Genomic DNA, 68,387 nt, shown 5'->3' on the forward strand with positions numbered 1-68,387 from the left:
ATATCTTTGTTAAAAATTATATTATTTGAATATTTTTTAAGCTTGACTCACAACTTTTACAAAATTATCTATAAAATTATTTTATCTTAACTTAATTTTTTCAGTATTTATAAAAAGTTTTCCAACTTTTTACATCCAAATATATATCACTTTAGCTGGTAAATTGCGAAATCACACGTTGTAAGTTGATCATCCTTCACACAAAATGGAGGGATAATCTACATTTTGATGCACTCCTGTCTTGCAATAATATGATCTAGCTCTTCAACATGATTAGAATCTGATGAAATATAATTCTCTATATTTCGTGTGAATATAGATTAAGGTGCTGTTGGAATAGTGAGATGAAATGAGATATTTTAAATAAAAATTAAAAATTGAATAAAATAATATTGTTAAAATAATATTTTTTTAATATTATTATTATTTTAGAATTTAAAAAATAATATTTTAATAATATTTTATTTAATTTTTAATTTTTTATTTAAAATTATATCATTTCATCTCTACATGTAAACATATACTAAATTTTCAAAGAATAATTTTAGAGAGCACCCATTTTATAAACATATTCTAGAATCATTGACAAGAATTTTTTTTTTTTTTTTTTTTCAAAATTTTGTGGAAGAGAGAGAGATTGAGGTGGAGAGGAAGAGAGGGAGAAATGTTGGGGTCTCATTTACTAAATTTATATCACTTGTTCAAACTCTTTGAAAGGGTCTTTGACTCTTTATCTGAAAGCCTGCATGTACCAGAAAATAGAGATACAAAAGGATCTGGTCAAAGGCATCTGGATTTGTCATTGACAGAGTAGTTTTGAGCCTCTCAGGTGGCTGACTCTCTTAAATAATACGTAAGAAGGGTGGTCAAATTTCATGCAGAATAAAATATGATGTTTTGAGTTTTTCTGGGCGACCTCGGATTTTTTGTAGAAGGTTGTTAAGATTGTGATCTGGGACGTTGTTTTTTTCACTGTAAGAATTTATTATATCGATAAAGAAAATGTGGCTTCAAAAAGCAGATGCATTGAACAAGACAAGAGGAAATGGGTTCATTGCAATTGCCATAGACAATGAGAAGGGGAGCCAAAATGCTTTGAAGTGGGCAGCTGACAATCTTATCACCAAGGGCCAGACCATTGTCCTGATCCATGTCGTTCACGGTGCTTCCCCATCTCCATGTAAATCTCTCTCTCTCTCTCTCAAAAATAAACATCACTGATTTTCTCATAAAAATGCCACAACGATTTTGTTGGCATACGCAGGCAGCAGGAAGCAAGGTGGTGAAACAATTATTATTTTTATTATTATTGTTATTATTTTATAAAAGGGTAATGAATGACAAGACAAAGGGAAATAATTTAGATATAAAGGGATTATACAAAAATAAATTTATAAATTGATGTGATACGTCAAATTGTAAAATTATTTTTATTATATGATAGATCTAATGGATCCCATAAAATTATATCAGTTTGTGAGTTTATTTTGTGTAATCTCTTTATATATATATATGTAACAGTTGTGCTAATGACGTTACATATCTATACTTGATAAAAGAAAATATAAATACATTCAACTAGTCTTTGAAAATACCAATCTTGGAATACTAACAGTTCTTCATCTGGAAATTTCCTCCCTCTAGAGATATTTACTAGAAAAATTTCCCTGTTAATTTTTGTTTTGTTCAACTCAGATTAGTAATCCTAAAACCCTTGTGTTCTAAATTGGAGAGGACCCAACTTCTATATATATTTACAATTGCGACAGAACAATTAGAACCAGTTCAAAATCATGTTAATGCATCCGAGAAGAAGCTTTCAGTGTCAGTCTGGAATTACTACATCCCTGTTCTTGTCTACCATTGTAGTTAATACTCTCTTTGAATGCAAGATTACAAGCTGTTTTACTGTAATTTTTTATGGTTACAGATGGGGGAAGCCATTCTATCATTTGTGAAAGCAACAACTCACCACGCGCACAAAAGCTCGAGAAGCAAACTAAGGATCTGTTCCTTATCTTCCACTGCTACTGTGCTCGTAAAGATGTGAGTTTTGGCTTTCCTCATTATTGTTTGTTGTTTTACGTGAAGAAAATCATGTCCTCCAGCACCATGCATGAAAATTGTCATGTTCTTTACTCTTGCTAATTCGAGCTTTTTCTTGCCTCAGATACCTTTCCTAGATGTTGTACTCGAAGATACAGATACAGCAAAAGCATTAACAGAATTCGTTTCCTATGCTGCAATAGAGAGCTTGGTTCTTGGTACATCACGACATGGATTTATTAGGTAATTGCCTCCCTAGCACAAGCTCACTTTCACTTCAAATATTACAATATGTGTTTGCAAGACTGTTTTATAAACAAATTTGATACTGAGATGTTTACAAAATCTGCACATTGCCTTGTTTTTCGTAGGTGTTTGCTTTGCCATAACTGAATCAACTAAGAAACGGGAAATGAAGTCACTAGAACAAAACCAATTGACTTCATGAAATAAATTACTAAATTCATAATGATATTTTTATCTCTAGGAATGGGACAAGTAAAATATTGGAAGGCAAACAAATGGAAGTCAGCAAACTACAAACATGAAAGAAAGCAAAACTCATCATTCGACTCCTCAAACTGAAGCATTAGTACTATATATAGATCAATATCTATCAGCGAAACTCTTGGCCCGAAGGAACCCCTTATTGAAAAACCAATCTTCAGTCTAACAGCAGGATTAGAACCCAGATTGCTAATGATTTCCAAAATTTCCAGTTGGAGTATAGGAATCCTACTCTGCAAGAGAGAGCTGTTCGGGCTACTACAATTGAATAACATTTTTCAAATATTAGTTTCATATTATTCTGAATGGATTACATGCACTGAAGCACACTTTTGAGCAATCTTTAATTGAAGCAGCAGGCCCAATACCGTGATTAGCACAGTTAAACTAATATATTGTATAGCTGAAATTTAAGAAAGAGAATATTAAGTTGAAATTCTGAAAATAGCACAGGAACTTCTGAATATAGGCTGATTAATGCTAGTTTTCTCAGTTTCTGTTGTTTTCCTTGTGCAGATTCAAGACATCAAGCATCCGAAGTGGTGTATCAAAAGGGGCACCAGATTTCTGCACTGTATATGCGGTCTCCAAACGGAAGGTGTCTTCAGTACGAAATGCTTCTCGTCCGGCCCCCTATGTTTCCCCACTACTTGACCACATCAAGAGACTAAATAACAACACTGTGAAATCTTCTCCCGCTCTCTCCAAACGCAGGATGGATATAAGAGGTTTGTTCCTCTCAATTAAAGCTACTCTCTCATCTTATGTTGATTAAGTACTGACCTCAAATATTCATCCTGTATATGCAACAGATAAGAAATCATCATTCAAGCCTCGTAACTTATACATTGACTCAGTCAGGTCAGTCACGACAGATTTCTCCCATATGACTGTGAACTTTCAAGGCCTGAGTATTGTAGCTGTTGATGTTAAAAAGGAATTTGATGGTTGCAAGGTTTAAATCTGGCTTGACAAAATAAAATCTTTGTAGTTTAACCAAAGTTCTGAGAACTTCAACAGAAGAGGGCTTAAGTTCATTGGGTATTTTCACTAACTAATACAAATTCTAGAACTGACGAAGTAAAATTACTTTGATATATTTCCTGCATAAATCATTGTGTGATTTCTTATACAAGGATGAGAGAGAGAAAGAGAGATGCCAATTTAGATCTCCATTGTTTAAACTTTTATTTAGCTGTTTGATATCCAAGTTTGATTGTTACCTTATTTCTGAGACATTAGCATACAGCATTTTGACTACCTCTTACACTCGAGCATCAACTGGCTGATATTTTCACAAAAGCTCTTCGTGATCAGTTTCTTTATCTTCTCCACAAGTTAGGTGCTTTGCGTTTTATGTACGGATTTGATTTTAGCCGTTTGAAATCCAAATACATGACCAGATTACATCAGAACTTTTAAATTGAATTTGTTCTATTGAAATCATTAGACTTGATTAGATTATGTTGGGTTCTTTTTTATTTTGATTATTAGAGTACATTAGATAAAAATTGTTAGCCAATATTAGAATTTGGTTAATCTACCTTAATCTTATATCTATGGATATACATATGAAGAAACAAAAATCAAATGCAACAGTTTTAGAGTACAACAGTTTGAATGCCATGACTGAACACAGGTCACGAGTCACAAGAGGAGGAGGAAGAGCTTCGAATGCAAAACCCCATCTGGACATGTCAGAATCAGATACCGACATATCATTTGTAAGCTCCGGGAGGTCAAGCACTGAACGGACGTCTACTTCTCTCTACGATTTTAGTGATTCGGATAAAACCTCTCGGTTTTCAACCAGCACAGATCAAAGCCTTGGATCAATCCGGTCAGGACATAGGTTCAATGATCTCAACCTTTTGGGCGATCAAACATCATTCTCGGAGAGCAGTAGGACATCGTCTTCATGGTCGTCACAAAACTTGGTAAGGGCATGCTCTTCTTAAAATCAACATTCCTGGAAATATGCTAGTTTGGCAAAACAGGAAATATAACTTTCGAGATGATGGGTATATTCTCATATATGATAGAGCTAAGATAAATCTGATGTCCATTCAGAAAGCTTTAACAAAAAATATCCCTTCACCACAAAATATACCCTGAACGAAAATTTTCCCTGTATTGTTCCAAAATACTCACTACACCGAGTCCAATGAAAATAGTATAGTGGCTACTTGTGAGACAACAGAAGACGAGCCACTTTCAGTAGTCCCATTTCTTACAATAAATCTCATGAAGGTGGTATTATGTGTATATCATCCAGTGACTTCCACGTTTTCTTTGAGCCAGAAAACTTTCCACTTAACAGAAATTAAAAACATGCAGGATGATGTGGAAACTGAGATGAGGAGGTTGAAGCTGGAGCTGAAGCAAACAATGGACGTGTACAGCACAGCATGCAGAGAAGCAGTTACAGCAAAACAAAACGTATTGAAAAGACTTGTACTTTGTGTATTCTCAACATTCAAAGATAATTCCTGATGTTATGTTTACCATAGGCAATGGAGCTGAAACATGGGAAACTTGAAGAGGAGAGAAAGTTAGAAGAGGCAAGACTGTCTGAGGAAGCTGCACTGGCAACAGCAGAGAAAGAGAAAGCCAGATGCAGGGCAGCCATGGAAGCAGCTGAAGCAGCAAAGAGGATTGCTGAGTTGGAGTCACAAAGAAGAGCAAATGCAGAAATCAAAGCTCTCAAAGAAGCAGAGAAAATAAGGAAGGTTTTGGATAATCTAGCCCAAAGTGATATCAAATACAGAATATACACTATTGAGGAGATTGAAATGGCAACAGAATTCTTTGCTCAATCTCGCAAGATTGGGGAAGGAGGATATGGCCCTGTCTATAGGTGTTACCTTGATCATACACCAGTTGCAGTAAAGCTTTTGCGTCCAGATGCCGCTCAAGGGAGATCACAGTTTCAGCAAGAGGTGAGGAACCAAGAATCTAATTTGCCTAATAGTCATGAATACATATAAGACAACGTAACCCACTCAAAAATCAGAATAGCAACTTTAAACCAAAATGAAAAAATCATATGAAACAGTATATGACAGAACAATGCATTACAACATGGGTTTCCAATTTTTATTAATGAGCAACATATATGTTAGTTTAAGAGAACTCCTCTACGGTTTCGAGGAGCCTTCCCAAAGACTTGATACGCTGTTACAAATGGAAGATATTATGTAGTTTGTACACAAATCCTCTACTAGACCAACTGGATGGTTAAAACAAAGTAAAAAAAGTTTCATTCTAGAATTTTTACATCGTACAATAGGCAAGACTAGTTCTGAAGGAAACATGTTGTGTGTGTGAGAGAGATTTGTACTAATTTAACAGCTCCATAGGTGCTTTACATCTATTGATTTGCACATAGATACACGTAATTTTGATTTTCTGACTAAGAACCAGTTGTCAGCACGGGCATAATTGCAAAACATGATTAGTGAAGTTGACATGGCGTGCAAAAGAGCTTGTGAAGCAAATACTTGATCAGAAACTTCATTTTATTAAACGTTTCCTTCTCAACAGAGTTAATTCTTACGTTCTCCTTTATCCATTGCAGATTGACATACTTAGCTGCGTAAGGCATCCCAATATGGTACTCCTTCTTGGAGCCTGTCCTGAGTTTGGCATCCTAGTCTATGAATACATGGCTAACGGGAGTCTAGATGACTGCCTTTTCCGTAAAGGAAGCGGTACTGTTCTCTCTTGGCAACTCAGGTTCAGAATTGCCTCAGAAATCGCCACTGGGCTACTCTTTCTCCATCAGACCAAGCCAGAGCCGTTAGTTCACCGTGACCTCAAGCCAGGAAACATTTTGCTAGACCACAACTTTGTCAGTAAGATTAGTGATGTTGGATTGGCCAGGCTCGTACCTGCAGTAGCTGAAAATGTAACACAATGCTGCATGACATCAACAGCAGGAACTTTCTTCTATATTGATCCAGAATATCAACAAACAGGAATGCTTGGTGTAAAATCTGATGTCTATTCCCTAGGAATCGTGCTTTTACAGCTGTTAACAGCCAAGTCCCCAATGGGCCTGACTCACCAGGTTCAAAACTCTATTGAGAATGGCACTTTCACAGAGATGTTGGACCCAGCTGTGCCTGATTGGCCAGTTGAAGAAGCCTTACGCTTTGCAAAGTTAGCACTACAATGTGCAGAGCTCAGACGAAAAGACAGGCCAGATCTTTGCAAGGAAGTATTGCCAGAACTTTTCAGAATGAAAGAACTAGCTGAAGAAAAGATGAACAACATCCTCGTAGGTGGCAGTGCTTACCCCTCCCCCAATCATAGTGATGCTCTAGTGCAACTGGTAAGTTCCGAAAATATAAATTATACAGAGCATTTGCACACTAAATCATCCATGATACCGTTCCAAAAAAAGTTTTCTTGGCATTTGATTGAAATTCTTAAATCTACTCCCAGATCAAGAAAGAACCATATAAAAAAGTAAACCAATAGTTCTCTTTGCGCTCCTGACATGGGTTTCTTGGAAAGAAAAACGAGGCCAGTCAATGGACCCCAGTATAACATTATTGCATACTGAGAAAAACAAGTAGGGTCTTTCAAATGCAGTGAAAGGCAAATAGCAAATATAGGAAGGACACCCATCTATGCGAGCAAATAGCAAATATATGCAGTGAAACTGTTATCCATGATACAAAATCTCTATTGAAAGTTATATACTCTGGCACGGAGTGATCCTTGGCCTTCTACAATGGTTTCCAAAGACTTTCCTGTAGCACTTATGGCAGGCATGCTAAGAGATCATCAAGAATAACTGAGCCAGCAGTCAGCAGACCCAAACAAATGTCAGTTGTCGTTAAGACTGGCAACGTCTCCTGAAAAAGTACATCCCGTAAATGGAAAGCATTCCTTGGTTACCTTAAATTGCATGATTCCTCTATTTTGTTATCTGTTTGCATATATTAAGACTTCACGGGAAAAAAATCATTATTGCATATTATGGAGTCTGCACAATAACAGATTGAAAAACTTCTAAAAGTTACGAGCTTCGACAATTATGAATGTATAACATTGCTGAAGGACATTTTGCAGGATGTTATGAGTGATTCGGAACTTGTGAACTCGGGAATCTCAAAGAGCAGATCAAGCACATCGTCCCTGAAGGAATAAAATCAAATATTTTTTTGTAACCATTCTTGGCAGAAAGCAGGAAGATCAGAACATAAAGGTTCTTTTATTTACCTTGATAACAGGGTAATGCCAGCAGGTCAATTAGTCAAAGTTGGTCCACGGCAGTATGTGAAGTTGTTCGACTAACCACATAGACCAGATGATTCATTTTTGTTATCTATATTCACATATTTGACGAGGTTCAAAAGGTTTCCTCTGAACGTACAAGGTGAAGGTTACAAAGTGAAATTTTGTTTTCCTGTAAATAGTGTTCCATAATGAATTGCAAAAAAACGTGGTGTTCATTAACATACACATACCATTTCCATATGTGTTGAGATCACTGCCATACGAAGTTGTGTTGTATATTGTAATGATCATGCATCATCGTTTCTTGATTTCACCGATGGCTTCCTCAACCAACACATATCCATTTCCATTTTCAGACAGAGCTCTGGGTTTTGGACTACAGGTGTTGGATGAAGACGTGGAATGAGATGGTTTGAATGGACAATGCATCCAATAACATTATTGGTTGCAGCTCATCTGACGAGGTTGGGCATAGTGAAGTTAACACTTCTATAGATCTTTGTAGCTTCCCACGTCGTGAATTCTTTGTAGTTTACTCCATGAAACAGAATGAACGAGTAAATGTTTCCATCAAGGAAAAGCCATAAACAATCTCAACGCCCACTTTAAGCCCGTGCAACATCTTTCACAAACTTTGTTTTGATCTTTTTGAGTGCGGCCGGTAGCACCTCACTCATATGTATCCTGTCTTCTGGAACCTCCACTCTACATGCAAGAGCCAATCCTATAATTGATGATATACTAAGGTTTCGTTTGGATGATAAAAGTATTTCAGATCATTTGTGAATAGTAGTGTAAAAAGGCATTATAGAAAGATGATTTTCATTGACATTAATCAACGTGTACATGGCAGTGTATATATATATACACACACACACACACACACAAAAGAAATAAAAGCAGATCCCATGATATGTGGGTGTTACCGTATACAATTTTAGGAGTTTATACAATTTAGGACTCTATTAATATTAAATATACAGATTATCTTATCATGTATAGATGCTGAATATTAAGAATCAGTTAGACTCCGTGTATAGCATATATTTCCGTATATAGATGGAATCTAAGATAATGAAAGGGCTGAACTCACAGAGGGCAGTTTTTCCATAAATTCTCTACGTATTCTCTGTTTTGACAGTGTGATGTTGACGTTGTACAATTTTAGAAAAGGAAAGAACACAAAGCTGTCGATATTTATGGAGGTTGATTAGGAGCTGTCACAATGCAGCTGGTGGGAGGCTTGCCATGAGTCTTGCCGTGATGTCTGGTGGATTGATCATTCTTGGCGTGATATATGGTAGAATGATCTGCAAAAGATATATTAACATACTCCCTCAAGGTCAATGGAGGGAACAGATGTTGAGCTTGTCATGAAGAGCGGTGAATTTGAGTGAGACAAGGGGTTTGGTGAGGCAGGCTGATCTCATCCAGAAATAAAGCGTACATCAAGCTGACGATTGGTCACTTGCTCATGAATAAAGTGAAAATCTATGGCACTATGTTTGGTACCGGCATGAAAATTTGGGTTGACAGATAAGTAAGTAGCACTAATATTGTCGTACCATAATATGGGTGGTTGAGAAATAAAGATGCCAAGATCCTTGAGGATACCTTTCAACCAGATAAGCTTAGCAGTGGAATTAGCTAAAGATCGATACTCGGTTTCTGTGCTTGATCAGGCAACATTATGTTGTTTCTTAGAGTTTTAGGAAATTAGATTACTGGCAAAATAAATAAGATAACCACTGGTTGAACGACGACCATATGGGTAACCAGCCCAATCAGAGTCAAAAAAGGTTTGGAGTGCAGTGGAAGAATTTTTGGTGATGAGAAGGTCGTGAGAGCTAGTGGCCTTAAAATAGCGTAAAATACGTTTGACAGCGGACCGATGATTCACAGTTGGGCGATGCATGTACTGACAGACCCTGTTGACAACAAATGAAAGGTCAGGGCGTGTTAGTAACACATATTGAAGGGCACCAACTGTGCTTATGTACAAAGTTGGATCTGAAAATGAGTCCCTATCAAACTGGAGAGTGAAGAAGAGTAAGATGTTAGAGTAGCGACATGCTTAACATTTACCATTTTTGTCTTTTGAAGGAGATTTGAGATGTAGCGAGCTTGTAAGAGAAAAAGACCATAGAACTGATATTGAGCTTGTATAGTAAGAAAGAGGTGCAGAGGTCCTAAGTCTTTGATTTGAAGAACAGATTGCAACTTGGAAATCAGAGCATCAATGGTAGTTTGAGAAGAACCAATCACAAGTATATCATCTATATAAATAAGGATGAAGATTTCAACTTGGCTGGTGCGAAGAATAAACAGAGAATGATCAGCTTTCGAAGAGACAAAATCCAATTCAAGAAGGCAACAACATAGGAGAGAAAACCACGCACGCGGGGCTTGTTTGAGTCCGTAGAGAGCTTTATGTAATTTGCAGACATAATGTGAAAATTGTGGATGAATAAAACCTTGGGGTTGAGCCATGTACACTTACTCATGAAGATCACCATGCACGAACGCGTTCTGGACATCAAGCTGGCGAACAGACCATCCACGAGTAACAGCAAGAGAAAGGACAATTCGAATGGTCTGTTGCTTGATTATAGGATTGAACGTCTCAGCGAAGTCTAGACCAGGTTCTTGATGATATCCTTTTGCTACGAGTCGAGCCTTATGGCGTTCAATAGTTCCATCTGCATGTCGTTTGAGTCGAAAAACTCATTTTGAACAGACAATATTCATGGACAGAAGAGGAGGGACGAGGTACCATCTGCCATTCTGCAAGAGAGCGTCAAATTCAGTATTCATGGCTTGCCGCCATGCAGGATCCTTCCTAGCAACCGTAAAGGATGTGGGTTCAGCAAGGGAAGGGACAATAAGAGTAGCCATTGCACGTGGTGGGTATGGGATGGTGACGTCGGTGTACTGTCGAGGCTTAGTGATATTTGCTCGAAGTCGAGTACACATGGGGTGATGGGAAGTGGGTAGAGGAGTTGATGGTTGTGGTATAGGTTCAAGAGGCATAGCTGATGGATCCAATTGAGAATTGAGAGTTGTAGAAACAGAGTGCAGTGCAGTTAACGTTGTAAAGAAGACGATGACGTAGCTGCAGGTAGGCTGGGCTCATGGGCTTGAGCAACTGGAACGTGGACCTGCAAAAAAGAAGGAACTAAAGTGGGATTTGAAAAATTGTGAGATTCTTTCGGTGGGCTGGTCAGAGCATCACAAGAAGAGAACCAAGCCTCATCAAATTGAACATTTATTGAGATGTAGATGCGTCCAGTGGGCTGATGTAGACATTTATAACTCTTGTGAGAAGGACTATAGCTCAAAAAAATACATAATTTAGATCGATAATTCATCTTGTGATTATTATAGGGTCTCAAATTTGGCCAACAAGCACAATAAAAAATTTTGAAAAATTTGTACTCAGGCTGAGTATTGAAGAGACATTGGATGGGTGACTGATTTTTTATTATGGGAGAAGGGAGATGATTGATGAGAAAACATGCAGTTTGGAAAGCATCAATCCAATAGGATTTAGGAACACTGGTATGAGCCATGAGAGAAAGTCCACTTTCGACCAAGTGACGATGTTTTCTTTCAACAGACACATTATGTTAGTGGGTGTAAGGGCAGGTTACCTGAAGTGAAATATCAACGGAACAGAGATATGTGTTGGGACGATGGTATTCACCTCCCCAATCATTTTGGAGCATTTTGATTTGGGACTCAAATTGTCATTCAAAAAAGACTTGAGATTTATAGAAAACTTGCTCAACATCAGATTTACGAATTAGACGGTAGAACCAGGTAAATTTGCTAAAGTCATCAACAAAAATTACATAATATCGAAAACCTTAAACAAAAGGAACAATAGAAGGACCCCAAACATATGAAAAAATTAAATCTAGAACATTAAATGATCAAGATGGAGACAAATAAAATAGCAACTTATGACTCTTGTTTTGTTGATAGGAGTCACAAATTGAGGGCACCTTATTTTTGGAGATGGGAAGCTGATCGGAGAACAAAATATGTTTGACCATATGAATGTAGGGATGACCAAGTTTGCAATGCTAGGTGTCAAGCGATGCTCGCTTCCCAACAAAGGCAATCTTCGATGGAGAAGAAAAGCGAGATGAAAAGTGGTAGAGACCATCCTTAATCGGCCTGTGGAGGAGGATGTTTCCCGTATTGAGATCCTTGACACACAAAAAAATTGGGATGAGACTTTAAAAACATATGATTATCATGAGTGAATTTATTGACAGAAATTAAATTCTTTTGAATAGAGGAAACATGCAAGAGTTGCTTTAGAAATATAGATTTAAAAGGAGAGTGGAATTTAGAAACACCAGGATTGGCAAACTTGCTCCATTGCTTGATTAGAACCGATATACTCAACATTCGTACGTTTTTTTCTTGTGAAAGTCTCCAAAAGTAAAATATCTAACTGTACACATAACCTCTTCTAGAAACCCTTCCTTCTAATCCATACTTTGCACATAAGAAAATGATTGACAACTTGTCCAACATTATTGTCAAAAACAAGGAAATATAAATTTGCACGAGAAACTACCTGGAGTCATGGTACTCTGTGTTATGGAATCCACTCCACTTAAGAGCTTTGCCATACCAAAATCAGACACATGATCTTCATCCAGTAGTATGTTGCTCGGCTTCAAATCACAATGGGTAATAGGTGTTGAAAGACCGAGATGATTCAATGCTAATGCGGCGTCTATTAATTCTACTGGGAGTCAACATCATGACTTGCAAACAATGTTTTGCGACGAAGACAAATTTAATCGAAAATGGTGGTCGTGGCCAGGTAAATGTACCTGAAAGTGGATTGTTGCTGAGATGAAGTACTCGCAGTGAAGTTGTGTTGAAAATGGTGGTGGGAAAGGAACTCTAGTTAAAACGGTTATTGTACAGAAACAAGCTTTGAAGATTTGACAAAGACCCTAACCATGGCGGGATCTGTCCCTCCAAGTTGTTGGATCCAAAGCTGATCGACTTCAACTGACGCAAACGAGCCAACTCATTCGGCAGGGAGCCATGAAAGCTGTTGTTGCGAGCGTGTAGGAAGACAAGGAATGAGAGATTACCAAGGTGTGGAGGGATGGCGCCCGTAAGATTCATGAAAGATAACCCCAAAGCTGTGACTCTAAGGTGGCGAGCACCGCAAGTAACGCCAACACAAAAAAAGTACGTTTGAAATGATGATTTTCCTAAACATGTTTTTCACGTAATGCGAAATATAATTTAAATTTTAAAAAATATTATTAACGAATGAAAATATACATATAATTTTTAAATAATTATAACTTTTAATTTTTTAATGATATGATCATAATTTTAAAAAATTTTAAATAATTGTAATTTTTATATCAGAAATTATTTTTTTAATTTATTTTCAAACAAATGTAATATGTTTGAAAGTGTTTTAAATATATAATTATCAAATAATAAATAACCTTTTAATAATAAATTTATTACTTAAATTATAAGTTATAAATCTTAAAATTATAAATCATAAAATTATAAGATATATTTAACGCCGTAATCCAAAACATCCACTAATAAGATGATCATTCGGGAGTTTTTCTAGGCCTTTTAAGTTATGTTTGGATGTTGAAGTGAGTTGAGTTGAGTTGAGTTGAGATGATAAAATATTATTAGAATATTATTTTTTAATATTATTATTATTATTTTAGAATTTGAAAAAGTTAAATTGTTTATTATATTTTATGTTAGAATTTAAAAAAGTTGTAATGATGAGTTGAGAGGAGTTAGATAACCAAACGAAGCCTTAGTCTATCTCCGGTTCACCGTGGGCCTTTTAGTCCAATGACACTATTTCTTTCTAAGTGTCTGTTTGGCATTAGGAGTCTTAAATGGTATTTAAATAAACTTAAAAGTTATTTAATAATAAATAAATAAAATTATTTAGGTATTACATATTAAAATACTTTTTAATTTTAAATAAGTCAAAAAGTACATTTGAGGTACTTTTCAGATAATACGAAACGTAATTCAAATTTTAAAAAGACTGTTAATAAGCAAAAATATCTATACAACTTTTAGATAATTATAATTTTTAATCTTTTAAGGATATGATCATAATTTTTAAAAAATTAAAAAATTATCATTTTTACCTCAGAAAATATTTTTTTAATTTATTTCCAAACAAATATTTAAAAATATTTTAAATATATAATTATCAAATAATAAATAAATTTTAAATAATTAAATAATTGTCATTTCTACTTCGAAATTGTGGCAGCATATATAACTTTGTATAATAATGCTTTTAATTGTAAAACTTTACTAAATAGCTCTATTATTAATTGCGATTGTTTTTTAAAAATCATTATCCACAGGTTTTAACAAAAGTTTTTAATTTTTTGCTTTTTAAAAAGTAAATCTTTAACTTTTTTTTATTAGGTGTTTAAAGCACATTTTATAAATTTACAAAATATAATATTTTATTTTTATTTTTATTTAAAAAAATATTTAAAATACTTTTTGAGATTTAGATGGAATTCTCATAATCCAATTAGTACGGAAAAAAGATCGAGTTATAGAGGCCCAAGTTGAGCACCGGGCCATTCCCGCCCTCTGCGTCTTTTTCTTCACAATTATATACCCGACCGTTGAAACCGTTTCCTCTCTCTGATATTCAAAAGAGTGCGCAAACACCGAAAACTTGTTGGCTTCTATAAAAAGAATCAAGGTTAGCGAATAGGTTTGTGGGAAACTCTGCTTTGTCATTTCGTTGATTTTCTACTATTGATTGTAGGGTTTGTTTTTGTATAAATGGATTCTTCTTCTGTTTTTTTTTTTTTTTTTAAATAGTCGTTTCCATTTCAAACTATTCTATAGGAACAACGAGTCAATGTGTTTGAATGTGTACAATAATTAAGCTAAAATCATGGGTCCGATGTCGAAGTTCTGAAATTCTTTGATTACGCTGTTGAATAATGAAAAACGTCTTCAAAGTAATATCCAAATGCATCATTATATATGGTTTGGCTGGGAACTTTTGGGTTGCAATATGTTGCCCTTCATTCCTTTTTTTGTTCTTCTTTGAGCGTGACCTCTTTGTCCATATTATTTTTCAAAATTCTCATATATTGCCTAATTTTGACGGTGCATTATGACTATTTACTTCAGAAAATGTTTATTTTCATTCAGATTTGAACTTTGCATTCTGGCAGTTCATGTGCTGTTGGAAAATATTGGATATTGTATACACTGGGTTTTGAACATTTGATACATTAGGAATATTTGGTGCCATCTATAATCTTATTCTTTTCAGAAGGATTTTGCTATACATCAGCCACTATTTAAACCCACACCCGGGCGTGGGATTATTCTTTTGGAAAATTCTCATTTTGTACCTAATATTTTTCTCCATTGTTATTTCTTCAGTGCAACCGCATGCTATGGAGCTAGTATCAATTAATATGAACTTTTGCATGAGACCGTGACCTTGGATTTATCTCACCATGGGGGGTGTCGTCAGTAAAGCTGCAAATGGCATTGGAGGTGTTCTGGGAAATGCTTTCTTAACTCCAATTAGGACTATCTTCGGTGGTTCATGCGAGTGAGAATACTTCCCTTCTTATTATCCTTCGTGGTTTGCATCTGTCCCCTTAGTTGGGTCGGGGTCTGCCACACTTAATGGACAAATCTGTAAAGTTGACAGACGTTTCTAAGATTTCGAGTGGAATTTAAATTTCATTCTATTTGAACTTGTTTTTGTCCTTTTTTTTTCTTGCTAGCCACAGTTGATTATCTGTGTACTATATAATTTTTAGGTTGATAGCAGTCACTGCACAGGTTTTTATTGGGGATTTTGTATCTGATTATTATGACCTACCCGATCGATCTCAAGTGCTACACAGACAGGCACCTTATGGCCTAGCAAGAATCTAAAAAGAACTCGGTGCCACAAATCTATAGGAATTTGTGTGTTAGCTGAAGAAAGACTCCAGACTTATTGTCAGGAATCACATTAAGTATACTAATGTGAGTATTTTAATGTCAAAGGATAGTTTTTGTTTGGTCCTGTCTCTGAAAAGCAGGGTTTAGATGAATATTGAACTCCAAGCCATCTTAGTCCACAAGTAACTAGTCGATTTATAACAGGAAAAAATTGTCCATTTTCATTTTAAGCAAATGATTCTGAGTTGCTCTAAATGCAGTTAAGATGCATGAACTTAAACTTTTATAACCTCAGATGGGCTCCATTTCAGTCATGGTGCAATTTCATCAAGAATGCTTATTCACAGCCATGGATGTATTAAGTTTCATTTCTGTTTTGACTTGATCTGGTTGATCTGCAGGGGTGTTTGTTCAGGACCTTGGGATGTGGCATGTTTCATTGAGCATTTGTGTGTCTCCAATCTGGTGAAACTGTTGATGATCTTGGTCCTTTGCTATATAAGTAATTATTCTTTCCTTGGTTTTCTTGATGGTTTTAACCTTCTTTTTTTCTCCACTAGCTTCACAGGATTAGGCTTGGAAACATAACATTATCTGATGGCCTTTAGAGTCCTTTTCTTTTCTACCATTGTGTACATTTCCACCACTTTACCTGGTTTTGGTTCTGTAATTTTACCTAGGGCTGATCTTTGATCAGAGCTTTAGGCTTGCCAATTGTTTCTTGTAACTGCGTTTTGGTCAAAAAGGCGTCATATTCTTCGTCAAGTTCTTGATATAAAAATCACAAAATAAAATTTACTGCTTTGCAGCTAAATTTTAAAGTATTGTTTATTAGTTGAAGAAAAGGAAATGGCTGATTTCATTTTTATTTTTCTCTGTTTTCAGTGTTACTGTTCTTCTACTTGCTGTTAAAGGTTGGGATCTGCCAATGCATTGCAAGAAGCCTTTGTAAGATGTGTTGGGCAGCATGTGAGACATATTGGTTTGCTTTAGAAGACATTACATGTTTATTGTGGCACAAGTTAAAGAACACCAAGAGGATAAATCGCCGCCGCCGCCACCGCCGTTTCCAAGATGTTGAACTAGGTTCCAGTTCAAGTTATGAAAGTGATTTTTCAGACAATTATCATCATTTAAATGTCAAAAGAAAGCGAAAAAAGGATCGGCTTGGGAGCTCTCTCTACCCTCCAAGTAGGCATAGTAGCCACAGTCACCATCACCATCATACAAAGGATATATCCATTCATGTTAAGGGTGGGTCTCGACGATTAAGGAGCTCGAGACAACTCCAATTGAGTAAGGTAAGAAATGCTCAAAGAGAGGCTCGGATTTTTAAGAAGAGGAGGCTTAGATGACCTTATCATGATTAGACATATTATTTTGGCATTATCACTAGCTTAGGTGAATGTTTCTTTAGCTGCAAATTATCTGTGGAAGATCTTAATTTAGATTTTTGGGCTGATTTATCAAGGATATCATCTCTTTTATGCTACAATTTCCTAATCTTTTAGCACTCCGAATTCGAAGGTCACATGCCAAATCTATTTTACACCCACAGCTGCATCCATTCCATTAATTTATTTAATATTAAGGGATATGCATTGCAAGTTAAGTTCATGCATAGATGGCTCATCCATTTCTTATGTTCTGAAAGAAACTCTAAGCAGGGGGCGGCACAGAACAAGTTTGAATCGATGCCAAAAGTACTTGCTCCAAGGTAAACCCAAAATTGCACATGTTGGCAAAAACTCGCGTGTATTTCTTCCCATAATTTGATAATGATCCGCAATATTTCTCATAGGTTCTTACCTGCATGAAAAATGAAAAATAGTGAAAGATACAATATTAATTTATGCAGAGCCTCAAAACCAGAACAAAAGTAGGACTGACTTACAATCATCTTCAAACAATCCCAGTCATCCACAAGAGGTTGCCCAATTGGCCGAACAGATTCCAACACCATTGAGCTATTACCATCTGAAAACAAAAGCTTCCCAATTTGATTTATAGAGTAGTCCACATGTTTTCTGTGGGAAATTTCATCAAACAGTAGCTTTTGAGCTTCAAGCTTCTGATGAGAGCCCGCGGGTGCTTTATGATACTGATCAAAAAATACAAAAACAAGATTTCTCCAATATCATATATATATAAAAAAGAGAAAAAATTATCAGAAACATAAATGATTTAAAGACAAGATCATGATGATCATACCCTGTACCAGAAATGAAGGAGATCTGCATCACGTTGGCTAACAAGCCGCAAAGTTGATGGTGAAGAGGCATATTCAGCAAAAGTATAGTTATCGTTTGCAGGATTTGTACCAATGTATGAGAAGAGGGGATCGTTACTACGTCCTGCACTTCCATATTGCATCACATGAGAACCATGTCCTGCATAATCTGCTGCTGTTCTCCTCCGAACCTGCAATGGCAATATTGTTATATTATTGAGTTTTGTTTTGTACAATCACTTTTGCGTATTTTTTATGCATTGGACAAAACAGTTATTTTATATTAAAAAAAAAATAACGTAGTCAATCACATTAATGTAATATATACAAGAAGTATGTAAAAATAATTACAAATAAAATTTTTTATATATTATATTTACAAATCAGCATTGAAGACCCGTGCACCCTCAACATGCGCGAGCGACTCACGTGACAAAATTTGATTTGTAAGAAAAATATATAACAATACTTTGACATAATCATCTTAGCAAGCTAGCTAGGCATGAAACCCTTTATTTATTAATTTGAAAATTACCACTTGATATTGCTGACCCAAAGTTTCCTTGCGCAAATCATGTTTGTCACTGCGCAAATTAAAATCAATACCAATTAATAATAATTACCATAAAAAAAATGCTGATCAAATTTATCATAATGTGTACGTACGTACCAATCCTCCAGCCAAGAAATGCTGTACAAGTCTCCCAAACAGGTGTCATATTCTCGAGGAGGACTAGGATATTCACCAGGACAATATGTTCCCCAGCTATTTTCGACTGCATTTGCTGCTGTAGTTGCATATATGTTTATATCTTTGGGAAGAAGGCCCTCAAAAATACTCCCGGACTCACAAGCTTCGAGGTAAAATACCTTTATTTCTCATATCATGTATATGGATCGAAAACATTAATTAATTAATTATTTCCACCCAGAAAAAAAAATTAAAATTAAAAGATTATTAGTATAATTAATTAATAGGCTACGTACATCAATTCATTAATTATAGATCATGCATCTAGTTAGCTAGGATTTTGAAAAACATATTATATATATATATATGAAAAATTCTAGACAGAAGCTCCACATTACTACACATCACTTAAAAATATATGATTTTACTCTTTTACTTTCATATTTCATGTTTTTAAATATAAAATATGAAACATGAAATATGAGACCGGTAAAAGAATAATAAAATCATATGTTTTTAAGTATTGTGTAAAAGTGTAAAATTTCTGTGTATCACGGCTCTATATATATTACCAAGCTTTTGTATGTTTTTGCAGCATGCTTCTTCTTCAAAACATCGATAAGATCTTTGGCATAAATATCACTTCCAGTGGGCATCCCTAACACAAGTACAAGATGATGATGATCATTACTCATGGCATGCTAAAGTATTTATTTCAGTCATTATTAATTAATTATATAAATGAAAATTTATAATTTTTTTTTCTCTTACGTGATTTTATTTTAAAAGTAGATCGAATCAATTAAATATTAAAAGAGAAGTATTATTTTGAATTTTGAATTTTTTTTTATCAAATCGTTAATTTATGAAAGTCACTTAAAATGAGTACTACTTATATATATATATATATATATATATGAAAAATACTTTAGACACAAACAAATTACACAAAAATAAACTTACAAACTGACGTGATTTGATATGGTACATCAGATTATAAAATTACTTTTATTGTAAAATAAATCTAACAGATATCATAAAACCATCTCAATTTATTGGTTTATTTTGTGTATTCTCTTTATATATAGCAGTTCCATATGTGTAAATATATATATATATATATATATATATATATATATATAATATGATCAGTCGTTGGTACTACGAATGTGATCGAAGATAAAAAAATAGTACTATTACTCTAATAAAAAGATTTTATATAATTTATCCAGAAAAAAAAAGGAAGAAACTAGTGAAATTACTAACCGAGTACCCCAGGACTGCCGTGGTCGCTAAAATATATGAAAATAGTATCATTTGGTCCGCTATCCACGACCTTACCACTACCTCCAGAAACAGCACTTTTGTTTCCAAGAATTACAGCATAAAAGTTAGGTGCATTAGCATCAAGTCTTGTATAATCCTACAAGATCATCAACAAGCCATGCATGCAGCAGCAAATTAATTACTTAGGTACTCCAATATATTTGAAATGGCAGGCAGGCAAGCAGGCAGGCAGATCATCGATGGATCGGAAGAAAACTTCAGTACTAGTTATACCTTGGGGACTCCTTCATAAACGTCATCGCCATTTGGTTTGTTGATGATGACACCAGGCCTCGGGTTGCTCGAGTGGAATGCAATGTCGTCGTACATGAAAACCACGATATTTTCATCGCTTAACCCTCCTTTCTTCAGTACCTGGTATGCATGGCATACATCGGCCTGCACAGCCAAAATTACCAAACGGCTTCAAATGGATTGATGATCATCATTTTGCAGAATTTTTGTTGGTTTTAGAAATCAGATTACAGAAAAATAATGAAACCAGAGGAGAAAAAACAGGGGAGAACTTCAACCAACAATTTTTTGATTGATTCTATTGTTCTACCGTTTACAATTCACTAAAATACATCTTACATGCCATCTTCAGAATAACAACAATTAATAACATATTGTTTCAAAGCAGAATAATAAATCAGATGATTAATAATAACAGAAAACTAACTATAGCTTGTATAGAAAACTGCATCAATCTTCAATAATTTTACTTTACGTACGTAGGTATATATATATATACCTGATGTCTGTAATTTTCATAACCACGTGAACCGGCGACTAGAACCGCCCATCTCTTCCCGCTGATCATCATATCGGCGGTGTTGTTGCCACGAACCAGACATGAAAGTGTGAGAAATACAAACGCTAGTGCTCCATAACCAGGATTCATCGTCGTTGTTGTGGTTCAGATAACTGGCCCACGTAGAAATTAAACACAAAGAAGTTATAAAGAGGGGATGAATGAATTAGCATGAAGAAGATATATCTGAATAATGATGATCAGAGACATGCAGTAGTACTTACAAAAGCACTACTTCCACAAAACTTAGAAATTTGCTGCTGCAACAGTACTGCTAGCTGCCTAATGATTGAAGCAGAGTACTCTTAATAAAACGTACTGCGCGCAATGAGAAATAAAAGGAAGGTTATTAATAGAAAATGAGAGCTAAAGAAATAAAAGGAAGGTTATTAATAGAAAATGAGAGCTAAACATGAGAGCCAGCAAGCAGACAGAGAACATTAGAGCTAAACATGGACGGTTTAGATTCGATCTTCGATATGGGCGAGAGAGAGAGAGAGAGAGTAGTAGGCCGAGGCATGCATGGGACGTACGTTATATATGAACATAATCCCTTTTTCATTTATGTGAATTAACTTTGCAACAGAGAAACGGAAACTTTAAACCTCATCACCAATCAAATCATGAAACTTGATCTCTTTGTTCTGACTACATTGATTAATGATCACGTACATGACGAGCCTCACGATGCTGTTTCATGAGTTTTGTCTTTTTACACGAGGGCAGTCATGTTTACGATGCTGTTTTTTTTTTTTTTCCCTCCAACAAGTTAAGGATAGATAAATAAAACGGTTACAAGGATATAAGATACAGTTGGATGATAATTCCCGACAATTTTTTCTAAACAATTGTAATGATTATATGAGATGAGATAAGATAATTTAGTTTTGTGTAACCAAACCATCCTAAGTGTATGTTTGGCAAATGGAATGAGAAGCAAAATTTTCATCTCATCTCATCATTATAATTTTTTCAAATTCTCACACAAAATATAATAAACAAGTCAACTTTTTCAAATCTCAAAACAATAATAATATTACAAAATAATATTTTAAACATTCATCTAAAATAAAAAAAATTATCATCTAAGAGCATTGGTATTGGTTTCGTCAAATTTATCTCTAAAATTTGATGAAAAGTACATATTTTTCATAAATTCAAAACTTCCATAACCATAACTCTACATTCGATTAATCATTAGATTAGTCAAAATAATAGTATAATATTACTTTTTTAATAATAATATTTTAATTTATTTTTTCATATTTTACAATTACACTAACTTTATATTAATTAATAATTTAATTTGATACTTAAATTATTGTTTCCCAACTTAAATATATTGTAGCTCAAAATTGAGAAATAATAATTTAAGTAAATAAAATAATGGTTATAAAGTCATGTGAATAGTGAGTCTTCAAATTTGAAAATGAAGTGGAATGCACTGTAGCTCACAGTTTCAGGTTTTAGTGTTTGGTAAATCTAATACAGTGATTTAACAAATTTTAAAGATTAGACTTGTTTAATGAGTCCAATACTAATTCTCTAATTATCCAAACCTATCCAAATGTAATGATCGCAATTCCTTTGTAAAATAGTAGAGCTTATTATATATATATATATATTTTTTTTTTTTTGTGAGATCCATTTTTTATATAAGAAAATGCTAATTGTATTTAGGAAAAACTTACAAAAACTTACTTTTCAATGTATTAATTATTGATATGCAGAAAATTTTGCAATTTAGATTTTGAAAGAAAACTAATAAAATGAATCTAAAATTGTAAATTGTAAATACATATATCAGTACTGTCATTACTAGAGGATGTGCATTGCACGATTTAAACATGTACTTAACATTACTAAAAAAAGTTACTGCAGTCTCTCTCTTTTTTAAATTATAGTAGTCTATCATATGTGGACTATCATCTCATTTGGTTACACAGATAAAATGAAATGATAAATCTATGAATAATAGTGAAATAGTTTGAGTTAAAATTTTTATGAGTTTTTGGAAAATGAGAAAAAAAATTGAATAAAAAAATCATAAAGTTAAATGAGGGTTGAAATATAATTTTTTAATATAATTTTGTTTTTATATTTGAAAAAGTGGAATTATTTTTTATGTTTTGTTTGAAAGTTTTGAAAAGTTGTAATGAATAGGTAATGATTAGATGAAAAAATTAAAAATTTTAAAATTTAAAATTGAAAAAATGTTTGTGTTTGAATGGTATTTAGAATCTTTAATATTGAGATGAGATTAGATCAAATGACTTGAAAGGTTTGTAAAACCAAACCTGGCCTAAAGCACACTATTGAAATTTGAGTACTGGCATTTACTACTATAATTTATAGAGATTTGTTAGTCATCAATCACATTTATTTTTATTTTTTAAATTTGTTTTAATTTTTAATTTATTTTAATCTTCTTATACTAATTGAGTTATTCTATTCATCATTTATATACCACGCATTTGGTAAAATAAAATAAATAAAAATTCAGTTTGATGTGAAAATGATGAGTAGAATTTTCTAATTAATATTATTTGAGAAAATAAAACGTGGTCCAAATGGTTCTTACAAGACCAAAAAAATAAAATAAAGATAGGAAGTGCTATTAATAATTTAATGATCATCATATAATATAGTATTAAATAATTAAAAAACAAAAACTTTGGGGCAAATTATGAGTGTGTGAACATATAATAAATTTTAATTTATTAAAAAAATTATTTATTAATATTAAATATTAATAGATATAAAATTTGTCACATTAATTCAGATAAGAAAAACATAGTTTCAGAAAAAAAAACCCTAGCCAAAAGCTCTCTCTTCTTTTTCTTTCCAAATAGCTGCCCAGCAAAAATCCAAACCGGGGGGGGGTGATAAAATGTCAAAAACTACATGATTAAATTGCTAAAGTGAGTGATTTGTTTAACCAAAATGTGAATGAACATTTAATTATGTAGTAATTTTTAATACTTGACTCAATGTTAAATTCTGATTAATATCCCAAATTTTATTTTGATAATTTACTTATGTTGCAGGGCATCGTGGCTTCACTGCGAGAATTCGGTTAAAATCTTATACATTAGTTAAAGAACAGGGGGGATCTTCCCATTTGGTTAGACCAGTGACTGTGTAGCTATTTATTTTATAGTTTTGTTTATTTTTCCATCTAAAGTATGGCGAAACGTCGATCTGCTGTTTTCCGAAGCCTAATGACCACCATGCGCCCATCCATAGAATTCACAGGCTGGCAATCTTTTAAACGGCCGAAAGCTTTCGTCGAACAGAACGATGCGCGCAGGTGATCATAACAGTCACGTGAGATCCACGTGCCACCGCACCATGAAGCTTCTACTAGAGCCACGTGCAACATTTCTAAGACAAGGGATCTCAATTTCTTTAGACTCGACTGGTCACCACACTCCTAGCGTGGCATATGTCCCTCATGCTATTTGTTTATTGTATTTTGCTTTATTTCAAGCTGAAAATTCAGATCTACAGTTGTAATCCGTTATTGTTATATTTATCTTTATGTTTATTATTATTTCATTTTGTTTAGGTAAAAATAAAAAAGAAATAGTCTCTTGGACATTTTGTCCACAGAGCGAAAGTCCTCTCCTCTTCTTGATGTGGGGTTTGAAATCTTTGTTTTAGGCAGAATATGGTCTGTTAGACGGTTTGTCTATAGAGAGTTATCAAAATTAAGACCATACCAGTCACAAAAAAAATTTTGTACTGGTGGAATCCCAACCGTGAATAGTTGACTTATAATATAGGATTTACACTATATGTATCAGGTTATAGCTGTAATTTCAATTTCATGAATGAATTAAGTCTATTTTCTATATATAAAAAAAAAGATACGAAAAACATTTAGCCTCGTTTGGTTTAGGACATCATTTCATCATCATATAATTATTATAATTTTTTTAAAATTTAAAATAAAAATAATATTTTATTAAAATTTTAAATCTCATATGATTATGAATAATTTTGAAATAAGTTAGTCTATTTACGGTCTCTAAATAAAGACTGCTCATATAAGTTTATATAATTATATTTAAATTTTTTTAAAAAATTACAATAACATTTTTTTTTAAAACGATATTTTTTTCTTTTTATTTATATTTATCAATAAGACTATACAAATAATTTTTTGTACAGTTCCCCACTCAAAATTACAAATAAAATTTCTCTTGCCATCTTTCTAATCTCACGATAGGAAAAAAAATTATTTATCCATCAATTCATAATTAGAGGTTCCATAAATTGGTCCAAATGCACATTACCTGGCGTAATGTGATTGGATAACGGACGTGGCGGATGACAGTCAGCGTGTACAGTATAGATTAGAAAGAAAGAGAGGGAATATGCAACCCAAAGGCGTCTATCTTGTTTTTATTTTTATTTTACTTTCTTTCATAATAAATTAACAGGAAAAAATAAATCTTTATCGGAAATTCCTGATAGAGAGAGTGAAAATTCCTGATAAATCTTTATCGGAGAAGTGTCTGATTTCTGTCACTGCAAAATCAGGCTCAGGGATAGAGGCGACGGAGATTTCGTTTCGTATCGGTTTCGGAAGCATCTTGCTATCCGACCAATCGCTTATTGACTGGTAAGGTAGTCTCTGTGAGAAACGCTTCCGTTTACGTCTTAGATCCTCTACTCTCTCTCTCTGCAATTCAGGTGTTAGCAGATCTTGAAACTTGATCTTGATTGATATTTGGGCCTCCCTTGGCTGACTCCACTTCCTGCTACATTATATGCGAAGTAGATTTTAAAAAATAAAAATAAAAAATCTCGTGATCTTAGGGTTTCGGTGCCTTATGGTCCTTTTGATTCCTGGGAAAAGATGAGGTTTTAGGTAACCATCATTTGAATGGAAATAGAATGTATGATCTTTGTTGTGGATTATTTCCTCTGGGTTTTTCATTTTCTATCATCTGTTTACTTGCCTAGACATAAGGAAAAAACTAACTAAACAATTGAATATATATATATATATATATATTATCTTTACTCTCTCTCTCTCTGTGTCGTTTCCGTTGTCTACATTTTGCAGGGAAACCAAAGTGAGCAATCAGATTCTGTCACTGTTGCTGATTTTGATACACACGTTCTGAATTTACTCATTTCATAATTAGCGAATGCATGTATGAATTTTCTAATGAAACTGAGATTTAGTCTGGTCTGATTTTGGAACTTGTTTTTGCCTCAAGCAGAACATTCAAAATTCAGCGGCCAAGTTCAGGGGGCGACTTGCCCTCGGTTCGGAGGGTGAATTCAAGCACCCTTCCATTAGGCATGGATGACGAATTGGAGAATGGTAATCTCAGGCCTTACGTGGACAGGCCAAGGACTTTCCCTAACATGCGTAATAAGGCTTATAACCCGTTGGTAAGGACCTTAATCTTCTTCATTTTCGTGTAAACTTGTCTCATTCTGAATTAATATATGTTGAGTTGTATGACTATAATATGAGTACAACTCATGCACCTGTATGGATCCCGCCCATTCCCTTATGTTTTTTATTTTTGTTTTTTGTAATAGACTGACTGCACATTGCTTAATATCTGCTTAATTGTAACATGATTACATGTTTTCATTTTTTTCCTTGTACAGTTCACGTATGCTTTTGGTTCCTCTTGGAGTACAATCTATTTTCCCTCTGTTTTGTTGATGCAGCAAGCAATTACTTTTTTCTTGTGCTTTTGATTTGTAACTGATACTATAGAAATTTACTGCACTACATGGCTGTAAATGCCATCGTGGTAATCTTATTTAGTTTAACTTCAAGAAACCATATTGCATTGCAATATCCTGTGTTAAATGGAACCTACATCCTGCACAGGAATGCAGTGGGGGTATGATCTTCGGTTTAAGTCCCATGGGGTGTGGCCTGGTTTGGATAACAAAGTCCTCCCATCTCATCTCAATATCCAAACACCACAAATACAAACACTTTTCAATTTCGTATCTTTAACTTTTTCATCTAATCATTACCGAATCATTACAACTTTTCCAAACTTCCAAACAAAATACAAAAAATAATTCAACTTTTTCAAATCTCAAAACAAAAATTATATTCTAATAATATTTTAACTTTATAATATTTTTATTCAACTTTTTCTCTCTCATTTCCCAAAATCCTATAAAACATATTAATTCAAACATTTCACTACTATTCACAAACCATTTCACTATTATTCATAGATCATCTTATCTCATCTCACTATCCAAACGAGGCCTAAGTCATATATGAATGAAAGAAATACATATGCGTTACCCGGCCTACTTGAAAACTAGCCGAACATTGATAGAAAAGTAGAACATATCACTTTAGATGAGTAACAGACTGATAAATCTGATCAGTATTCAAATTGTCTGCGCACACTTTTAATGATGGAAATTTGTAAGAAAGAGGGTGAGGGGATAACATCCTTGAAGAGCAGGAGAGTAAAGAGATAACTGTTCATAAGACAGAAATCATTGACTTTATTAGCTCTTCACCTCCTGTGTTGCAACTTCTGGGCTTGTATTATAAAGAGACGTGACACAAATCACTAAGCTTTTAATCTTGGGGTTTGGGAGACGTATTGGGAAAAATACATGAAAGACAGGCTACTCTAATTGAGGTATCCATTCACTTATTAATTAGAAATAATTTTCCACACATGAACTTAAAAATTTAGGGTAATGATTTTCCATGTGAAAAACTTATTCTTAGCCTCCACTTTCTATCTGGATGGAGTTGTTAAAGAAAAATGATTTTTTTAGAATAAGTCATTTCATTGACAATGCAACTTGGCTATCGTTTCTTCTCCCTGAGGCAAAAGTCAGCTTTCCTGGGCATGCTTTTAGGCTTCTAATTCAGGAAGACTTGCATTCCTTCTTGGGCAAGCAGTCTTTTGTCACTGCAGTGCTTTAGTAATGCCACGAAATTATCTTCAAAGCGTGGAATTGAGCTTTCTGAACTCATATTGTTCAAGCTTTTCACAAACAGAATAACAACCTGGCTCAACCTTTCATAGCTCTGAACTGGAATTGCAACTTTTCATTGTCAGAGTTATATTAAATAAGCGAGCTAGTTCTAAAATATCTAGTTTAGCTGTCAACCACTCTATGTCTTCCTTTTTATTTTTGATCGGGAAACAAAATTTTATTGATCATAAAGAATAGGCAAAAGCCCAGGTATACAGGACGTATACAAAGCCACTCTGTTTTTCTAGTCTAAGTTTTCTGGATTTTCTGGCTTTTTTATCTTACTCAAACTAGGAGCTTTTGATGTATGTCCCCCATTTATCTATTTTTATGCTCGCTAATAAAAAAAATTTTACTTATTAAAAAAAATAACTATGGTCTAATATAATTACTATTGTGACTGGTGAAAATGTATATTACTTTCTTTTTATGAAAATGAAGTACTGGTTCATGCCAGTTTCTTTATTATTACTTCTAAACTGCAGGATTTGTAAAACTCTTGCTTTTTTCAATGTCATTTTGCAGCATTTTAGTCTTATCTTGTTTCATCACATATAACTTTTTGTTTGGTTTTCCCTTGTGTGGATGGTGGCTTTCCCTTGAGTGGGTAGAATTAATTTGTTCTTTTTTGCAGATTTTTCGAATTCTCATGGGAATGAATGTTCGTGTTCTTTTGATACTTCTACTCTTGGGATTTGGAGTGATCTTTTACATTGGAGCAAGAACTTCTCCAATCATTGTGTTTGTCTTCTCAGTGTGTATTATCAGCTTCCTTCTGTCCATATATCTTACAAAGTGGGTACTCTCAAAGGATGAGGGGCCTCCTGAGATGGTTCAGGTACATCTATTTTCAATCTATATTCATAATGTTATTTGCGTTGCTTCTTTATCTTTTGCAGTACTATTCTTTTATGGTGCATCGTATGCTGTTCAATTTCACATTGACTACATACTCTAGCTTGGGGGACAATTCAATCTTCATGTTTCTGTAACCTCTTTTTGTTGTCTATGTGCATGGACGCTACCATTTATTATGTCGACATGATTTCTTTATTTTCTTCTTCTTAAAAATCAAAATACAATCGACAAAACAGCAAAAGGATAGGTGTACTGGAAGTAGTGTTCATTTTCAGTCTCTGACTTAGGCAGCTTGATGGTGTTTTGAACAATTGGAGTTTGGTTTTGTCATTTTCTAGATTGATACCCAAACTTATTTATGATTTATTTATCAGTAAGGACCCTCAATATCTTAAACAAGCTGGTTGTATGTTCCAATTGAAATCTCATTGTTTCAGGGTTAGGTCTTTTCTAATAATTACTAAACCTTGAAATTATGGTCTCAGCCTCAACTGTAAACATTGAAATGTATCTAAACTTTTGAAAATTTTGGACCAATATTCCTTATAATTTGAGGAAACGTGGTCTTATCATTATGGATTGGTGGTTTTTGTACAAGAAAGATGGGGAATCAGTGGATTATCTTTTGTTACATTGTGGAGTGGCCTGGTGTTTATGGAATGTGATCCTTAATCGGACCGGGGTGGCATGGGTTATGCCCGGAGTTATGGATTTTTTTTTTTTGGATAAGTAATGAGAAATTTTATTGATTTAAAGATAGGCATAAGCCAGGTACACCGGAAGTATACATGTGAAAACACCGCTTTAAGAACTAAAGAGTTATGGATATTTTTAAGTGCTGGACAGGTATTATTAGGGGAAATCTACACATTGCTGCTGTGTGGAGAATGATCCCTCATTTTATTATGTGGTGTTTGTGGATGGAGAGAAACAAGAGGTGCTTTGAAGGCATGGAATGTTCTTTGGATGAGCTGAAGAAATTTTTTTACAATACTTTACTCTCTTGGGCTTCGGCCATTACTTGTAATGAGGACAATTTTCATGATTTGCTTGATCTCTCACTAGTGCTTAGTGGCAATTAGGTATATTCGATGTATACTCCTTGTATACTGGCGCTATGCCTTTTCCTATCAATAAAATTTTACTTTTACTTGTAAAAAAAAATTATTCCTTATAGTTAGTATTCGTAGAAGAATAATTGTTTTACCATACCAACAATAGAATTAGATGAGAATGTAAGGCAAATGGAATATGTCATAATTGCCTTTCCCTGTAGAATTTGAACGTTCTTTCCGCAAAATATAGCATTCGTTCTGGACTTCTTGTTTTGTTCTTTTGATTGACTCCTGCACACACCTATTTTGAACTCACAACCTCAATGTCTACCTCTTTCATATGGGGGATAGATGTGCCATCTGAGCTAGAGCTTATTTCCCAAGACTTTTCATCATTTCCTGAATACAATTATCTTTTCAACTAGTATTATGAATGAATAAGCTTAAGAGGGAACTGAATTGTGGCTCTGATTTTGCAATTTGTCATGTACTTATCCTGAGCTTATCATTTCACTTTCTAGATATCAGAAGCAATACGAGATGGAGCTGAAGGATTCTTCAGGACCCAATATGGGACTATCTCCAAAATGGCATTGTTACTAGCACTGGTTATCTTGTCCATATATTTGTTTCGCAGCCCAACTCCCCAACAAGAATCTTCCGGCCTAGGAAGGTGATAACATAACTTAATATTTGTTATAGAGCACTTTGCCTAGTCCTGTTTTTCATTTTCCCCCTGGTGACTACAATTCACAATTTTAAATCTGCCGGTGCAGGTCAACTTCTGCATATATCACTGTTGCTGCATTTCTTTTGGGGGCTCTTTGTTCAGGTATTGCAGGGTATGTTGGGATGTGGGTGTCAGTTCGTGCAAATGTACGAGTCTCTAGTGCTGCTAGACGGTCTGCAAGGGAAGCATTGCAGGTTGCCTCATTTTCTAGTTCAATATTGAAAAGAACAGTTTTAGATTGATACCATAACTGGAAAGTATTATTTTCAGATAGCTGTTCGTGCTGGTGGTTTCTCTGCCTTGGTTGTTGTTGGTATGGCTGTAATTGGCATTGCCATCCTTTACTCCACATTTTATGTTTGGTTGCGGGTGGATTCGTCGGATTCAATGAAGGTTATTGATTGTACGTGTTGACTTCCTTGGTTCCTTCACTTATTATTATGAAACCTATTGCATAGATCTCATTGTTTCTATGATATGATCCAGTAGTTGACTTTTATGTATCGGTATTTCAGTGCCTCTTCTCCTGGTGGGTTATGGTTTTGGAGCTTCTTTTGTTGCCCTGTTTGCTCAGTTGGGAGGTGGAATTTTCACAAAAGCAGCCGATGTTGGGGCTGATCTTGTTGGTAAAGTAGAGCAAGGAATACCAGAAGATGATCCTAGGAATCCTGCTGTTATTGCAGATCTGGTTGTTATCCATTCTCCTTTGTTGATTTTTTCCTGTTAAGTTACTCTATATTTACTTTCAGAACTTATTGTTTGGGGTTCCAATAAAAATTCAACGGTTCATCCTTGCACATGACGATCATTTTTATTGGTGAAAGTTGAGCTGGAAGTTAATTATGAGGAGCATATTAAAGTCGACGTTTGGATTCGAAGATGACTTGAGATGAGTTGAGATGAGTTGAGATGGATTGTGAATAGTAATGAGATGAGTTGTGAATAGTAGTGAGATTTGTGAGTTAAAGTTACTGAATAGTAATGAATAGTAGTGAGATGAGTTGAGATGAGTTGCGAATCCAAACAGCTCCTAAGTGTGCACATCAAAAGTTGAAGGTTTCCGTTTCACTTTTTTTTTATACCATTATAACTATGTTTTTTTATTTTTCATGCTAGACTGAATCACGTGATGCATGTGTTATAAGTTCATTTGAACCTTTTCTGTTGTGATGATATTTTATTGGTGGATGTGAAAGGTAAAGCATTTTACATGCCTTGAGGCAAGTTGGAGGTATTCGGTGAGCTTTTGGGTTTAGGATTTCCATTTGTAAATGACTAAAACTAGGAAATATTTTTTTGATAGGTGACTAAAAATAGTAAATATTAAAATCAAAATCAAAATATCAAGCAATGTAGTTAATGATAGATGTATAAATTAATGTGTATATTTACCCAGGGCAGTGTTATATCTAGGAACAGGGGCGATGTGTTACAATGCCTCTGCACTTTTACTTGACACCTATCATAGTGATAAATAGCTAGTTTTGCATAGTTAAACGTACCAATAAAATTGTGAAGGGATTATAAGTTAACTAACCCAAAAGATTATGACATGGTTTGGTATTTTTTGCTTTTTTTGAGAAGTGTGAAGTTGAAAAAGCGTCATTTTGTACCTTTCTAACTTCTACTCTCGTTTATTCATAAAAAAAACTTCTACTCTCTTTTTTCGGGTTATTTATGTTCTTGTCAGTTTTTAAGGCACTTGTACTTAACTTTTGCTATTAGGTTGGAGATAATGTGGGTGATTGTGCGGCTCGAGGTGCTGATCTTTTTGAAAGTATTGCAGCTGAAATAATTAGTGCTATGATACTTGGGGGAACAATGGCCAAGCAGTGTAAAATTGAAGGCAAGTTGTGTGTGTGGGAGCATGTATGTATATGTGTGTGTAGTTGTGAGTGTGCATACGTGTTAAATTAGCTCATCCATAGTCCATTTTGTTTATGCAGATCCATCGGGCTTCATCTTGTTTCCTCTTGTTGTTCACTCTTTTGACCTTGTGATTTCATCGATTGGAATACTGTCAATCAGGGGTACAAGGAACTCTGGCTCAAAGTCTCCTATTGAAGATCCAATGGCAATTCTTCAAAAAGGATATAATCTTACAATAGTGTTATCTGTTCTGACATTTGGTTTGGTAATACTAATATTCTACAGTTACATTTTTTTTACCATAACTTTAACAAAATCTAATTGCAATGCTCATTAGAATTTTCCTTCATCATATATAAACATTTTTGGCTTTAAATCTTAAATTCTCAAGCATTGGTGACCACATTATTTTTGCTTTGATCTGTTTGCATTCTGATACATGGTTATACTGGTGGCTTGAAATCTCTTACAGTCCACCCGTTGGTTGCTTTACACTGAACGAGCTCCTTCTGCGTGGTTCAACTTTGCTCTTTGTGGGTTGGTCGGTATCATTACCGCATATGTTTTCGTTTCGATTACCAAGTACTATACTGACTACAAGCATGAGCCTGTACGCACATTAGCCCTTGCGAGCTCCACAGGTCATGCGACTAATATAATTGCTGGAGTCAGTTTGGGCCTGGAATCAACAGCTCTTCCTGTTCTTGTCATTAGTATATCTATTGTTTCAGCTTTCTGGCTGGGTCAGACATCCGGTCTATTGGATGAAGCTGGAAATCCAACTGGCGGGCTCTTTGGCACTGCTGTAGCAACAATGGGAATGCTCAGCTCTGCTGCCTATATTCTTACCATGGATATGTTTGGTCCAATAGCAGATAATGCTGGTGGAATTGTAGAGATGAGTCAGCAGGTACCTTTGACTGATGAATTCTTTCATGGGTTGCCCTAAATAATGAAGGAAATCGTTTTTTCCCCCTCAAGGTATAATGTAAACGTATATTATTTTTCTGACAGCCAGAAAGTGTTCGTGAGATCACTGATGTGCTTGATGCAGTAGGGAACACAACAAAAGCTACAACCAAAGGATTTGCCATTGGTTCTGCAGCCCTTGCGTCTTTCCTTCTGTTTAGTGCTTATATGGATGAGGTAGCTGCATTTGCTCAGGAACCTTTTAAACAGGTAGGAAAAATGTGCTTCCACTTTTACTTATCTGCTTCTGTTTTACATAAACATATATATTGTTATCTGCTTTAAGTGCTGTTGCATCCTGTCATAGTTTTTGTGATTTCAAATTGGCCTTCAGGTTGATATTGCCATTCCAGAAGTTTTTGTTGGTGGATTGTTGGGCTCCATGCTTATTTTTCTATTTAGTGCGTGGGCCTGTTCTGCAGTTGGCCGAACTGCTCAAGAGGTTGTGAATGAAGTAAGGAGACAGTTTATTGAGAGGCCTGGTATAATGGTGAGAATAAATTTGTTAGTAATTTCTGCTTTGTACTTTAGTTTCATGTTTCTCAGTGATGCAATTGTTTTAACTGCTTGTTGCAGGACTACAAGGAGAAACCAGATTATGGTCGCTGTGTTGCTATTGTAGCATCGGCTTCTCTGAGGGAGATGATAAAACCTGGTGCTTTGGCTATTGTTTCACCTATTGTTGTTGGTGGGTTGATTGCTCTTGTTCTCATTGTTGCTTTCATCCCGTGTCTCCATGCACATCAATTTTTATTTATTTTTGCATGACAATATATTTTAGAAAAGGAAATAATGAATATGCTGTGCATGTCATGGTAATATGGAAGTAGTGCATTGCGTGGTTCTAATTATGCAAGTGTAAAAAGATCAAATTTTCATGATTTGAGTAATTGATGCTTTTAGATGGGCTGAGTGATACATGGCTTCAGGGAAGACATGCTTTTGTAATTTACATTGAAGTTTGCTCTAAGTGCTTTGTTGAGCGTCATGTTCAGTGCTGCAAGAGCTGCTGCTGTGTGATTCACATATGGGTTCTCTTAATTCATACTGTTATAAGGCTTGTCAGCAAATATGCACAGTAGTCCATGCATGGCCATGTCTGGTTATACAGTACAAATTTTACTCCAGCCATGGAGTGTAATGATGAATGTCTACACATTATTGTATCTATTTTATTTTATTTTATTAAAATGGCTATTATTTGATACAAACCCATATATTTTGGAATCGATGGTGATAGTACCAAGAGATGGAATTAGTAGTAGCATTTGTGGTTATGCAGGTTTCAGTTGTGGTGGCTGCAGTATCATTTTAAAATCTGAAAGTGCCGTATAATCACTCAAGTAGTCTGTTTAATTTTGTATCTTATATAATCAATGACACGGTGAAATTTACTGCAGGTCTCTCGTTCCGGATTTTGGGTTACTATACTGGGCATCCTCTACTTGGGGCCAAAGTAGTGGCGGCCATGCTCATGTTTGCCACAGTTTCTGGCATTCTTATGGCTCTTTTCCTGAACACAGCCGGTGGTGCCTGGGATAATGCAAAGAAGTACATAGAAACAGGGGCCCTCGGAGGCAAGGGGAGTGATTGTCATAAAGCAGCAGTTACTGGAGATACGTAAGTCTTGTTGATGTCCTCTTTTTTGTTGCTGTTCTTCCCGCTTCGTTTTTAGCCTTACCTATAGTATTTCTAGCAGTGGTAGTGATGGTAATGGGAGGTTTTTTGTGAACTCATTCTACCATTTTACCCTTTGTTTTTCATTAGAAAAAAAAAAAAAATTATCTGAAATCATGGAATAGTTTCTGTGATTGGCGTAAAGACAGAAACATGCATCAGGCAGACCTCTTCACCCGCAACAAAAATAAAAAACAAAACAAAGACAAACAAAAGAAAAGATGCTTAGCTTTCATCATGGTTAATAATTTTTTGATATGTAATTAGTTGGATTGTCATGGTTTATAATTAAGAAAAAAAGAAATACAAGTACCATTAGAACAAGACAACAGGTTAGGAATATTGGGGTGACATGGGATCTGATTGGCCCATATGCGCAGGTCACTAACACGAGGTGAAAACAGAGGTTTCATGATATTTTTCCACAATTTTTCTCCCTCCCCCCTCTCCTTTCCTCTGGATTGGGGTTTATTTTTCAATTGCTGATCAAAGAGTTCGTATTTTAATGGAAGTGTGTACTGTATTAGGTTTTATTTCTTCAAATGTTCATTTGACTTGCACCCTTGATATCAGGCTTGGAAAAATATTATTAGAGAATCGAAGTATCTGGATTATTTGCTGAAGAAGAGTTCAGTTTCCCTAAGTTGCTTCTTAAATATCAAGGCTCTATAATATGAAGGCTTAGTCTACTACTTTGAATACACCAGAATTTTGTGTGGGCCTTTTGTTTTCTAGTATAACATTGATTACTTAATGCTTCCTTTCAACTTATCAAAACAAAAAAAAAACAAAACTTAATGGTTCCTTTCATTATAATCTCTGAATTCTTGTAACTTGTTTTGTTATTTCTTACATGTCCTGCAGTGTGGGAGACCCATTCAAAGACACGGCTGGACCTTCTCTTCATGTCCTCATAAAGATGCTTGCAACCATAACGCTTGTCATGGCTCCAATTTTCCTGTGAGGTTTACCGTTTAGTTACCACACCCCTCTTCCTTTGTGGTCTCTCACCCGCGTACAGCACCCACCTCCCTTGGATACATAGCTACTTTGCAAATATGATGGTAGGTATTTTGATGTATATCAAGGGTGCCCGATTCATAGTCATACATATTTTCTTTTTTGCTTAATCCAAATAAGACATGTTAGTTAGCATCTCATTTTAGTGCCAAATGGTTTAAAATATATCTATTTAGTGTATGCATCGAGTTATCCGGACCACAATCATGGGATCGGCTTGAGCCTCATGTTTTCCTAGAGTTTCATTTTTCCTTTTTTGCCGTTTGACCACATGAATGTGATGTGTCTATAGCCTTGTAACAGATAGGCACTCTTTTTGGGCATTTGCTATCAACTGAGTTTTCATGATTTTCTTGCATGTGCATCTATTTTGTATTTAAGCGTTTTCTCTGTAGTGTATTTAGTCTATTCTTGGTGTTGGACTTCCTTTTTCTTTTTTCTTTATTCACACACGCACAAGCAAGCAAACTTGGGATAGGAGAATGACTCTATAAGAAGAGTTGAAGACAGTAAAATGGTTATTCTGGAAGGGAGGGAAACAAGGAAGGGGATGGAGGACAAAAGACAAACTTAAGAGCAGTGGAACGAATTAACATTACCATAATCTCCGTGAATCTCCCCTCATTCCATTCACATCCAAAAACCCTCCTCCTGCCATAACTTCGTGATTTATGTAGTATTTAATAGGGAGTAATGCCAGATACGTTGTTAGGATCTGTTCTGTGCAGTCAGTCATTTTGAAAAAAAAAAATATATATATATATAGTCTATTAAGAAAAATTATCTTTTCATGTGGAAACTTGATTAGATTTCTCGCAAGATATCAAAAATTATTTTTGAATACCAAATAACTTCTTATCTATATGGGAAAGAGGTTGTAAACCCGAAATCATATGTTTGAGAGTAATATTATATGCAGTTGTGGAGTGTGCAAGCGACGTGTAGAAAAAGAATTATTATTTTTTTATATGAATCTTGTATTTACTATTTATTTATTTTTTTTAAAGTGATTGTACAATGCTTGCGCACTTATAACTGTAATTATCATTTCTTTATGTTTGAATACCAAATAACTTCTAATCTTTGAGTCTATGGGAAAAAGGTTGTAAATCCTAAAATCATTTGTCAAAATGTAAAAGCCTGATGTCTGATGTAATGTATATAATAACGAAGGATTAGTCAATGATATAATTGAAGCTACGTTAAGAAGAGTAATAACTTCTTTTTCAAATAATATGTGATCGTACCACTTACTCTGACTCATAATAGAGTATCATATAGGTGAGATACTCCATGTTATCTTCCATCCTTACAAATTGCCTTTATGGTTTTCAGTGGAATGACATCATTGGCTAGGCTACTACTACAGGAAATAAGATCCTCTCTATTTCAACTGAAGCTATTAAAATGTCATGTATTTTACATTAAATAAATAAACTTGGAATGGATAGAGAATCGTAACGATGAACGAAAATTTGATGATGTCCTCTGCACAAAATAATGGCAGATACACTAAAACTTGGACATGATATCCAAACTAATATCTATTTCCCATAATGAAAAAAGAAATCTATCTTATTATCTCTAAAAGATCTCCCCCCGCCCTGATATCACCCAGTTCTCTCCTCTCCTCATCACATTGCATTCACACAACATCCAGGGAAAAGAAAAGGAAAAAGATCTGGCGATCAAGATGAAAAATCAAAATCAATATCAGTTATAATCATCTACACATTTGAGGATGATTAGAGGGGGTAAGCTCACAATGATCCGGTGAGTAGCACCCAATCTTTTCCTTGTCTGCATCGAAACCAAGCTGATCATGCAGGTGAAGTTCTGCCTCTGATCTTTTCTCTTCAACCACCTTCAAGATTTTCTCGAACACAGACACTTGGCAGGGAATCTTGAGCACTCCTTCTTGCTGAAAGCCAAATTCTTCTTCGGCTTCTCGTAGTAACATCGCAAATGCTTGGTGACCCAAGTACTGTGTTGGGATGATGAATCTCTTCAGCTCCTTCCCTACACAAACGGCAAGAAAGCCTTTCGGCACGACATGATCATTGGAAGCCCCCGAAACATCTGAGAAGGAGAGTGTTCTCTTCAGGATGAATTTAATGCTCTTACTGCCATTGCTAGTGGTACTACTACTACTGCTGCTGCTGCTGGTGGAAGTAGCAGAAGAAATAGAATTAGAGCTGTTTTTTGGAGCATTTGCAAGCTTTTTCCACTTCTTGAGGATCTGTTGAAGCCTGACAATATCTCTGATCTTGTTAGACTTGTTGGATTTGTTTGAATCCATTGAAGTTAGTGCTTGCTACAGAAAAAAGATCAGCTGCTGGGACTGACTTTAATTTCTTGATCTTCCTCAGATACTCTCCTCAAGTGGGTAGTGGTGCAAGTATTTAAAGAAAGTTGTTAATTAATCATTATTTGAAAGTTTACTTTTTTTATATATATAAATCATTAAATTTAGGGAACGTACGTCGGTTAGTGCAGGTGCCGCAACTGCCTCAGCACTCACTAGCTAAAGGAATCGAATCCCATCAATGGATTTTCTTTTTTGTTTGTTTAATTAGTGATGATTAATCCCAAGGTGATCATGAACTTCTAGATTTCAACCTGACTCTCTTGGATTCTGTACTTATTTTTTTTCCTTACTATTTTTTCTGTAAAAAATTAAAATTACTCGCTACCTAGATGTCATTTCATGCAAATTTGAATTTATAAAATATTTAATTAAACGAGATAAAATTTAGAATTTCAATTGAAACTCTATTGACTATAGAAAGTTGCTCTCCAAAATATTATAAGAGTAATTTTATATATAATCGTGAAATATATAAATACCGTACAGTCACTTTGAAAAAGAGTAAGATCTACTATTAAAAAATTAATTTTTTTTTTTATATGAGTCTTATATTTATTAATTTTTTTTAAAATGACTGTACGGTACTTGCACACTCACGACTGCAAGTATCATTTCTCATATTATAATACAGATCTCTGATCTGTCTTGGATTCTGTTCTTATTAATATTATTTAATCAATTGAATTGTCTTTATTTATTGAATTCTGGGGTGCTTAGAAGGTCGTAGAAGATGTCACTCAAGAAATTCCATGTGAAACGCCAATATCTTTCTATAAAGAAAGAGAGAAAAATATATATACGCAATTAGCACACAAGTTGACATGATCTTAGTACTGGGTGTGAACATGCATGGACATCATCCTTTTCATTCAATGCATGGACTAAAATTGAATTAATTAATGATTATTTATGGAAATTATTTATGGTGTTGGATGTTCAATTGGTTCCAAATAAATGAAAATATGACTGACCCTTCAACCTCTTCGGGGCGGCAGAGTGGAAGAAGAGAGGAAATTTTGTAAAAAAAAAGAGAAATAAAAATTAATTATAATTCAAACTATATATTCAGGTAAAGGAAAATTATATATATACATACTATGCATATGCTTAGCATTTAGTCAGATGCATATATAGAACAGACTGATGATGCTTTACGCTTAATTAATTTAAAGACAGTTGACTTGTGGTGTATTTTTTCTCTTATTTTTCTTTAATTACAAGTCCATCCCAGATGCAATTGCAAAATAATTTATGGAGAGTTACAACCATGGAAATTAAAAAAAAAAAAAATGTGGTAAGATTGCAACTTGCAAGCTATATTAAAATAGTAAGTAAATTAATAATAAATGTGGAGTTTACGATGTGGTCAATTAAGGGTGGTAGCTAGAAGATGGACAAAATAATCGTACACTTTGGTTTAAGAGCACAAAATATTCATATATATATATATATATATATATATAATATGTAGGAGGGGGGAATAATGTTACTACGTCATCTTATATTATTATTATTTTATATATATATATATTTTTTTATTTATTAATTAAGAAAGTGGCTATTCATATATTATTATTTTTTATATTTTTAAAAAATATTTAAAAATATATGAAGAGAAAAAATAGAAAAAATAAAAAAAGAGAATTTTATCTAGAGAATACGCGTAATGATCATTACTAGACAGCATCCTAACAGCATTCTAGATATAGATATAGAGGTATGCTGCGCATCAACTGGAAGCCGCAGCACACCTCATAGATTTTTTTTTTTTTTTTTTCACTCAATGCGTTGAGTGTGCTGAGACTTCCGGTTGATGCACATATTTTTTTCATAGATATATGATCCCTATCATGCATTGGGACAAGTGATTCCCAATATCTTAATCAGTAGATTGCTTTAGCACATGAAGTTTGCTTCATTTACAGACTATTATGGATTCCTATTAATTTATCATTTTCTATAAATTAATTAATGGGTTTCTTAAAGGGACGTTGCTGTCATCCATTTGCACCACTCACGTGAATTCTTCTTAAAGGGACGTTTCTATATATATATATATGATTATTTTAAAAAAATTGCGCGAAACTTACACCTAATACTGTATCTAGGTAGGGATACTAACAATCTGAACGGTTCAATAAATATAATTACATGAAATAGATAAATAAATAAATAAAAAGAAGTTTGATTGAAATAAATATAATTAAACAAACATGTGTATGCATGGTTCCACAAAAAACGAAGCGAGTGAGATTACTTTCGGTTTTTATTAAACGAATGATACTTCCTTAAAACGTTTTGGGCTTTGGAACATTTTAAGTGGGCTTCGCACTCATGATTTCTACCCATTTTCTTCTGTTAAGGCCCCTACAACATAAGGATTGTCAACCCCTCTAAATCTCTCTCTCTCTCTCAATCTCTCTCATAATAATAATAATAATAATAATAATAACTCTTCCTCCTATTCTCCTTCTTCTGATTTCTTCCACTCCTGACTCCTCTAGATTATTTTTCGAACTCTGCCCATCTAATTACTTTTTAAGGCATTAATTTTTTTTCTGTTAACCAACAAATTCAACGGAATCCCAAAAATACCAACGCACTTAATTTAAGCTCTAATCCATGATTATCCAATTTTTTGTTCTCGGTTGGGTTATGATCCATGGAAATTGCTTGTTTATGTCTCAGCCTTTGAAAGGATATAAATAATTAACTCTACTTATTAGTTATTACTATCAGTTTAAATTAGGGTTGTAATCAAGCTAAATTGAGCTGGTCTTTGGCTTGCCGAGTAGGAGTGAGCAACGGGTGCCTGCTGCCCAGCCCCATTCGCCTCGCTCTTGTATGAAAGGGGAGCTGCGGAGGCGAGGGACAGAGGGGGCTTAGCCCCGCTCCATAATTCCCCCGCCCCGCCCTCGCATATATAAGGGGAACACCAACCCCCCTAAAAAAAAAAAAAATCAGTAGTTTTCAATTTTCTAGAGCCTTCTTCGACAACCTTCTTCTCTCTCGATCTCTCTCGTCTTTGTTTCTCTCGATCAAAACCCTCTTCGCACATGATCTCTCTCGATCTCTTTTGTCTTTGAGCCTCTGCCCCTTTTAGGTAGATGAATCCGCTGCTTCACCCCTCTTCGTCTTCTTCCTCAAAATCTCATTCCTTTGACCAGTTTCATTTGCAAGACTCTCTCTTTCATTTGCAGGTTCTTGAAGCTTTTGTTTTCCATACATATATTTCACAAGAAACCAGATTAATAAGGAAGGAAGATAAAGGAAAAAGAAGAAATCAACACGTCTACGAGCTCCACAAACTACAGAGGGTAGAGCCTATTTCAATATCTTCAAAAGAGGTTGTTTCGCTCCTTCGAGTTCGCTCTATGCTAAAATATTTATTTCTGGTTTTTGTTTTCACTCTCATTTTCTTTTGGGGGGTTTGATTCTGTCAACGAGTTCTGGGGTTTGGGTTTGTTTTTGTGGTTGGAAAAATGGTGGACATTAAACACACTAGCAATTGGTTGGGGAAGGGAGGGGAGGGGTGGGGGGCAGATGGATGGAGGTCCACCCCCGCACCCTGTTTACCAGATGGGGTACCCTGCCCCTGCATGGACGAGGCAAATTGCGAGAAAAAAATCCCCACCCCCGCCCATGCGGGGGGCAAGGGACGGGGACGGGGAAGGGGTGGCCCTGTCCCCTATTGCTAAGTTTGACTAGACTCAAAAAACTCAAGCATGAATTCTATATTTTTATTTAACCTTTGTTCAAGCTCGACTTGGCTCGACTCAATGAGTTACATTCCCAACTCGAGCTCATCCCAAAAAGGAGCTTGGCTCGAGTTGTTTATTTTTATTTATTGAATAAGATTTAATAATTAATAACTTAGATAAATAAAAAAAATATAATATTGAATTTGTACAACTAACAAGTATAAACCTCTATTGAATTATAAGATTTTAAAAATTTATAAATAATTAATATGTAGCTAGTTGATATTTATCCATAATAACAATATATTATATGCCTACATAAATGATTAATATATACACATAATGATAGCATATATCTATTTTTGGATAACATCTAAATGGTTCTATGCTTACTAGTTCAAGCACCTGCCTTGTGAGATACAAAGCTTTGGCCACTCTTTTCTAATTTTGATGATGATTCTCCTACAGATCTAACTCAATTTTTTTGCTCATTGAAAAATATATATTTTCTCTCTTTTCATTCCTAAGAACCTACCAAAGTTAATGAACAAAATAAGGAAAACACATAAAGAAGTTCAGAATGAACTTTTTACAACAGTGCTGACAACCAAGATAGAGAAAGTGAACAACTTGATTTTTGATAGGAAAAATGCAAATCCTTCAAAAAAAATTCAAATGTAGAAATGTGGAAGAGCCCACGAAGAGAACCCACAGTGAAAAGAGGGATTTGCAAATCCTAATTTTTTTTTAAATAAACCTAAATACAAAAACTCTTTGCCGATATGTGGAAGAACACACGAAGAGAACTCATGGTAAACAAATCGATTTTTGCCAACCTACGAAGAGAAGCTTGGTTTCATAGGAAGAGAAGCTAGGCACGAAAAGAAGCTCAGCATGAAGAGAAGCTCCATGAAAATGAAGATAAGCTCTATCTGCCTGTATTTTTGTTGTTTTTGTCTTTTCCTGTTTTCTCTTTTCAATATTTGTTTCAAAAAAATGGGCTGATGTGGCATGCAGGTTGCACCACAATTGTACATACCCGACTATTCATAGAAAAGTTGTATATTTAATTATAAAAGTGTTATACTTATATTATTAGCTAATACATATATATATGCATATATATAGGTGTATGTATATATTTATCAATATATGAATGAGTTTTAATCGAGTCAAGCTAATGAGTCAACTTGAAAATAAATGAGCGGGCCTTAACGAGCCTTAGTCGAATCGAGTTTAGTCAGGTATGTCTCATTTACTAATTAAGCAGGTATCTGCTTTCACGGTTGAGTTTTTTTTTTTTTCATAAGTCGAGTTTGAAGTTTAACCAGATGAGTAACGAGCGGGTTATCGAATAGACTAGTTCATTTACAGTCTTAGTTTAAATTTTTAGAATAAGTAGTAATTTCACATATTGTCAAAGCAAACCACACATGAGAAATAATGTTAAGAATATAATATAAATAATTAAATATACCTCTTAAACTTTTAAGATAGATGATAATTTCACACGACCAATAATAAATGATATTATACGACCAAAACCCATTCAATACGATTGGTAGCACTCGAACTTTTTGGATGATAGCTACATATATTATTCGCATGATGAAGATGGAGGCTCTTTTCCATCTTTCAGCTCCCATGCTTTGTTTGCAAGCTTCTTTTTTCAGTGGTCCTGCCAATCCCCATACGGAACTATATATCCCCAAAGATAGATGGATAGACTCAAAAGTGGGAAAGAAAAAGGTGAAAAAGCACATGGGTTTTCGCTCCTGAGTGAGACTCAACATTCCAGATTTTTGTTTTGTGCTATTTCTTCACTTCCATCCATTTCTTTTTGGTTGCTCATCCCTGCTTACAACATAGTTTTACTTTTGAGAATTGTCATTGATACAAAAAAATTATATAAAATAAATTCATAAATTAATGTAACTTAATAGAATTTATTAGATCTATTTTATAATAAAAATAACTTTACAATCAACGTATCATATCAAGTCATATCAATTTGTAAATTTACTTTTATATGATTCATTTGTGACTAAAATATTTTCTTTTACTTTTTTGAGTTTCATCTTTAGTTGAATGAGGGAGCGGAGATAGATATTTTCATTGTTGGAAAAAATAAATAAAATTTTGCTCCTTTTGTTAATTGGAAAATGATGTTTGAATAGAGATATAGTTGGTGGAGAAATTATACAATGAAGCCTCACATCTAAACTAACTAATGTATGATTTGTTATTTTTATCATTCTATTTAAACACAAATATATTTAAACATTAAAATAAAATGATAAAAATAACAAATCATGTAATTATAGGAAAAAATGTATGGTATAAGACTTCCATATAAATTTTTTTTATTGTTGATGACTAGACGGTTTGAAAAAAGTGTCCGTCACTTTGAGAATGTAGTCTCCGATTTACACAAAATTATACGAAAGCGATATAACTTAATATAATATGTTATATTATAAAATTATTTGTATCGTAAAATAGATCTAACGAATCATATAAATGTACTCATTAAATCATTATTAGATCAGGTAGATAGATCTGTGATAGTGTGATTAGAATTATTTTTTTATGCACGAAACTTTTAAGAGGCAATTAAAACTGTTTATCAATATCCCATTTTTCTCAAATAAAGAATATTATTCATCATATTTTCGGAAAACAAACGAAAAGAAAATGAAAAGAGAAGATAAAAATCTCCGGAGGAAAAAAAAAAATCTGTCTCAAATCCAAATGTGCCCAAAATCCTCGTCCCGCTCCGAGGCACGTCAAATCTCGTCGAACAACACTTTTTTTTGTCTCTCTTTGTTTTATTTTTAATCTGTGTCGATTTCTCTGTTCTTCGTATGGACCTACATGTTTGTTCTCGTGGACGTGCATGTGTGTGTTTAGCTTTAGTAATGTCCATATTGTATCTGGGTATTTCTCTGAAAATTAAGTTTATTCTCTCTTTGCTCACTTGATTTGGAAAAAAAAATGGCATATGAATCGCAGTCGCTGAAGAAGAAGAGCTCCGCCGGGGCTTTTGGAGACGTCTTGTACGGTATGATGATGCTTCCCAAAGAGATTGAAATCGAGAAGGAGAGAAATTTCGAGCTTGGATTTCGAGTTCCAGACTTCGGGCTTGTCATCAACGTGAGTGTCAGTTCTTTATTTTCTTACGCATGACTTGCGCTTGGTTGCTGGAAAAATAATGGGAAAGTTTTAAAAAGAAAGGAACAGAAAGAAACGCTACTTTTCAGATACTCTTTTTGATAAAATCTAAGTACTTTTTTGGTATCTTTCTCTCATTTGTCCCCGAGAAAATGATTCTGGAAAAGCTGAGACCAAAGGAAGAAACGCCTGTGTTGGGCAAACTTACAGAGGAAATGAACTCATGAACCCTGTTTTCTGTGTCGTTTCTGCACTACAAATTCCTGTGCTTGGTTGCTGATAAAGTGAACCAAGGCCCGCAAAAGGATGATTCAACTACAACGGTGGAAATCAGTTGTATTGGATTCACTTCAGTAAATATATTGCTAAATTGGACTTTCTTCAAAGAGATAACAAAAAAAACTTCTGCCATTTTTGTTTTCGGAGTTTTCAGATTGGTTTTTCCCTTTTCAATTCCTTTGCTGTTATAATTTATAATTGCCTGTGTTCATGCTCTTTTTTTTTCTCAATTGCTTTTATCTTGTTGACATCAGGATTTCTTGCGGACCAGGGAAGTTGGTGAGTTTGTTAGTGGGGCTTTAGCAGGAGCCATGACCAAAGCTGTACTTGCTCCTCTCGAGACCATCAGGTTGGCCTTGTTTTATCTTTTATCCTTCTTCCTTTTTTTTTCCAATCATTTTCATGTTTATACATTTCCAATACATTTGATTTATCATGTTGTTACAAATTACACTCGAATATCTACAAATTTACTTCAATGGTTGGGAAAGGTAAGTATCTGTCACTTCCGAAGCTTACCCAGTACTCGGGGAGGTTTGGATACAAAAATTCTTTTAACTCATTTCATATTATTTATAATTTTTTTTAATTTTTACATCAAATACAATAATTAATTTAACTTTTTCAAATCTCAAAACAATAATAATATTAAAAAATAATATTTTATTTCAACTTTCATCTCAACTCATCTCATTTCAACTCGCTATCTAAACCTCCATCACCAAGAATTTTGGCATATTTTTTACTTATGCATATTGATATGGTTCTTTATGTTGCATAATCTCACTTTTGTTGCGTCGAAGTTCTTTCTGTGAGGTTGGTGGTGGTAGCTTGACATTTTACAAAAAAAAAAAAAAAAAACGTGGAATATTCAGGACAAGAATGGTAGTTGGTGTTGGATCCAAACACATTGCCTGTAGTTTCCTTGAGGTGATTGAGCAGCAAGGTTGGCAAGGATTATGGGCTGGGAATGCAATCAATATGCTCCGTATAATCCCTACCCAGGCAATTGAGCTTGGGACATTTGAATACGTAAAACGAGCAATGACATCTGCACAAGAGAAACGGAATCAATCCGACTGCCCGAGGGTGCATATTGGTCGTGCCAGCTTGAATATTTATCTCTCCTGGATTTCTCCGGTGGCTGTGGCCGGTGCAGCTGCTGGAATTGTTAGCACACTTGTGTGCCATCCCCTTGAAGTTTTAAAGGTATTTGCACCATGGAACAATCTTATGAGAATACAAGTTTTAGAATCTGATTTTGATCTAAAATTCTGTTGTAACTCGTTGATCTTCAATGATGAATGCACAAGTTTTTTTTTTCTCTCTTTTGCAAGTAAATATTACCCCTAAATTGATTATTTTCCTTAAAACTTCATGTCACAGGATCGGATGACTGTCAGTCGTGAGGTATACCCTAGTTTAAGCATTGCAATTAGCAAAATTTACAAGGATGGTGGGATAGGTGCCTTCTATGCTGGTATCTCTCCTACACTGATTGGCATGCTTCCGTACAGTACTTGTTACTATTTTATGTACGATAAATTGAAGAAATCTTACTGCCAAGCCAAAAATAAGAAGTCTTTAAATCGTCCAGAGATGCTCCTGGTTGGAGCTCTTGCAGGTGAGAAATGTTGCTTTCAACAATGCCATGTAAACTTTATGAAAGATCTCTCTTGTTTTCTTGTCGCATAAGCTTAAAAAGACCCCCATTCAAATCCTTACATAACATACATGGCCAGGTTTTACTGCTAGTACAATTAGTTTTCCACTGGAGGTGGCCAGGAAAAGGCTAATGGTGGGAGCTCTAGAGGGCAAGTGCCCACCCCACATGGCAGCAGCACTCTCAGAAGTCATCCGGGAGGAAGGACTGAGGGGACTCTACAGAGGATGGGGTGCTACTTGTTTAAAGGTCATGCCATCCTCTGGCATCACCTGGATGTTTTATGAAGCTTGGAAAGACATATTGCTAGTTGGAAAAGGTCATCTATGACATGCATCCGCCAAGATTCCTCATAAGTTGGTAATTTGTTGAGACTACCGTTTGGGGGGTTTATTGGAAATTACAAGGTGGAAGGAACCAACTAACTAGCTCACCAAAATCCGCCTAAGGATTCGACATGGTCCGGACACCAATCTTACACCCAGGGAAGTTCATGGTTTCGGCCTAGAGCTACACCATGTATCCACCATTATTGACACTTCCGACCAAAACACCTGGTGAGTAATGGAATGGTTGGCCATTTCTTTTCTAGCAGCTATTTTTTCTGCTCATTTTGATTTAGAATTGCCCATGCGGCTCAGCCAGAGATAATATTCTATGTGCTAATAAGAATTGAAACAAAAAGAATCGTGTAATTGCATTTATTTATTCTCGACTTGCTCTTTTGTCTTTTAATCAAAATTATCCCAATAAGGTCACCACAACAGTTGTAGCAAAGATAACAGGGGAGGCCATACATGATGAATTACAAGTCGGATAGGCTAGATGATCTCCTGCTCTGAAGTAGTGCCATTTCTTCCCCTTGGAAACTGAGACATGCATGGGCCGATTGATTGAGACTTCACTGCCAACAGGTACAGACAAAACAAGCACAACCCTGTCTCACAAAGAAAAACAATTCACTCGAGTAACTTGACATTTCAGGATTTGCCTATCATGCATGAGATGTCCAAACACTATGTAGACCTAAATACATCATATGCGAGTGAAAATGGAAACATACCAGCATAGGCAACTGTAACACCAGAAACTAATCGTCCCAAAGCTGATAGAATATAAAGACAGGCTACCACCTGGATAGATTTACATCATGCATTACTTCTCTGGTAACTTGTACGCAACAACCATAACATAAAAAAAAAAAGGAACCAAGTTCTGGCTCCAACGTATATAATAATAATATTAAATATGAAATGAACCTCCTCACCATTGCTTTTATATTTGACAGGGATGATATATTCTGGGTATGGAATAAATTTCTATAAGATGGGAATTTAACGTTGCATTTAAACAAAGGAAAGCCCTCAGGCACCAAAACGCGATGTCTAGCTTCCTTTTATTACTAGGTAAATGGTGACCATCAGGTTCTTAATGCACAAAAAAAAAAAAAAACTAGTACTTGTATAACCAAACTAATCGTGGCATTTTAGCTTGCCAAAAATATACTTCAAGATTAAGAGGGAAATTTGACAAAAAGAAAAAATATTTGAGGGAAACAATTAAACTTGACAAGTGTTACCTTGAAAAATAGCCTTTTGTCATGTCCCGTTGCAGCAACCCTCAAAACAGACTCAGCAGCTCCTATGGTATTAGCTAAACGCGCGGCAATGCTATTAGCAGCGTCCTGAGAAATCTGCCACTCAAGTGGATCCACGGGTACGCTATAAAACAACATTTTGCGATAAAGTTAGATTCTGTAAACATGGAAACTCCTACTTACGAAGGAACATGGAGGGCAAATCCTAGACTCTGGCATTTTATTACATCTTAGACACCATTCTTCCACTAATATATTTCTTTCTTCTTCTTCTCTTTCTCTTATGAGCAAACCCACAAATAATTATTCAAGTGTATGAATGAATCCAAGATAACGGGAAAGTATTTATTTCCCTGTATTCAATACAGACCAAGAAAACCCTAAAATCAAACAAGTAGTTACCAGCACCATATGGGAGAGAAATTACTCAACCAGGGAAAATAAGAAAATTTGAGTAGAGAGAGAAAGAGTTGAATTACAAATGTCCAATTTACTCGATGAGGCGAGCAAAATTGTTCATTGGGTAAGTTATGAAAATAAATAAAAAAGGTAAAAAGGAAAGCCAAGCAAAATAGCAGAAATTGAAAACCCTAATTTCTCCCCAAACAGAAACCCTCAGAGTGAAAACCCTAATTTTCGGTAACGATTCAATCACGTCAACGTAGAACAACCAATGACTTGCAGTGTCAACATCTGGAAAATTCTTTAAGTGAACAGAGAGAGATGAAAAATAGCAATTACGAGATGTTAATTTGGCGGAAGAGGAGGCCAAGGATGGCGAGGGAGCAGAGGAGGACGATGAGGACGTCGGAGACTAAGGAGAGAAAACTGGCTTTCCGATAGGCGCAGTGGTAATACACCAAGGTACCAGTTACAAGCAGAATCAATGGCATCCCAACTTGGCTCTTCCTCCTTTGTCTGCTCTCTTTGCTCTTGTTATTGCTGTTATTGCTGTTCTTGCTATCAGTGACAGTATTGCTATCCATCTCACCCCTATCAGACCCACCTACAATTCCACTTCCATCATCTTCATAATTCTGTATCTTCCTCTATGCCCTTTTTCATCTGCTATTCCGCCCTCTCTCTCTCTCTCTCTTCCTCGTTTTCTTGTTTTTACCAAAGTATTCTTCGTTCAACACAAAATTACGCTGAGTTTTGTCACCACATTTGTTGAAAAGCTTACATGAACGTTCTCAAAAGAAAACAGTGTCTTCTACTTTCAACACAAAATTGTTGAAAAGTTTGTATGAACTTTCTTGAAAGAAAATAGTAAAAGTTGTATTAGCATGATCGGTCAACCACCGATATATACATATATGAATTATGTTTTTTTTTAGAAAAATATTTTAATCATAAAAAAAATTAATAAACTTATATAGATTAATATAATAAGTTAAATTATAAAGTTATTTTTATTATAAAATATATCTATTGTATCACATAAAATTATATCAGTTTGTAAGTTTACTTTTGTTAAATCTATTTGTAACTGTAATACTTCTTTATTTTTTATAAAAAATTATATTTACAGTCTTAGAGTGCGTAGTTATCCCATACTTATTTTGAAAAATATAAGTAAATCTAATACTCACATGAAAAAATTATTTTTTTATTCGTAGTCTCCACTTTTTTCAAATAGAATACACAGAGACTATATACTTTAAAACTATATATAGCATTACATTTTCTTTAGATAGTCAATAAAAAAAATCAACTTAAATTGTACTACATCAACCGGTGCAATTTAATTTGTGTTATATTAATTGGTGTAATTAGAATGATGAATTCAAAATGAAGAGTGAGCTCTAATAATGTTAATATTTTGCTGAGAGTTGGCTCACAAATATTAAATACAATCAAAGCAACCCACTGAAGATTTTAAGGTTTTAACTGATTAGAAAATATAAATCATAATAGTGAACCACAACCATATTTTTATCAACCTATGTTTTCAACCATTTTCCTTTAAATGTAAAACTGTTTTTGGGTGAAATAAATAAGAAAAACACTGACGAAATTTTGGAAAAGCAATGTAGTGATGAGAAAAATCGTGAAATATTATAAAATTAAATGACTCTTTTTTATATATAATTAAGATTTTCCTGCTTCAACCCAAGTTAGCCCAAATCCCAAATAGTAAAGTCTTGGTCTTGAATATCACTCATTTCAAGATCTAAAATTCAATATCTCATATGTTCAAACAATCATTTGAAGTTTCACCTCTAGATAAAAAGCTAACGATTTAGTCAATTCAGTGTAAGAAAACTTCCGAAAGTGCAGTGCACGAAACTAAAATGGTAAATGCCGCGTGAAGTATGTAAATGCCGCGTAATTGTTTTGAAAAAGAGATAAGCCTACTATTAAAAAATTAATTTTTTTCATATGAATCTCATGTTTTATTCACTTTTTTTAAAGTGATTACGCTGCGATTACACAATTCACGGTTGAAAATATTGTCTCTTTAGAGAATTAAGTCTATTACAAATTATATTACAAATTATGATACAGAAGGAACAACTTCAAAAAAAAAAAAAAAAGGAAATGAAAATCTTACACATTAGGATACTAAAATAAGTATTCATAACAATTAATCTGCAACACCAATATGGGTAACAAAATAACATACAGCAGAGAGCCATTTTGCAATTCTTTACCTTGTCAATGAGAACAAGGAATTACTGCCATTAGGCTCAAACTATATGTGGCATATTGGCATTCCTAGTACAGGGACATCAATTCCTAGCCAGCATCAACAACGCAAAAAGACTGAAAAGAGAGGGGGATGCTTGAATGCTTCCTTCATCCGTCCCAACATCTGTTATTGACAGGGGAAAAAGATGGGGGAGGAATCTCTTCGCAGCTTGCCATCTGATAAATCCAGTTTTTTCAACTTTTCTTCACACCACAACAACTGCTCCTTGGTGATCCTCACCATTCTGATAACTCTGGATAAGATTTTCACATCAATTAGGCTGAAAAATAGCTGAACATCTTCATCTGTTTGGGGCCAAGATTTCTTCTTCCAGCCTTTCCTTCTTTTGCGCAGTTCCTTCAGTTTTATCCCCTTCTGCAGTCCAGTCCAATGGGACCATCGGAGAAATATAATAATATAAGAAATGGGGGTTAAACAGTAGGGTCAAGTTTGAGCTCAGTGCCACTGTTCTTATACTATGTTAAATCCTTAACTGTCCCATAAGCTAAAAGGTAAATCTCTTCAACAAGAATATATGACAGACTTATGTACCAGATCCATGTAATGTAATGTAAATACTAGAGGTGAAAATTTTCTTCCAACCCAACCCGGCAATTCCTCAAAAGCCCTGCACACCTTTCAACTCCAAATAACAAATAAACAAATTCTAATGGAGTCTATAACTAAAGCATAGCTGGTTCAAAGAAGAATTCACCGGTATTTGGTTGACACTACTTCTATCATTTCCTATTGGTAATAACTTCAATCTATCTTTTTGGGTAGAAAAACCTTTCCACAAGGATGCCTATTGCCTGGCATTGTTGAAAGCAACGGAGTAGTTACTAAACACTGCATGCAACATGACAAACAAGGTTGTGTTGTACGCATTAAACCTAACAAACACTAGACCTAGCATCCACATTACATTCATTAATCATCAGCCAGTACATAGTACCATCAAACCACAGTTATAGTGCACAGCAATACTTGGGAGTAAGAACCCAAGGTAGACAACAGCAACAGGATTCTCAGATAAAACTTCTTTGCGTAGTCTCCAAACTAACTGCATAAGTTGGACTATATTAAACTTAAGATTGTATAAAATATGATAATTTCATATTCAGCTTTATCTGGTTAGTAACATTCCGATGCTTGATTGAGAATCTGTTGCCTAAACTGCTCCAGTTTCCTGATATAAAAGATGAAATTCTTGTGGATTAACTCACCTAACTAGGAAAATTTAGATTGGGAAATATGAAAGCTCTTTCCCATTTCACCTTTTATAATCTACCTAGATCATGTGTACCTGTTCTAGTAAATCATCACCTATTTTTCAAGGAAAATTGACCGCCTATTAAGTTTGCTTTCTTTGCTTGTCAAATTGTGATGTTAAGTAGTTTGCTTCATTTTATTTGTTTCGTGTTCAAGGTAATAGAGAAAGAGTAAGAATCATCAGATCTTACTGTCCTTTCCATACATAAAATAGGAGTGTAAAAAGGGGAGATTCCTCCTCCATTCAAAAGCAAAATCATCCAGGCAAATTTTACATCAATTGCTGCATCAAGTTGATCAAAACCAAATTGCAACATTATCCAAAAGAATATTCAAAGCACTGCAGGGAGAATTTTTGGATATTAAACATTAATATAAACACGTGCACTATAGTGTTTGTAAATTTTATTTCAGTTGTCGGAACATGGTGGTGGGTGTTGCATGTAAATTGACAAGAGTCTAAAGCCAGCCACAAACAAAAATCTGTGGATGGAACAAAGGGTGATAATTTATTTGTGGATCCCAAACAGACAGCAGACAAGTTAATATTTTTTTTAGTAATGAATCAAATCCAATTCCAACAAAAAAATACATCTGCATTTGCTGTGAAAAGGAGAACACATAGCAGAATTTCATTCCCTCCAGATATGAATGGAAAGGTTTAATGAGTCAGAAACTTTACCTTCTCCAGTGATGATTGAACCTGTTGAAGAGGGATTGCAATCTGGTTCTGATTTCCAAATAGGTGACGAGCGCCGCTTGATTTTTTCTTTTCCATCTTCATGAACGAGTGGAAAGTAAGGATTGAGCTCTCAATGATCCTTATGAGATCAGGGGCAAGGACAGTCAGATCTGTTGATTCTTCCTCCGTTTCTCTTTTATCCAATCCTGGAACAGATAAAATGAAGCAAATTACACAAAAGCAAAATTTCACAAGTAATAGGCAGCCCGTTTTCCATAAAGTAAAATATACTGACTTACTACAACAGTACACATGATCTAAGTACATCACATATGGTGAAACGTGAAAGATTTTTCATCTTCTCCAATCAATATTGTCCAAGTTAAGTGAATTAATGCACAAGAATTTCACCTTTTATATTAGAAACCTGGAGCAGTTTAGGCAACAGATTCCTTGATCGAGCATAAATTTCTGCCCTCAGACCTTCCTCAAAGGGCTCATTCTCAATAAACCTCTGTAACAGAACCTGGAATTGTTGAAACTGCTGAGCACTGTAATTATAGCAGGTCGGATTATCAGGTTGGCATGTGATTTTCTGAATCAACTGAGCGTATTGACAGTGTAGTGCTTCCCAAGTCAAGCAGATTTGAGCTACATAAGCCGTTTCAATATCTTGGTATGGATCATGACATGGCTGCTGAAGGTGCTCAGTTTCGTCATCAGGTTCTTCAATCTTCTTTAAAGAAAGACAGCGAAGAGGGGATGTAAGCTTCTTAGATGCAGATCTCGGGGATGGAGTTGCAGGGGCTTGAGAGCCCGTTAGACAACCTTTATTGTGGAGAGGATTTAAACAATGTCATTACGCAACAACCATTATGGGAGCCCATTAAAGAGAATGGAAATCGTTGATGAAAAAAGAAAAATTTATAAACATTAATATCATAGAGGTAAGCACAAGATATACAGAGGCAACCGGGGCATAACAAGCAAACACCAGATTGACATGCTTGTTTGGTTGTCCAACAGTAAAAGAGTTTGCCATACTAAAATACACAGAATGTGTTAAAGCAACTACCTTTACCAACTTCATCAAGCTGCCGCGCGCTCATCCGATCAAAGAACAGCATTCGCTCACAGTACTTGTCATACACAGCATCAAAGCCTCCCCACCACAGCCGAGCTTCTGCTTCCACATCCCTCCAGTCACTAGAGCTTGTCTCGCCCTCCTCTTCCTCCTCCTCTTCCTCTTCCTCTTCAGCACATGACTCTTCTTCAGGAATCAACACCATGAAGCTGTTTCTTCTCAGTTCTTTCAACCTCCTCTTCACCTCATTCGTAATAAAATCATCATCATCATCCTCAGCTTCAGCAGCAGGATCAGCAGTAGCAGACTTACTCAAATCATTACCACCATTCTCAATCTCTGGTTCCTCTGGCTGGGGCACCGGCTTATCCTCTAAATCTTTTTCTGTGCCTGGTTTGTGCGCCTTGCTGAATATTTTGACTTTAAATAAATTCATGTTCCGCTATCGATGCTTTGTTGATAAGCTTTTCTGGTGCCAAGAGTACCAACTAGATTGTTTCCTCTAAATCACAAATCAGAATCCCAAAAAGCACACTAGTAAGTAACTCTGTAGACAGAATGATTTTCCCAGGAAGAAAAAAACCTCCTTCTATCCCGAACGATTCATAGACCCAACGTGAGATGGTACAATCAAAATCTAACAGAACCCCCCGAAGACCTTGGTCGAAAATCTGTTGCATCTACTGAAACCATTTGACGCCAGAATCTGGCAAGCGTAAACCCTTCAAAATGGCGATCCATCTCCTCAAAATAAACACAGCGATGCAGTACTAAAACAACAAAACACTAATATTGAAGCTTAGATCAGCTTCAAATCACATTCTTTTCGCGAAGAAACGAGATCTGATGAAAACCCATTAACTGTAGCGAGCTCGAAACAGCAAAAACACTAATGACTTCTCCCCCCATAGTAAATTACAAAAAAAAACACATAAAATCTGATAACATCAAGAAATGTGTGAGCAGCGTGAGACCATTGACACCCAGGAAACCCCAGAAGCAGAGCTAAAGAGTGAAAGAGAAAAGTAGTGATTTTAGTGGAAAAAATGCTTATTCAGTCGATGTATGGAGCATGATTCGTGAGCATTAAATTGCTGTGATTTCCGATTCGAGTGTAATGGAGGATGTACTACTGGAACCATTTATTGTTTTAGCTTTATTGAAAGTGTAAACCGAGTAATTAAGAAGTAATGCGTTGGATTTTTCTGGAAAATGGGGAGAGATTGGCAGCACGAAAACACACAACAGTAGACTGACTGCTCCTTCGTACAGAGAATATTGTCAGAAACAAAGCACTCCCCCAAACCAGAAAGGCCGCGCTTTTGAGGGTTTTGATTTGGGCTCGTCCCCGTAATGACGGTATTACCCTAACTAAACTTCTTGGAAAGACAATAGTACCCCTTACCCCAATTTTTTTTTATTCAAAAAATAAGTCAGTAATTACCATAGTAATAACACTTAGGCTGCGTTTGGATAGTTAATATATCTCAGTACTTTTTAAATATTTTTGTATTATTAGAAATATTTCACATACCAAACAATTTAAAATATTTTCAATGAGATCCACAAACTAACTTCAATCTCTACTCATAATTATTCACAAATATTCTATAATATTTATTACTATTATATATAAATAAAAATAAAATCACTATAATATTTATTACTATTATATATAAATATAAAATAAAATCAATATAATATTTATCACTATTATATATAAATAAAAAATAAATCACTATAATATTTATCACTACTATATATAAATAAAAAATAAAATCAATAATATTTATCACCATTACATATAAATAAAAATTAAAATCAATAATATTTATCACTATTAAATATAAATAAAAAATAAAATCACTATAATATTTATCACTATTATATATAAATAAAAAATAAAATCACTATAATATTTATTATTAAAAATAAAATCACTATAATATTTATGAGATTTATATATTTTTTAACTACTTATCCAAAAGTTAATAACTCAACATATTTCATACATCTAAATAATTTAAAATACTCTCAATAAGATCCACAAACTCACTATAATATTTACTCATAATTATTCATAAATATTCTTAATATTTTTCAAATATTCTCACTATCCAAATGTATCCTTAGTGTACACACACCAAGGAAACCGACAGTAACCACCTCAGAACGGCCGAAATCGGCATAGAACTGGTCTGTCAGTGGTAGAATTATGTCAAAATCGTCGGCAGTTGGGTTGGTTCCGATTAGAAGTTGGATCAGACTACTAAACTAACCGATTATATAAATTATATATATTTTTTAAAATTATATATATATATATAAAACAACATAAGTGAATGAAATGACATTGTTTTAAAACGTCAATTTGGAAAAAAAAATATATATAATTAAAATGGCGCCACTTGATTTTAAATCAAACAGCGTCATTTCGAATTGAGATCGTCTTCTTTCTTCCCCTCCGTTCTTTTCCGATTCTAGTTCTCTCGTTCACTCTCTCCTATGCAACAATCTCTAATATTAATACATGGGATGGGAAGATGGAAGACCCAACAAATAAAATAAAATAAGCGTTTTATTTTATTTGTTATTTAGTGAAATTAGCTTACTATTTACTTTTCTATCGTTAGTTTATTTTTGGTGCAACCCTAGCATCAACGTTTGCATCAGATTTTTTCATTTTGCATGGCTTCATGTCTTTCGGAGCTTAACGAGAAAATAGAACATGTCGTTATTTTGATTTTTTTTTTTATATATTTTAAAACAATAATAATATTAAAATAATATTTTATTTAATTTTCAACTTCTATTTCAACTATTATCCAAACCTCACCTAAGAGAGTCTTTTATTTAATATTCGTGAAAAGTGCCTAACTAAAGTGAAAAATAGTAAATTCTTAAAAATAAATTTTGGCTAAAGAGGAGCCACTTCACTACTAATGATCTAAATCTGTTCGTTATACCCGAATATATTTTTAAGAAATCCATCCATTGAATCATAACGTGTAGAAAATCTCTCTTTTATTCCAACCAAATTAATAGAGAAATAATATTTACAATCTTAAAATATGTACTGCCTTTAAAAAAATAGATAAATCTAAAATATATATAAAAAAAAATCATTTTTTTAATGACAGACTCCATTCTTTTTTAAGAAAGTAGTCGTCCTAAAATTATAAGATGCATTACTCAAATGAATTACGTTTAGATTCTCAACTCCTCTTAACTCATTATTATAATTTTTTAAAATTTCAACATAAAATATAATAAATAATTTAATTTTTTTAAATATTAAAATAATAATAATATTAAAAAATAATATTTTAATAATATTTTATCATTTCAATTCAATTTAATTCAACATCTAAATATAGCCAATAGACAAGTCTAGACAGATGGACAAGTCTACATAGCCCTAGTATATTTTAATTTTTTGAGTCAAAAAAATTGAGTGGCATGGCAAGGGCATGATTGTCTTTTCAATAACTTCAACGAGGACAGTACGGACCAAATGCTACATTTTATTTGTTGGAAGTTCAAAGGCTGCTTGCAACAAAAGAGATTTAACATAATAAAAAGTAAAAAGAAGAAAAGAAAAACAAATAAAGGATGGTTCAATGCAAAATGGGAATGTGAATTAATTGAGACACGTTGATTAAGCTTAAACAAGTCACTGTCCTTTCTTATTTGCAGACAATAAAGTAATCTCATCAAATCTTGCAGACATGATAAAATAATGTTAACTCCGGATCTAAGTAAAGAGAAGAAGAAAAAAAAAGTAATCAACTTTATGCAATATTAAATGTAAATACTAAATTCACGTTGAATCGGGTAAGTAGCTCTGATGGTTTTGACTCTGTTGGCCCCCCCATACTATCTAAAGAATAAATAACAGAACCTGTGTCATTACTTAAACAAATCTCAGACAGCCATTCTATTTGTAGAAATAATAGTTATAATTGTGATTATGCAAACACTGCATAATTATTTAAAATAAATAAATAAATATAAAACTTCACATAAAAAAAAAAATTAATTTTTTAATAATGAATCTTACTCTTTTTCAAAATAATTATACGATATTTACGTATTTTATGACTGTATGTAACATTACTCTTCTATTTTTTGACTTGTTTTCTCCCCTTGTCCTAAGCTTGAGAATCATTAAGTTGCAAAAGTCCTTCAGATACTCTAATGAGTTGTCACGGACTTATTATTGGATGTGTCAGTTTTGATAGCTAAAGTAGTCATGACCAAGCAATTTTGAAGAGCAATATACAGTTTCCTTTTATCCTTTACATTATGTAGAGATTTTCAAAACTTAATAGCAAGGTCCAAGGCAAGGCAAGGCAACACTTACATTCCTATGTACAAACACTTGATGTGGTCCGGGATATGCATCTCAGGTGGGGCTAGTAACCTAACCAAGCTGATGGTATCGGCTGAAACTTGTTCTTGGCGCATGCCAATACATCATAGTAATCTACACGACTAAAGCAGTCACGGAAATCGGTGAACAGCTTTTCAAACACCCTCCATTGGACTTTGCTTGATCTAGAGTATGGGTATGGAAGAAAAACCTGCAAATAGCAGAGGCAGGCCAATGGATAAACCATTATCAACATAGGAATGATAGCCACAGAAAGAAAATTACATGGCCACCAGTAAATAAGATTGTAGAAGACACGTAGGTTCAGAATAGTTGTGTGAGCATTTTTGTGTCTGTACTATCGGACGACAGAAGACAAACTAATGGATGGTGTAGCTTACATCGCCCTCCTGTGCAAGATTTTTAAGCAAGCAAAACGTGTGTTCATTTTCCTCCAAACCGTCAACAACGGCCAGCCAGATCTGTGAAGCTAGCTCATGGGCCATGTCACTTGATTTGCCACAAGCAATAAATTGATCTGCCAAAACCCAAACTAAGTTAAGATCTTGTTGGTGGGTATTGAGGACACCCAGGTTGTGGGAACTATAACAAGAAACTAATTGACTGCTGATCACAATCGAATTACTTGAGATGAAAAGGTTGTTTCAGTAGTTCAATTGATTAAGCATGATGACCGGGTTCTACCAGTGGACTTGGACTAACATATTTCTTGCTACACAAAACATTATCTCACCAATGCTACATAAAATATAGCCTCACCAACGCTACTCATGCATAGTCTCACCTATGCTATATAGGACGGATGGAGGATGAATTTAAGAAGACCGACATCCAAGGAACAAACTTTGAAAATAAGGACATTCACAGTGTAACTACATCACAGGATGTGAAAGGCACAAAAATGGGCTTTCAAAACCAAATAGACTGAAATGGTAGACAAGTGTTCATAAAGCACAGGCAAGTGCCTGCATTTAAGGCTTAATTAAAAAAAAAGTAAAAGTAAAAGGGGTAATCTTTTAAGATGTTTATATTTTTTTTTTATTGGCACCAAGTGTCTAGGAACAGCGTCCCGACTAATCCCCGGGGGTGCACAGTCTCTCTGCAAGGAGTTTCCCGCAAATGCACCTCAAATAATTTAAGGAAAAATCCCCCGGTCCGATAGCCACTAGAGATTGTTTGCCAGTGGGATTCAAATCTTGGACCTTGGAGGGAGCATACCACCAATACCATGGCCTTTACCAATTGAGCCAAACCCTAGGGGTTCTTTTAAGATGTTTATATACCTTCTTCTACCGATGAAATGCGAAAAGGGAATTGGCAGTCTGCTCGCTCATAAATAAAGATAGATATTCTCCTCTACAATTAGAAATTCATAAGCGAGAAATGATCAAGCATAGAGGACACACCTATCATTGTTCCATGAAGTATCCCTGAAGGAGGTGGCATAGTGGAAAGCTCAAGTTGCTCTTTCAAAAACAAATAAATGTGGCCCACAAGTTCGTCTATCTCACCATCCAGAGCAAACATGTGTTTACTAATGTATAGAGCTGTGAATCTCCTGAAGGCATTTAATGAGAATTTAAGCAGGCCAAGTGAGTTTCTAAAAAAATCTACTTTCAGTGAGTAAAAAGAAACTACCTAATGACATTGAAACCAATGCAAGAGAGCATATGAATTTCATATGATTGGTCCATATACAGAGTACATGGTACTCAAATAAGAGACGATGCAAGCAGCAACTGAACGGCAGTAAAACCTGTGTGAGGGGAAAAAGTTATTTGAGGGCTGACACAGTTCCTGGGTTTTTTTTTTGTGTTCTTTTTTCATAAACTTCTGTGTTGGGATTATAGTATTTTTCTTGGACTGGTCCACATTTAGGTTTATTTTGTGGTATTACTTGCTAGTTTGGGTAAGTTTGTGACTCTTTTGAACTTATGCTTGTGTCGACTCATAGTTGACAAGAAGAAACTTGGCCAGCAGGTTAGTGATGATAGCCTATAAGTTATGAATTGATAGTTGCGGAGGTAAATGAGGAAATAAAAAAATGTGGATGCTTTGATTGATAAGTGATACCTAAGAACCCCCTCAAATGCCTTTGATCCCTCTTCCTTGCTCTTAACTAACGCTCATTTTTCTCATCTCTTTCTAGTTCCCTAAGCTGATGTCATGACCTAAGGAAACATAAGCCACATTTGTGCTATACCCCAGGTCCCCAAACCACTGGAATTACTTATGAACCCAATTATACCTAGTGGCCAACCAATGCTAATCCTATGCACACCTTTACAAATCACCCACTCAATATTAGACTTGCCACAATACCTTTGTAATCCATGGTATCACACCTTCACAAAAACTAGATGTTGCTACCTGAATCTCTGAGAAACTAATGTTCTCCGAATATAAAAGAAAAAGGGCTACACTTTACCTTCTGCTTGGCCCTCGAGGGATAGGTCCAGGCCACTTTTTAGTTTGGCCAGCCAAAGGGTAAAGCTTGACTAGAGCAGCTTGCCACAAGCATTCTCCACGAAACAGATTGGCCCACTCCTTTTTCACACAAGATACTTGTACCCAATCTGAGACAGGAACGCGAATGAAAACTTCTATCAGGAGATGATTGGGAAGCTTTTCAACAGAGGTATCAACCGATGTTGTTGTGTCATCGTCATTTCTACCATTATCTGTCATTAGAATTCTGCAAAGCAAGATCAAAAGCATCAGAAGTATTTCAAAAAGAGAGTGCTAATGTGCCAAACGAAAAGCTTTTACTGCAAGTTCAAACAGTTTAGCAGGTGGATATAGGAATATAATTATCAAAATAGAACGTGAGACAAGATGTGAGAAAAGATGGCTGAGATAAATTTAGGCCTGGTTTGAATAGCAAAGTCCTCCCAACTCATCTCATCTCATCGCATCTCAATATCCAAATACCACAAATACAAACACTTTTCAATTTCAAATCTTCAGTTTTTTCATCTAATCATTACCTAATCATTACAACTTTCCCAAACTTCCAAACAAAATACAAAAAACAATTCAACTTTTTCAAATCTCAAAATAAAAATAATATTAAAAATTTATATTCTAATAATATTTTAACTTTACAATATTTTTATTCAACTTTTTATCTCTTCTTTTCCAAAACCCTGCAAACCATATTAACTCAAACTATTTCACTATTATTCATAGATCATCTCATCTCATTTCACTATCCAAACCATGCCTTGATAAGAAAAGAAGAAGAATGAATGGATAGAGTTTCCATATCAACCAAAATGCGAATACACTTTCTATGAAAATGAATGTGAAGGAATAAGAAGAAAAATCAAGCATTTTACAAAGTTCCAAGAAAATGATTATGTGACTAAATTTCCTTTCAAATCTTCATAAGGGCCCAATTATATCAATGAAAAGAAGATCCAGACAGCTGTCAACTGAACTAGGCCTCAATCTAAAGCCATTGGATAAAAACAATTACAGACCTGGCTACAGCAGAGTTAAGGGAAAAAAGGAAATCCTCAGCAATAGAAATATATTTTGGTTTTAATTTGGAACACATGAACTACTGCACCGTTAGAGTCTTACGTGGATTCTGCAATAAATGGATTCTTCTATCATTTCGAGCAGCTGGGAATGAAAATGAACTTGACACTGGATTAACTCATTCTATAGAAGATCTAAAATTTAGCTTGTAAAAATAATACTGAATATAGGTGATTGTTTTTCTCATCTTTCCAGTGAAGGGGAAAGTAGTAAGAACGAGGTGATTAACACAGAGCTAGAATAACATAATCTCTATTATAATTATCAGAATATGACATCTCCAACAAATACACCGCTGGCGTTTAAAATAAATCGTAGAGAGCCTATTTTTGTTTGATCAATTCAATCAAGTTTTGCTACTTTTCCACACAATCACCAAAAGGCTTCAACACAAAACAGAAAACACCATTAAAGTCACACAATCCACAGAACAGAGCTAACTCTTGCAACTCTTGCAATCGCATGGAAAAGTGGAAAAAACTCAAACCATACGCCGCACATTAATATTACCCACAAAGAAAAGTCTACAGAAAAAGAAGAAAATAGACAAAAGTTCACCGACTTCCATTGAATTATAATGAACTTAAAATAGCATAAACTGAAATAACTGGGCTCGGGAATAATTGAAGCACAAACCAAACAGAAAATAAAATCGAAACCAACTATGTAAAGTGGAAAACGCTACGGGAGTTCGAGTTTTCAGCGGAGAGTCTGCAGAGGGGAGAAACGAGTCGAAGAGTTGGTAGCTCGGGATGTCTGACGTGCGTTGCGATTGTTCGTGTGGCTTTGGGCTTTTCTTTTTTTTTTCCGTAATTCATTTTTGTGGTTTAATTTTTTATATCAATATTTAATTATTTATTTGTTTCTCAATACTCAAATCTTGATTTTCTTTAGGATAATAAAATCATATTAAATTGCAATATCGATCCCAATTTTCTAATTTTTTTCATTTCAACAAATTGTTTGAATTGAAGAGATAGATATCGAAGGTAGATTTAACTGTATTTAATGTGAGTCCATGCTCTTAACATGCATAATTTAAAACAATGTGGTCTATATATTATATCTCTCTTCGAATTGTATAAAATATTTATATTATAAATTAATTATTCTATTATCAATCTGGTGTATAGAACACATTATCCACATTACTTAAATAATAAAATTTGATTGATAAGATTCAAATTTTAAGATTTATCTTTTGAATTAAATTATGATGCATGAACACTTTTAAAAAGAATAGACTTTTTTTTTTTTATATAAGAAAGTGCATCAAAGAGTTTATATTATACCTTTGAGAAAGTTTATTTCAGCACAATGGCTGCTATGTATTGATGGATCTACAGTTGAGACAAAGAAGCAGCAGCAGTTGGGGATACAGTAAGTTTTGTTTGTAAGGCCTGGGCCTGGTCCTGGGCCTGGGCCTGGGGATGGATCTTAATTCTTAAAACGGGACTTAAGTTTGTTTTTGGTGATAAAAAAATGTAATGCAGATCCAATATTAGCCTTTAGGCATTATGGATCGAGGAAGGACCGAACCATTCCAAAGTGGAGCAGATATGGCATCCGGCTCCTGGAAATTCGACTGTTTATGCTCATTCACAATGCCATCAAAATTGAGGATGTGTTCAAGAATTTGCCCATTTCCACTTTAATTATTTATCGTGGCAATAATCGAGATCCCTTATACAATATTGTTGTTATAATGATCCCAAAAGTCTTTTAGGAGTACAAGTTCAAATGTGGTTTTGACTTTTTTTTAGTTTGTTACAAATGATATCAGAGCCAACATCAACATGTAGTGTTAACTTTAAAAAAATGTTTTGTGAATTTGTTAAACCATGTCAATTTGTAAAATGATTTAATTTTGCTGACTATGATGAAATGACCTGACATGTATGTTAGAGATTTAAGGCGGGGGAGATTATAATACCAAAGATTTTAATTACGAAAAGTGATGAATAAAATTTCACATTTCGTAAAAAGAAAAAGTTATTGCCTTTATAAGAGTTCTAACAAACTAATCATTTTAGAGTATAGACTGAAATGTGATTTTTCTCGAATTGTTACGAGAAACTTATAACCGATCTCCATGCTCCTGCATAATAGCACTCCTATTATGTGGATGCATGCAGGACTTCCTATAGTGGCTGAATATATATTACTTGTTGAAAGACCAACTACTAGCTGTTTACTAGAGGTTCATTTTCTCTTCATCCTCTTATTATCCTATGATATGGCATTAGATGATAGGTTAACAAATGAAATATAATAAATAGCCTCTAATCATCTAATGTAATATTATGAGATGTTAAGAATTGAGATGATGAATAACATTACTCGAACAACTAGATTAATTCCGAACAATAAGTAGCAAAGGAAACATGTAGTTCTTATTTGAACTTTTGGGCCAAGGAAATGTACAACTCTTCACCTACAAGCACTGTAGGTAAACTCTTTTTATCCATGAACAAAATGCACAACACACTTGGGAGTATAAGGCAGAAGACAAAAACTGCCACCATCCTTCACGAGGAGGCTAAGCTTCATATAGAGTTGCAATGTAATTTTTCTTCCGGCGTCATTTACAGTTGACACTATTCTCGTATTGGCTTTCCCAGGGCAAGGAAATCCAGTTCTAATTCGGTGCAAACTTGGTACTCTGCTACATTACCAAAGAGGAGCTTTGTTCGGCAGGAATAGGTAACGGAAGCGTGAATCAAATGGAATAATGCCACAGTTGCGTGAACCAAGAAGGCTCTGCCTCCTCTGTGAAATGCATTGTTCAACAAAGGCAGCCTGATGAGGCGGAAGGTAATGCAATATCCATACAGCCAGATTTGCATCATCCACAAAGGCTTTGGCAAAGCAATGTAGCATTTTGGGGACCAACAACCTCCCTTTGCTGCTAATCCCGACTGAAGCTCGAATGAAATCACGCTGTGCTTCTTGAAGCTCTTCCCTCACATTCTTAGCAGTGTAGATTCTTACCTGCACTTCCCCAAGTCATGTAAAATAAAGATTTAACATACAGGAGAACTAAATACAAAGCAACCCATTCAAAATTTGGTGGAAAGCGTGAGGTTACCGCTGGTGAAGAGTACATTCCACAGCTGAGAGCAAAAACTACGAGTGGTTCATGTGTATCAACTGCAGACTTCCCTTGCTCCTCTGATAACTTCAGCTTGTGAAGGGCAAGAAGCAAAGCCTGATAATAGTTTGCATACAAATGTTAACCAGGGAATGAAGCAAAAAAAGAGAAGAATTCTAACAGATTACAATAGCATGTCATACAATTTGTGGCCGATGGTGTGGTGGTTTCATTTTTAGAATCACGTACTCAATAGCAGCTGCACTGAAAGAATGTCCCCCAACAGTGTATGCTACCTGGAAAAAAAATCATCAATCGACATGCCCCAAGCATGAAAAACCATAAACAATCACTCATCCGTCAATTGCAGCTGCAAAACTATCCTTGGAATAGTCATATGAAAATTAAAAATAGAACATCTATCCTTGACTGACTTGGCCACAGCATGCAATCGCTGTATCATCAACAAGAGAATTATGAGGCATCTAACCAATTATGTTAATGAAGATCAGCTAGCTTAGTCATTCATTCCATACCAAGTCATGAAGTTGGATTCTAACATAATGACACAGACATGCATAAAAAGGCAGTGTAAAAAAAAGAGCTCTTAGAGCAACTAGATAGTATTTGGTATGGTACCAAAACCAACCATTGTCTGTATGTCTATGCAATTAGCAACCACATGTCCTAATGGCGATGGCCATGCATGAGGAGCCACGTGTGAGAGGAACTGTAGGAGATAAATTTAACCATCCTCTTTCGGCTTAATCTTTCAGTGTACTGGTTAAGAATTTATACTAATAACTTTGCTGAACCGTAAGAGATGAGAAGCAAACTCTGCCACAAATGGAGAATGAACTGGCCCCACTCATGTGTCATTGCCTACTTTATGCTTTTTAACAAATCCACCAAATTCTATTTGACCCCATGTGAGGTTTGAAGCACTGGAGAAATCTCCAAAAGTGCTTGGATCCCAAGTGACATTTAAAACTTAGCAACCAACTACCTAAGCACCTGGCTAGGGCTCCGCGACGCATGACATACTGACAATGTCATATGATAACCATATTCAATTCAGAAAACAAATGTTTCCAAATACACGGAAACAAAACGAGAAAACTTGTGTCAGAATCAAACCTTTTGCATCAAAGAGAAGAGCTTCAAGTCACTTCTTGGGACTCCATATGCCAAGTATGCCTGTTCATATTTTGCCACAAGAGAACAAAATCTTTAACCTGTTTTTTATAAAAGCTTCACAAGTTTTGGAAGTGCTTTTTGTGGTGTTTGCAGTGCCTTGCTTATCTTTTATAAACTACACTTGTGATAGAAATATAGCAACCCACATGCATGATCAGAGCATTATATAGGTTGATCCAGAAAGCAAGCTTCTCGTTGCAGCTCAAATGGATGGGATTCACTTTTGCCAGATGCTCAACAAGTGCCCTGCTCTCAAAAAAATAAAACAAATCAGCTCTATGTTCAGACAAAAAATCAACCATTCAAATGCAAGTCTTCAAGATTCACAGAGTATATTCTAAGCATTATACTTGTCTGACCCATGTTATCAGAGAAATAAATGCATGCAACAGGGCCATTTCAAATTATAAATACCATCGCAGGGATCTTTCAATACCATGGGTATGCCTCCTATATCAATATACAATCTCAACAAGAAAAGAAGATCAAATGACTGAACCAGGTAATTAACATGCATAGAGGGGAAAAAACATGTAGGTGGGGGTTAGTGTTAATTAATAAGTTGAAACAACTTTGTAATACCACTAGTACCCAGTCAAATCAAACATAAAAATGTCAAGAAGTCGCATGCAAACAAAACCAGAAGTAGATTAGATTGAAACAAGCAGCCAATTTAAAAGAATGCAAACAATCTCAACTACCATCTGTAATGTTTCTCTTAATATATTTAAGTCGCATTTTTTGAAATTTATGAATTCTCACATTAGTGTAGTCTGCCCAGGAGAAAGAAAAGGAAATCCAAGCCAAAAGAACTAAATGAAATACCTGAACCTTCTCAGTGCCCCTGCAGCATATTCTAATTGCTTCTTCCCAACTGACATCCAAGAAACTTCAGTTGCTAGTCCATAGATTCCAATCTCAGCCCAACTTAGTTTCCCCCGCACCCAATAGGGATCACAGGCATTCTCTGAAGCCAACACCTCAGAGTTATTCTGTATATCAATTTGTGGGCTCTGCACCCATGATGAAATGATTGACCTTTCAGATGAGGACCACCACGATGAACCAGAAAGATGACCGCGTGGCGATGTTCCACGTGGTGACAGAGGTGAGCAGTGGATCTCTAATGCAGATGATTTGGATGGTATTACAGAATCTGCCAGGGACATGAATATACTTTTCATACATCTCACCATCTCTTCAGATAATTGATTAGGGTGATCCCAAAGACCATCTGGTGGCATCCCTTTAGGAAGCTTCGTGAGGTCTACAGGTCGACAGGCTTTGAAATCCATTTTCATAGACATTTTCTTGTCAAGGCAAAGTGCACTTGAGTCCACTACATTCTGATGGAAGCATCATGCGTTAGATTCCTACTAATTGTTGACAATAAAACTAAAGATTTAACCAACATTTCCACTTTTTTTAACAAAATATAAGGATCAATTTAACAAGGGATAATTAACACATTGGCTTTGGGTCAAACTGAATTCTCATGAGTATACCAAACTAAAGCCATCGAAATTTGTATGAGAAAAACTAGACAGATACCTCTATTAACGACTCTGTACATTTGTTAGTAGATTCTAATGGTTGATCTCTCAGCTCCTGGCAGGTGCTATATTCAGAGGAATCACTGACTTCAGAAACAGAAGCTTCT

The 68,387-nt window shown here is 34.8% G+C and overlaps 10 protein-coding genes across 18 annotated transcripts in view; 4 read left to right on the forward strand and 6 right to left on the reverse strand.

The window, feature by feature from the left end:
- Nucleotides 1-1,002: 1,002 nt before the first annotated feature.
- On the forward strand, nucleotides 1,003-8,050 carry LOC109005009 (U-box domain-containing protein 52-like). The gene is made up of 9 exons (XM_035683679.1): nucleotides 1,003-1,162; nucleotides 1,931-2,046; nucleotides 2,171-2,289; nucleotides 3,070-3,263; nucleotides 4,159-4,490; nucleotides 4,891-4,992; nucleotides 5,064-5,492; nucleotides 6,131-6,886; nucleotides 7,633-8,050. Exons 1-9 carry the CDS (start codon nucleotides 1,003-1,005, stop codon nucleotides 7,708-7,710), a joined length of 2,286 nt encoding a protein of 761 aa, XP_035539572.1. The 3' UTR covers nucleotides 7,711-8,050.
- Nucleotides 8,051-14,496: 6,446 nt separating this feature from the next.
- LOC109004944 lies at nucleotides 14,497-17,117 on the forward strand. Its single transcript, XM_018983645.2, has 4 exons — nucleotides 14,497-14,560; nucleotides 15,247-15,421; nucleotides 16,164-16,264; nucleotides 16,648-17,117. Exons 2-4 carry the CDS (start codon nucleotides 15,324-15,326, stop codon nucleotides 17,115-17,117), a joined length of 669 nt encoding a protein of 222 aa, XP_018839190.1. The 5' UTR covers nucleotides 14,497-14,560; nucleotides 15,247-15,323.
- Nucleotides 17,118-17,124: 7 nt separating this feature from the next.
- LOC109004943 (vacuolar-processing enzyme-like) lies at nucleotides 17,125-21,132 on the reverse strand. The gene is made up of 10 exons (XM_018983643.2): nucleotides 21,048-21,132; nucleotides 20,764-20,936; nucleotides 20,244-20,408; nucleotides 19,950-20,106; nucleotides 19,256-19,341; nucleotides 18,663-18,862; nucleotides 18,528-18,576; nucleotides 17,974-18,183; nucleotides 17,657-17,863; nucleotides 17,125-17,571 (listed from the first exon to the last, which is right to left on the reverse strand). The coding sequence occupies exons 2-10, from the start codon at nucleotides 20,911-20,913 to the stop codon at nucleotides 17,422-17,424; spliced, it is 1,374 nt and encodes a 457-aa protein (XP_018839188.1). The 5' UTR covers nucleotides 20,914-20,936; nucleotides 21,048-21,132; the 3' UTR covers nucleotides 17,125-17,421.
- A 4,103-nt stretch (nucleotides 21,133-25,235) lies between these two features.
- On the forward strand, nucleotides 25,236-36,368 carry LOC109005008 (pyrophosphate-energized membrane proton pump 3-like). 2 transcript variants are annotated; one of them, XM_035683472.1, is made up of 15 exons: nucleotides 25,236-25,455; nucleotides 26,058-26,232; nucleotides 28,451-28,654; nucleotides 30,251-30,402; nucleotides 30,506-30,653; nucleotides 30,730-30,862; nucleotides 30,975-31,147; nucleotides 32,185-32,305; nucleotides 32,406-32,593; nucleotides 32,801-33,238; nucleotides 33,343-33,507; nucleotides 33,632-33,787; nucleotides 33,874-33,985; nucleotides 34,698-34,917; nucleotides 35,839-36,368. In XM_035683472.1, the coding sequence occupies exons 2-15, from the start codon at nucleotides 26,140-26,142 to the stop codon at nucleotides 35,936-35,938; spliced, it is 2,403 nt and encodes an 800-aa protein (XP_035539365.1). In that variant the 5' UTR covers nucleotides 25,236-25,455; nucleotides 26,058-26,139; the 3' UTR covers nucleotides 35,939-36,368. The 2 variants fall into 2 exon arrangements, with proteins under 2 accessions (XP_035539365.1, XP_035539364.1); XM_035683471.1 differs by having other exon boundaries at nucleotides 25,236-25,450.
- Nucleotides 36,369-37,418: 1,050 nt separating this feature from the next.
- On the reverse strand, nucleotides 37,419-38,353 carry LOC109004941 (protein SMALL AUXIN UP-REGULATED RNA 10-like). The gene has a single exon (XM_018983642.2). It carries the CDS (start codon nucleotides 38,291-38,293, stop codon nucleotides 37,718-37,720), a length of 576 nt encoding a protein of 191 aa, XP_018839187.1. The 5' UTR covers nucleotides 38,294-38,353; the 3' UTR covers nucleotides 37,419-37,717.
- Nucleotides 38,354-44,753: 6,400 nt separating this feature from the next.
- On the forward strand, nucleotides 44,754-47,894 carry LOC109005006 (probable mitochondrial adenine nucleotide transporter BTL1). 2 transcript variants are annotated; one of them, XM_035683859.1, is made up of 6 exons: nucleotides 44,754-44,844; nucleotides 45,076-45,216; nucleotides 45,768-45,862; nucleotides 46,389-46,722; nucleotides 46,900-47,137; nucleotides 47,256-47,894. In XM_035683859.1, exons 1-6 carry the CDS (start codon nucleotides 44,758-44,760, stop codon nucleotides 47,504-47,506), a joined length of 1,146 nt encoding a protein of 381 aa, XP_035539752.1. In that variant the 5' UTR covers nucleotides 44,754-44,757; the 3' UTR covers nucleotides 47,507-47,894. The 2 variants fall into 2 exon arrangements, with proteins under 2 accessions (XP_035539752.1, XP_035539753.1); XM_035683860.1 differs by lacking the exon at nucleotides 44,754-44,844 and having other exon boundaries at nucleotides 44,905-45,216.
- On the reverse strand, nucleotides 47,849-50,051 carry LOC109005007 (reticulon-like protein B22). The gene is made up of 4 exons (XM_018983756.2): nucleotides 49,515-50,051; nucleotides 48,756-48,897; nucleotides 48,240-48,309; nucleotides 47,849-48,113 (listed from the first exon to the last, which is right to left on the reverse strand). Exons 1-4 carry the CDS (start codon nucleotides 49,757-49,759, stop codon nucleotides 47,998-48,000), a joined length of 573 nt encoding a protein of 190 aa, XP_018839301.1. The 5' UTR covers nucleotides 49,760-50,051; the 3' UTR covers nucleotides 47,849-47,997.
- A 1,254-nt stretch (nucleotides 50,052-51,305) lies between these two features.
- Nucleotides 51,306-55,790, reverse strand: LOC109005005. The gene is made up of 4 exons (XM_018983755.2): nucleotides 54,495-55,790; nucleotides 53,831-54,247; nucleotides 53,420-53,625; nucleotides 51,306-51,840 (listed from the first exon to the last, which is right to left on the reverse strand). Exons 1-4 carry the CDS (start codon nucleotides 54,937-54,939, stop codon nucleotides 51,592-51,594), a joined length of 1,317 nt encoding a protein of 438 aa, XP_018839300.1. The 5' UTR covers nucleotides 54,940-55,790; the 3' UTR covers nucleotides 51,306-51,591.
- Nucleotides 55,791-58,161: 2,371 nt separating this feature from the next.
- Nucleotides 58,162-63,228, reverse strand: LOC109005003. Of its 5 annotated transcripts, none has more exons than XR_004797723.1 (6): nucleotides 63,125-63,228; nucleotides 61,325-61,591; nucleotides 60,303-60,454; nucleotides 59,277-59,413; nucleotides 58,867-59,086; nucleotides 58,162-58,379 (listed from the first exon to the last, which is right to left on the reverse strand). XR_004797723.1 is itself a non-coding variant. In XM_018983752.2 (5 exons), exons 2-5 carry the CDS (start codon nucleotides 61,582-61,584, stop codon nucleotides 58,919-58,921), a joined length of 717 nt encoding a protein of 238 aa, XP_018839297.1. In that variant the 5' UTR covers nucleotides 61,585-61,591; nucleotides 63,125-63,228; the 3' UTR covers nucleotides 58,694-58,918. The 5 variants fall into 5 exon arrangements, 3 of the variants coding, with proteins under 3 accessions (XP_018839297.1, XP_018839298.1, XP_018839299.1); XR_001998380.2 differs by having other exon boundaries at nucleotides 58,162-58,383; XM_018983752.2 differs by lacking the exon at nucleotides 58,162-58,379 and having other exon boundaries at nucleotides 58,694-59,086.
- A 1,535-nt stretch (nucleotides 63,229-64,763) lies between these two features.
- Nucleotides 64,764-68,387, reverse strand: part of LOC109005002 — a 9,106-nt gene continuing 5,482 nt past the window's right edge. For all 3 annotated transcript variants that reach the window (XM_035683544.1, XM_035683543.1, XM_018983750.2), the window contains 7 exons: nucleotides 68,279-68,387; nucleotides 67,553-68,073; nucleotides 66,874-66,973; nucleotides 66,668-66,727; nucleotides 65,734-65,826; nucleotides 65,528-65,647; nucleotides 64,764-65,430 (listed from right to left, as the gene is read on the reverse strand). The exon at nucleotides 68,279-68,387 is cut by the window's right edge and continues 20 nt beyond it. In XM_035683544.1, coding sequence (XP_035539437.1) covers nucleotides 65,110-65,430; nucleotides 65,528-65,647; nucleotides 65,734-65,826; nucleotides 66,668-66,727; nucleotides 66,874-66,973; nucleotides 67,553-68,073; nucleotides 68,279-68,387 — 1,324 coding nt within the window. In that variant the 3' untranslated portion in view covers nucleotides 64,764-65,109. The remainder of the gene's footprint in view (nucleotides 65,431-65,527; nucleotides 65,648-65,733; nucleotides 65,827-66,667; nucleotides 66,728-66,873; nucleotides 66,974-67,552; nucleotides 68,074-68,278) is intronic.

The sequence above is a fragment of the Juglans regia genome, chromosome 12 (assembly GCF_001411555.2).
Source record: "Juglans regia cultivar Chandler chromosome 12, Walnut 2.0, whole genome shotgun sequence".
Lineage (NCBI taxonomy): Eukaryota > Viridiplantae > Streptophyta > Magnoliopsida > Fagales > Juglandaceae > Juglans > Juglans regia.

What these genes read in the sequence shown, in the direction of transcription:
- LOC109005009 (XM_035683679.1), top strand. Translation starts at nt 1,003, where the DNA reads ATGTGGCTTCAAAAAGCAGATGCATTGAACAAGACAAGAGGAAATGGG. An exon ending in TCACGACATGGATTTATTAG is followed by an intron (nt 2,290 to 3,069) that starts GTAATTGCCTCC and finishes TTCCTTGTGCAG; the next exon opens with ATTCAAGACATCAAGCATCC. An exon ending in TTCTCCCGCTCTCTCCAAAC is followed by an intron (nt 3,264 to 4,158) that starts GCAGGATGGATA and finishes CAACAGTTTTAG; the next exon opens with AGTACAACAGTTTGAATGCC.
- LOC109004944 (XM_018983645.2), top strand. Translation starts at nt 15,324, where the DNA reads ATGGGGGGTGTCGTCAGTAAAGCTGCAAATGGCATTGGAGGTGTTCTG. An exon ending in ATCTTCGGTGGTTCATGCGA is followed by an intron (nt 15,422 to 16,163) that starts GTGAGAATACTT and finishes GTTGATCTGCAG; the next exon opens with GGGTGTTTGTTCAGGACCTT. An exon ending in CTTGGTCCTTTGCTATATAA is followed by an intron (nt 16,265 to 16,647) that starts GTAATTATTCTT and finishes CTCTGTTTTCAG; the next exon opens with TGTTACTGTTCTTCTACTTG.
- LOC109004943 (XM_018983643.2), bottom strand. Translation starts at nt 20,913, where the DNA reads ATGAATCCTGGTTATGGAGCACTAGCGTTTGTATTTCTCACACTTTCA. An exon ending in CGGCAGTCCTGGGGTACTCG is followed by an intron (nt 19,342 to 19,949) that starts GTTAGTAATTTC and finishes TACTTGTGTTAG; the next exon opens with GGATGCCCACTGGAAGTGAT. An exon ending in GGGATTGTTTGAAGATGATT is followed by an intron (nt 17,572 to 17,656) that starts GTAAGTCAGTCC and finishes TTTTTCATGCAG; the next exon opens with GTAAGAACCTATGAGAAATA.
- LOC109005008 (XM_035683472.1), top strand. Translation starts at nt 26,140, where the DNA reads ATGGATGACGAATTGGAGAATGGTAATCTCAGGCCTTACGTGGACAGG. An exon ending in CTGCTGTTATTGCAGATCTG is followed by an intron (nt 31,148 to 32,184) that starts GTTGTTATCCAT and finishes TTTTGCTATTAG; the next exon opens with GTTGGAGATAATGTGGGTGA. An exon ending in TGTTTCACCTATTGTTGTTG is followed by an intron (nt 33,986 to 34,697) that starts GTGGGTTGATTG and finishes AATTTACTGCAG; the next exon opens with GTCTCTCGTTCCGGATTTTG.
- LOC109004941 (XM_018983642.2), bottom strand. Translation starts at nt 38,293, where the DNA reads ATGGATTCAAACAAATCCAACAAGTCTAACAAGATCAGAGATATTGTC.
- LOC109005006 (XM_035683859.1), top strand. Translation starts at nt 44,758, where the DNA reads ATGAAAAGAGAAGATAAAAATCTCCGGAGGAAAAAAAAAAATCTGTCT. An exon ending in AATCCTCGTCCCGCTCCGAG is followed by an intron (nt 44,845 to 45,075) that starts GCACGTCAAATC and finishes TATGAATCGCAG; the next exon opens with TCGCTGAAGAAGAAGAGCTC. An exon ending in ATCCCCTTGAAGTTTTAAAG is followed by an intron (nt 46,723 to 46,899) that starts GTATTTGCACCA and finishes TTCATGTCACAG; the next exon opens with GATCGGATGACTGTCAGTCG.
- LOC109005007 (XM_018983756.2), bottom strand. Translation starts at nt 49,759, where the DNA reads ATGGATAGCAATACTGTCACTGATAGCAAGAACAGCAATAACAGCAAT. An exon ending in TTCCGCCAAATTAACATCTC is followed by an intron (nt 48,898 to 49,514) that starts GTAATTGCTATT and finishes GTTGTTTTATAG; the next exon opens with CGTACCCGTGGATCCACTTG. An exon ending in ACAAAAGGCTATTTTTCAAG is followed by an intron (nt 48,310 to 48,755) that starts GTAACACTTGTC and finishes AAATCTATCCAG; the next exon opens with GTGGTAGCCTGTCTTTATAT.
- LOC109005005 (XM_018983755.2), bottom strand. Translation starts at nt 54,939, where the DNA reads ATGAATTTATTTAAAGTCAAAATATTCAGCAAGGCGCACAAACCAGGC. An exon ending in GCTTGATGAAGTTGGTAAAG is followed by an intron (nt 54,248 to 54,494) that starts GTAGTTGCTTTA and finishes TCCACAATAAAG; the next exon opens with GTTGTCTAACGGGCTCTCAA. An exon ending in CCAGGTTTCTAATATAAAAG is followed by an intron (nt 53,626 to 53,830) that starts GTGAAATTCTTG and finishes TATCTGTTCCAG; the next exon opens with GATTGGATAAAAGAGAAACG.
- LOC109005003 (XM_018983752.2), bottom strand. Translation starts at nt 61,584, where the DNA reads ATGACAGATAATGGTAGAAATGACGATGACACAACAACATCGGTTGAT. An exon ending in CCTCGAGGGCCAAGCAGAAG is followed by an intron (nt 60,455 to 61,324) that starts GTAAAGTGTAGC and finishes AAATGCCTTCAG; the next exon opens with GAGATTCACAGCTCTATACA. An exon ending in ACTTCATGGAACAATGATAG is followed by an intron (nt 59,414 to 60,302) that starts GTGTGTCCTCTA and finishes GGGTTTTGGCAG; the next exon opens with ATCAATTTATTGCTTGTGGC.